We start from the raw sequence: 56,894 nt of genomic DNA on the forward strand, positions 1-56,894 counted from the left end.
GTTTATAAAAGCAATGCCTTGGTAACTTCGTCCATCCCATATGCCCCTAGCACATGATAGAGTTTCTTCTACCTGTCTGTTATTTTCTACTAGTTAAAGTTTACTTTTGCTTTACTAGTTACCTACAATGCTGCAATGACGAGGTATAATATTTATGACATCTCGTAGACTGCACCATGCACTCTAAACTAATAAGTCGGCCATAATAATATGGTTCTATAGAGGTAGAGTCGGGCAGTTAATGAGTATAAAAGTGCGCACATTACACCGATTTGGTATGGGCCTATTCCTCACACAAATTAGAAGCCAATTCTAACTAGTTAATCGGCCGATAAAAACTCTACAGTCCTCCTAACTGTAAAAGCTTAAACTTAAATTAAATTAAACTAACAGCCAGCAAAAGCTTGGAGAAGCGTATAATATCTCCTACGAACCCTATTTTTTATTTACTTGTATAAATTTGATCGATAATCTTGCAATTAAGTTTTATGACTTTTATGGTACTTTACACATATTAAATTAATGCGGTGGTCCTACCACAAAATTGGGAGGTTCCAAAATGTTAATTACCTACAATATCATTTTTCAAAAAGGCCAGTCACCTTCATAGACTACAAGTCTGCCCATAATTTTATAGCAATCTTGAAATCTTGATTTTTTCAAAACTGGTTTTAAATTTTTGTGTGGATCATTATGATTTTATCAAAAATACGTGGTAAGTTTCTTAAGTTACAAGATCCACAATGTTCACAATGTACCTACTTAACCAGTTATTTATTTGTTACTTGTGTAAGTAGTTATTTTTACCTTATGTCTAATTTTTCACCCTACTTAAAACTAACAAGAGTGAGACTTTTTGAAGTAAATAAGATGTTACAACATTAACACATGAGCTATTATTCATTATCTCTTCTGATTTAAATAGTTTCACTAACCTACCTACCTAGGTAGTCTAGTAGTAGTAGAGCAAAAAGCCAAAGTTAAGTAAAAAATTTACGTTGGGTTATAAAATATGACTATTCATTATTCTTTACCATCAATGTAAAAATTCTTAATTTTTTGTAGGAAAGTAAATACCTAATATTCTCAACAATTAAAAATTACCTTTTTTGACGCAAATGTATTTGATCCTGTTAACTTTTAAACTTTTAATTTCGCGCCAATTATATTACCAGTGAAAACAGCGTCATCTGCTGTCTAATAGTGAAACTACTAAAGTGTAAAAATATCTCTAGCAGCGCCATCTAGTGTACAGTAGAAAAAGATTTTTAAAGCAGACTGTATTTACAGCTTGGACTAACTCTTTTTAGCCAATCACGTGTACTAAATAGCGACGCCCATTGCTCTATTTGCTGAAATAAAAGTAAAACTGACATTTGTCAAACGTCTAACTTCTACGATGTTCGATTTTCGAATTTCAACGGAAAACACTTGATTGGGTTGATTTTGGCAACTTGAAAACGATTTTCATGAATGTGTATTTTTGTGGAATAAGCATGGATATTATTATAAATATAAATTAAAACTGTCTTAGTTACCATGGAACCTTCGAAGGAGGCTATTGCAGTGCGGATCACCCGCCTCAATCGCCAAATCTTGGGCAAAGTGACCAGTGGTTCTAGCAAACTGAACAAAAAGACAATAGATCGTGAAGCTCTGTTGGATGCCCTTACAGTTCTTTATGATGAGTGCAATGATGATCCAGTTAAGAAAAGCGACGACCTTGTTAAAACCTTTGTGGACAGATGTGAGTATAGTTGCACCTGCCCCTACGCCCACATTGCTTTTGTTTTGATTTGATTTGTCAACAGTAATTTAACTGTTGCTTACTATTATTCTAGATCGCAGTACACTTGCCGAATTACGCAGAACTAGAGTATGTCTCTCAGATTTTGAGATTTTACAAACTATTGGCAGAGGCCACTTTGGTGAAGTCCATGTGAGTATATCAACATACTTTGTTTACTTATTCATGATAAACAAATATTGAGAATACAGTTAAAAATCGAAGCACTGATGATGTAGTTAATTGACCAATTTTAATTGAAACTGTTGAGAAAGGTGTTAAAGTTTGCAAATATTTTTAATTTAACAAAATAATATCTAATAAGTAGTATATCCGTTAAGCTTAGCACCCATAACACAAGCATTAAGTTGCTTACTTTGGGGCTAGCTGGCGCTGTGTGAAATTGTCCAAAGATTTATTTATTATTATTATTTATTAATTATAATTATTTTGAGTACAACTGTATCTTTAGATGGTCCGAGAGAAAGAGACAAGCGATGTGTATGCAATGAAGACCATGCGCAAGGAGGAGGCTCGCAAGAGAGCCACCACTGAGGACGAGCGAGATGTGCTGGCGAACGCCAACGGGCCCTGGATGCCACGCCTGCAGTATGCTTTTCAGGTACTATAGTAAATAATATTGTACAGTTCAATAGTGTTTACCTTGATCTGCTGTCGTCCATACATTAGCTTAGTAACAGAGTAAATACAAATGAGTAGGTCATCTTCTTAGAAACGCACGGGCGCGGTTTGTATGTGAGCGCGCCAACACGTATGCGGCGACAAAATTTAGCGGTGATTAGCGGTAATACAGTCGTGGTTGCGCCGAATTTTGTCAGTGTGTGCGTGCGCGCCGCATACGTATAGTGGCACGCTCACATACAAACCGCGCTTGGTGCGTTTCTATGAAGATGCCCTACTCATTTGTATTTACTCTGTTAGTAAGATAGCCAGTATGCACCCAGTACAAGTTTCTATAAACCCTTGTCTTAAGTCAGCTAGGTCTTTTCTGTACCCCACCCTGATGATTGACCTCTCAACTGTGGCTAATACCAGCTCCAGGATCAAACTGGGAAAAACTACAGAAAAAATCAGCCACAGTTGAGATGTTTGGCAACTGATATTTATTTTTGTAAAATAATATTATCAAAAACCAAATTCAAATCACACAACAAACATGTTCTTTTAAATGTAGCCTAATTGTTCAGGTCACCTCACCTTTTTCGTATTAGGGTTTATGTAGATAATAACACTCAAATCATATCCCGATCCAGGACAACAGCAACCTGTACCTAGTAATGGAGTTATGCTCTGGCGGCGACCTGGCCGGGCTGCTGGCGCGCCGCAGCCAGCCGCTGGCCGAGCGCGACGCCGCCTTCTACGTGGCCGAGACCGCGCACGCGCTCAAGGCGCTGCACGGCTTGGGCTACGTGCACCGGGACATCAAGCCGCACAACATCTTGCTGGACAGGTGCGTGCTTGACGCTAGACTTGTCGCTGGTGGTTGTTAGCCAGCCGCTGGCCGAGCGCGACGCCGCCTTCTACGTGGCCGAGACCGCGCACGCGCTCAAAGCGCTGCACGGCTTGGGCTACGTGCACCGGGACATCAAGCCGCACAACATCTTGCTGGACAGGTGCGTGCTTGACGCTAGACAGACTTATTGCTGGTGGTCGTCAGCCAGCCGCTGGCCGAGCGCGACGCCGCCTTCTACGTGGCCGAGACCGCGCACGCGCTCAAGGCGCTGCACGGCTTGGGCTACGTGCACCGGGACATCAAGCCGCACAACATCTTGCTGGACAGGTGCGTGCTTGACGCTAGACAGACTTATTGCTGGTGGTCGTCAGCCAGCCGCTGGCCGAGCGCGACGCCGCCTTCTACGTGGCCGAGACCGCGCACGCGCTCAAGGCGCTGCACGGCTTGGGCTACGTGCACCGGGACATCAAGCCGCACAACATCTTGCTGGACAGGTGCGTGCTTGACACTATAGTCTGATCACTGAACACGTAGAATTTTGTCCGATGACCCCAAGCTAGCCATCCTTATCGCTCCTTATGCTGTCGCGACTATGCGACGGGCGCCCGCAGTGAGTGTGCGAGCGCAACAGCAACATAATTACGCGCGAGCGATAAGGGTGGCTAGCTTGGGGTCATTGGACAAAATTATACGTGCTCGGAGAACGGGCTTTAGACGCATTTGTCGCTGGTGGAGCGTGACCGCCATGTACAAAGCTGAGACCGCGCCCTAAGGATGCAGAATTAGTAGTTTGGTAAAATTCCCAATCCAAACTCCAAAGCATGGTTAGCGCGTAAGGTATAGTATTTCACATTCAGCAATGTGCCTTCCTCACCCCTGGGCCACACACATCGCAATTCCGGGCGCCATTGATTTGATATTGGAACGAAGGTTTGCGACTAAAAAAGCACCAAAGTATACGTGAATACTTGGCTACACGCATCGGAATAGCGCGAAGCTTCTGGTTATCGAATTTGTGTATGGTCCAGGGGTCATACGAAGCTTAAGAGGCACGGGTCACAAGCCGACAGTTAAAAGGTGAACGTAAGCCTAGGCGCAGACCATTGACTAGTTGGCTGATAGTTGGGTCGGGCTGTTAATCAGTATGGAGATGTTTGAAAGTGCGTACATTACACCGATTTGCTATCGTCTGATTCTTCATACAAATTAAAAACAGGCCCAACTATCGGCCAACTAAAAGTCGGTGGTCTGCGCCTAGGCTAAGGGTTCTTCAGTAGCTCCCATTAGCAATGAACAGAGTGTCTAGAGTTCCTTGCGTAGCCTTTTCAAAAGCCCAAAATAAATGACTGTTGTCCTGACTTAGATGCGGTCACGTGAATCTGGGCGACTTCGACTTCTAAGCCCAAAATAAATAAGTTACTTTTTCTAACTCAGATGCGGCCACGTGAAGCTGGGCGACTTCGACTCCTAAGCCCAAAATACTTGACTTTAGGTCCTATGTCCCGTAGATGGGGCAGAGGGCGTCCACAACAGTCCTCCATCGCGTTCGGTCTTGAGCTTCGCGCTTGATCTCGCTCCAGGTCTTGCCGATTTTCTATGCCTCTGCTACAGTGCGCCGCAAAGTTTGCTGTGGGCGACCACGTTTGCGTTTTCCTTGGGGGTTCCAATCCAGAGCCTGCTTAGGAATGTGATCGGGGTCCCTTCGGAGAGTGTGGCCAATCCAGTTCCACTTGCGACGCTTGATCTGCTGGTCGATCGGAATTTCGTGGCAGCGTTCCAATAGCTAAAGCTAAAGCCCAAAATAACATACTTTTACTAACTCAGATGCGGGCACGTTAAGATGGGCGACTTCGACTCCTAAGTCCTAAGCACAAAATACTTGACTTACTTGACTTAAGGTCCTAAGTCCCCTAGATGGGGCAGAGGGCGTCCACAATACTACAGTGCGCCGCCAAGTTTGCTTGGGGCGACCACGTTTGCGTTTTCCTTGGGGGTTCCAATCCAGAGCCTGCTTAGATCGACCAGCAGATCAAGCGCCTGATTTGCTAGTCGATTGGAATTTCGTGGCAGCGTTCCAATAGCTATAGCTAAAGCCCAAAATAACTTAGTTTTATTAACTTAGATGCGGGCACGTGAAGCTGGGCGACTTCGGGTCGTGCGCGCGGCTGGCCGAGGGCGGCGCGCTGGGCGCGGGCACGGCGGACTACGCGGCGCCCGAGCTGCTGGCGGCGGCGGACTGCGCGCGCCGCCACTCAGTCTGTCTCGCGCTCTGCCGCGGCATCGCCGCCAACGCCATTGTGGGTCCGCTGGAGTACAGTAATACCCGGCCGATAGGCACATGAGCAAAAAAATGGATAGTTGTTAAATGGCACACATATAAAAAATGTCAGGCCAGGAACTGGAAGCAATGATGATTGAGTATTGATCAACAGAACAAACAATATGGTTCTTTTATTTTGAACATGAGTCGAAATAGAGAATTGATTGAAGTTGAAGACCTTAAAGGCCGGCAACGCACCTGTAACGCCCCTGGGTCTGCTATGGGCGACGGTAATAACTTAACATCAGGTGATCCGTCTGCTCGTTTGCCTCCTGTCACATAAAAAAAAAGCTAAGCACATAAGCTACTGTACTGCCTAATCTGGCACTATAAATATAATAAAGCTCATCTATGCGAAAATGTAATAAATAAAAGATTAATCTTTATGAATTCCTAATACCTATAACAAATGTTTTTTATTTCTAGTAGCAACTCATAAAAAAACATTTTCTATCATTCATTCATCGAATTTGCCCATAATCAAAAAAAAATATTTATTAGGGTATTACTGTACTTATAAAGGTTTGAGTGTAGTGGTGTGTGTGGAAACATATTAATAAATTAAAAACTCAAATCTGCTTCGCGTTCATGAAGTAGTTAGCAACTAATACTCGCATGGTTTTGGCCATTTGGTAGTTAACATGACATGTGTGTGATGAGTCATGAGGATGATGTAGAACTAGGTATTATTTATTTATTCTTATGTTTTTGAAAGTCATGCTTGTTGTTATGATATGAAGATGAAGTCTCTTTTACAATAATTTGCTATAATTTATGAGATTATTTAAAAAGTAGTAAATTCTAAAGTTTTCAAAAGGCATGTATGTTGTGTGTCTAAAATATTTTTCCCTTTGTTTACTTTTCAAATTGATACAATTATGGTAAAATATTAATTCAATCTTTAGACTGTGGCGTCTACATCGCTATGATCAGTTAAAATTTGAAACTTCTTACTTCTCCCAGTTATTTTTAGTAATTAAGTTTGCTACATAAGTTTGTTATAAATTTGTTACTTTACAGTCGGCGTGCGACTACTGGTCCTTGGGTGTGGTGGCGTTCGAACTGGTCACGCTAAAGCGGCCGTTTTCCACCGGGGAGGAAGACTCTATTGCTGAAATTCTTGCCAATATACAAAAGTAAGTATAGTAGTACATACTCGTAGCTATATTAAATTACAACACTCGTCTAAACACCAAAATTGTAGCATAAAATACGGCTGACTTCGTCATAGTAAAAGCCGAGATCTAATAAAATAGATGTGTTGGTGGGTGGTGACAATACTTTGCATGGTCCTTTAGTTCTATGACTTACGCTAAAACTCGCGCAGGCGTCTGTATTGAAATTAAGTATTAGCAGCGCAGTGTGGCGCAGAATCGAGCGACGGGTTTTCACACTCGCCGCTGGGGGCTGATAGGCGAGCGCACGCGGCGTGTGTTCGCCGCAAAGTTGCGTAGCAACCGCTCCGTGCATCCGCGCAAGTTTTAGCATAGGCGTTATATCTACACGTTAAAAATCTGTCAGCGACTCTTCGCATGGTCCTTTCAGTCACAAATACTTTATTTCCTTTTAGATACGAGCGCGAACCAGACGCAGAGCCGCCGTTCGAGCCGGCCCCGAACGGGCCGTCGGACGCCTGGCGCTCGCTAGTGNGTTAATTCAATTTCATAATCAGCAAAGTATAGCTCAAATGTGGGCACGCAAATCTTACAAGTACCTGGACACCGGCAATGCGCCAAATTGTAATTTTCACTGCACTGGCCTACATTATCCTAAAGCAACAATAGGGTTTAACTGATACAATAGAGAGAGTATACGCCATACAACCTTTGAACCTGTAACTGGCTTTTTTCTGCTCATCATCTTCTGCAACTGGAATCTTCAATTCTCATACGAAACATTGGTTGCAAGCAAATAAATGGTCACGTGAAGCTGGACGACTTCGACTCCTAAGCCCAAAACAACGTACTTTTATTAACAGATGCGGGCACGTGAAGCTGGGCGACTTCGGGTCGTGCGCGCGGCTGGCCGAGGGCGGCGCGCTGGGCGCGGGCACGGCGGACTACGCGGCGCCCGAGCTGCTCGCGGCGGCGGACTGCGCGCGCCGCCACTCAGTCTGTCTCGCGCTCTGCCGCGGCATCGCCGCCAACGCCATTGTGGGTCCGCTGGAGTACAGTAATACCCGGCCGATAGGCACATGAGCAAAAAAATGGATAGTTGTTAAATGGCACACATAAAAAATGACAGGCCACTTTTATAGCCCTCAAATATTCCTACAGGGCGCATTAACAAGGCACATTATGTTCTGTAGTTTATAAGTACGAACTGGAAGCAATGGTGATTGAGTATTGATTAACAAAACAAATATAATTATTATTGACATGTCAAGAACATGAGTCGAAATAGAGAATTGATTTACATAAAGTACCATAACAACACATAAAGCCTACTGTACTGCCTAATCTGGCACTATAAATATAATAAAGCTCATCTATGCGAAAATGTAATAAATAAAAAAATAATCTTTATGAATTCCTAATACCTATAACAAATGTTTTTTATTTCTAGTAGCAACTCAATACATTTTCTATCATTCATTCATCGAATTTGCCCATAATCTAAAAAAAATATTTATTAGGGTATTACTGTACTTATAAAGGTTTGAGTGTAGTGGTGTGTGTGGAAACATATTAATAAATTAAAAACTCAAATCTGCTTCGCGTTCATGAAGTAGTTAGCAACTAATACTCGCATGGTTTTGGCCATTTGGTAGTTAACATGACATGTGTGTGATGAGTCATGAGGATGATGTAGTTCTAGGTATTATTTATTTATTCTTATGTTTTTGATAGTCGTGCTTGTTGTGATATGAAAATGAAGTCTCTTTTATAATAATTTGCTATAATATATGAGATTATTTAAAAAGTAGTAAATTCTAAGGCTTTCGAAAAGCATGTATGTTGTGTGTGTAAAATATTTTTCCCTTTGTTTACTTTTTAAAATTGATACAATTATGGTAAAATATTTAGATACTTTAGACTTATAACTTCTTACTTCTCCCAGTTATTTTTTAGTAATGAAGTTTGCTACATAAATTTGTTATAACTTTGTTACTTTACAGTCGGCGTGCGACTACTGGTCGCTGGGCGTGGTGGCGTTCGAACTGGTCACACTGAAGCGGCCGTTCTCCACCGGGGAGGAAGACTCCATTGCTGAAATTCTTGCCAATATACAAAAGTAAGTGATAGTTATAAACTTACATACCAACATTATCCAACCATCGAAATTTTGTTGCAAAATACCGATGGCAAAGTCGATGTTACTGAACACCTCGTCGATATAATAAATGTGAATTGAATGAAACCTCCATTACTGCTGACGTCGTCATACTGAAAAATTATCATGCTGCCAAGATGTATTTATTAGTACTCGTCAGTTAAGATAGCGTATTGTGACGATACTTTGCATGGTCTTTTTAGTTTTAGGGCTTACGCTAAAACTCGCGCAGGCGTCTGTATTCAAAAATAGTATGGAGCAGCGCAGTGTGGGGCGGTCGCGTGCGCTGGGTATCCACACGCGCCGCGGGGGGCAATATACGAGCGCACGCGGCGAGTGTTCGCCGCAAAGTTCCGTTCATTTGCGCAAGTTTTTTTAGCGTAGGCCTGTAGATAGGTTAAAAATCTGTCAGTTGTTAGGGATGACGATCCTTCCCATAGTCCTTTCTTCTTCTTTTTTGATGATGTTGGCAATACACGTCGAGGTCGACTTGATTTGTGCCATTTTCAAGTATTTATGTGATACGAGTTACAAAATGAGATCAAGTAATGATATAATGAAGGATGATAGATGATACCCCTTCCCACCCTTTGAGTCTCAGAAAAGTTGTGGTGCTTTACTGAGACCTCCTATGGACAACTTGAGAGAACCAGAAGAATCACGATGCACTGCTCTGCTTCACTTGCCCACACTCATGCACGTTCACGAACACTCAATGGTTAATAATCCACCATTATTACACATCAATAGTCGCCCAAACACGAATTTGAGGAAATAAAACAAAACCGCTAACATGACGCTTCAGATTCCCGCCAAGAAGTCCCATAGTCCTTTCTGTCACAAATACTTTATTTTCTTTTAGATACGAGCGCGAACCAGACGCAGAGCCGCCGTTCGAGCCGGCCCCGAATGGGCCGTCCGCCGCCTGGCGCTCGCTAGTGGCGGGGCTGCTGCGCGTGGCGCCGGCGCGCCGCTACAACTACCTCGACACGCTGCAGCACGCCGCGCTCGCGCACGCGCACCTGCACTCCATCCGCGACCAGGTGCGTCCTTGTCTATGCTCGCCCGAGCGGGTCGTCCGCCGCCTGGCGCTCGCTAGTGGCGGGGCTGCTGCGCGTGGCGCCGGCGCGCCGCTACAACTACCTCGACACGCTGCAGCACGCCGCGCTCGCGCACGCGCACCTGCACTCCATCCGCGACCAGGTGCGTCCTTGTCTATGCTCGCCCGAGCGGGTCGTCCGCCGCCTGGCGCTCGCTAGTGGCGGGGCTGCTGCGCGTGGCGCCGGCGCGCCGCTACAACTACCTCGACACGCTGCAGCACGCCGCGCTCGCGCACGCGCACCTGCACTCCATCCGCGACCAGGTGCGTCCTTGTCTATGCTCGCCCGAGCGGGTCGTCCGCCGCCTGGCGCTACAACTACCTCGATGCACATTAATGAACGCCGCAAATGCAGGCTAAGCCCTAGTTCCACGTCGTCTTTTCCCCGCATCTCGCACACCTGAAAGCGTCCTACGATTTGTTATCAGCAATAGACAGACTTCTAACAGCTACGTACCTCTTCTATTGTCTCGTCTCCTCTCTGCTTAAGATGCAAACAGGGCCTAAATATGCCATCAAGAACACGTTTCTGTCACATTTTTATAGCGTCTATTATTGACCATAACTCACTCAGAGCTTGGCACATAATTTATGTAAGTGTTTATTTATTTTTTTTTTATTTGTTTTATTTTATTCGGAAAACCAACAGCAATACAATACAAATAATGGGACCTTAAATTATGTAAGTGTTACGTTGGCATGAGCCTTTTGCAAGCTCGCTTCGCTTTGTTTATACCCTGCAATTTACGATATAACTTGTAGACGAGGCATATTGACTTACGTTGCCACAGTACAAGTCATAGCGTGCATGTGTAACGCGTTTACGTCGTGCGCAGGCGCCGCCGTGGGTGCCGACGCTGCGGGGTGCGGAAGACGCGGCGTACTTCCGCGCGGAGCCGCGGGACGCGCGCCCGCCCTCCGCCGCGCCCTTCCGTTCCCGCCCGCCCTTCGCCGGACAGCTGCCGTTCATTGGTAAATATTACAACCTATAGATAACGCTGTCGAAAAGTTATAGCTTGTCCCCTCACAATGTCTAGTTTCAGTTACCAAACAATACTTTTATATTTGTGTAAACTTGGAAAGGTCGGTGTTACTTTACGAGATTGAATCAGAAATAAGGAGATACGTAAACGAACTAAATTCGCTGACATAGCCCGACGGATTAGCAAGCTGAAGTGGCAATGGGAAGTGCACATAGTACGCAGAACTGATGGCCGATGGGGCAGCAAGGTTCTGGGAGTAAAGGCCACGTACCGAAAAACGCAGCGTGAAACGTTCGTCCACAAGGTGGACCGACGACCTGATAAAGATAGCAGGTCATTGGAGGAGGCCTTGTTCAGCAGTAGATGTCCTGTAGCTGAAATGATGATGATGATGTAAACCATATTGCTTACATTCCCAACTAGTGTCAGATTGGAGTATGTGTGATTGTCACACAATGGTTCAAATGTCATGCTAAATGATCTGCGCGCATTCTTTCGCTTCATTTACCGCATTTTGGCATTTCAATTGACTTATTTACTTGTCATTTTTTTTCGCAGGATACTCGTATGTAGCACCAGAAGAAAATGAAGATAGTCACAGTGGAGGTTTCAACGCTTCACACGACTGTACTGCTATAGATTTGGCTACGTTCAAGTAAGTTCATGACTTTGAATGATTACAGACAAAGCTCAAAACTGAATCAATTCCAGTGTAAAGAGGCGATGCGAAAGGGTGTTTTAATTTCATCATAATGCCAGCGATACTTGTGCTTCAGACATTTGTATACCATGACAAGTCTTGTACGTCACATGCCCGGCCTCGCCTAATAAACGCTATACCTGTAATAACAAATAATTCTGCTATTAAACAGCTTGCAACCCTAACATATTTCTTATAAAACCATTTTAGATCAGCAGAAAAACTAGCAGCGATGCGTGGACGAGAAATAGCATCACTTCAAAATAAACTGGCGGCGGCGGAGGCGGCGGCGGGTGCGGCGGCGGAGAAGACTCGTCGCGACGCCGACGCCGAGGCCGAGCGGACGCGCGCCCGGCTACAGGCAGATATCACGGCGCTCAGCTTGCAGAACACGTATGTATTACTAGTGGCGATGTTTTGGTGGGAGATAGCGGCGCTTCAAAGTAAACTAGCGCAGGCGGCAGCGGGCGCAGCGGCCGAGAAGACGCGCGGCGACGCCGACGCCGAGGCCGAGCGGACGCGCGCCCGGCTACAGGCAGATATCACGGCGCTCAGCTTGCAGAACACGTATGTATTACTAGTGGCGATGTTTTGGTGGGAGATAGCGGCGCTTCAAAGTAAACTAGCGCAGGCGGCAGCGGGCGCAGCGGCCGAGAAGACGCGCGGCGACGCCGACGCCGAGGCCGAGGGGATGCGCGCCCGGCTACAGGCCGAGATCACGGCGCTCAGCTTGCAGAACACGTATGTATTACTAGCGGCGATGTTTTGGTGGGAGATAGCGGCGCTTCAAAGTAAACTAGCGCAGGCGGCAGCGGGCGCAGCGGCCAAGAAGACGCGCGGCGACGCCGACGCCGAGGCCGAGGGGATGCGCGCCCGTTTACAGGCCGAGATGGCGGCGCTCAGCTTGCAGAACACGTATGTATTACTAGCGGCGATGTTTTGGTGGGAGATAGCGGCGCTTCAAAGTAAACTAGCGCAGGCGGCAGCGGGCGCAGCGGCCAAGAAGACGCGCGGCGACGCCGACGCCGAGGCCGAGGGGATGCGCGCCCGTTTACAGGCCGAGATGGCGGCGCTCAGCTTGCAGAACACGTATGTATCAGTGGCGATGCATGCGAGGGAGATACATGCGCTTCAAAGTAAGCGATGCGTGGGAGAGAGATAGCATCACTTTAAAACAAACTGGCGGCGGCGGGCGTATATCGGACTATAGATGATTATGTGCTAAAGAGAATACTTTTCTTAAATTCAATACATCAATACAAACATTTTTTTTTTTCAATGTGACCACTAGGATGCTTTATAGCCCACAAATTCTTCGTGAGATGATGACGAGCTCAAATAACCTTTCAACATTTCATCTCCAAATTGTAGTTTACAGTATCACGCGACAGCGATATCGATATGGCACAATAGAAATGTCTATTAACATATCCTCAACCAATTTTTTAACAGCCGCCTCGAACGCCAAATCGAAGTCGAAAAGGAAGAGCGGATGGCTCTCCAGCGAACCAACCAGGAACTTTCCTCTGGTTTAGCCGAGCGCTCGGCGGCCGAATTAGCGGCGGCGCGGGCCAACGCGGCCTTGCTGCAGGCCGAGCGGGACAGCCTGAGGGACTGCACGCGGAGGCTGGAGGCACGGGTAGCGGAATTACAGGCAGAGTGCGCCCGCGCCGCTTCGGCGGCTGATGAAGCTAGGGTCCAGCATATGCATTATAAGGTGAGATATTATGTTAGTTTGCATATTAATAAGGAATACAACCTGAGCGTGATATCCCTCGGGACTGCTCTTAAAGGTATTGCAGGCAAGTGCGCCTGCGCAGTTACCACGGCTGATGAATCTAGAGTTTAGCATTGCATTTAGATGTGAGTTTGTGTTTTGTTTACAGAGATGCCATTGATGTTCTTTGGGATTGATTTGATTTGTATTAAAAACCTAATGAATGGCTGAAGTTGACTGTAATGTTGATCAAATTGAGTTGACTTTCATATTAGATAAATACTTATTGAGTTAGTATTAATCAAGTCTTCTATGGCATCCAGTACTAACTCATTCACGTGACACGCTATTCCTTCAGTCATGATGACTAACGAGATTCTTAATATTTTTTTACATTTATTACATGCGTCAGTTACAACCTTGATTATGAAAAACTGACAGCAAAATCTACCGTTTAATGGACGCCTATAACTATTATATCGATTTTTGATATGTAGGAAATATTAGAACACGTGCACGAGTTGCGACACCGAAGACTCACAGAAATCAATGTTCGGGCGATTGTGAGTTTACCACGAGTTTAAGTAGTATCTTGTAGAAGTCTTATGTTAGTTAGAGCCTCTAAGTTATAGGTATAAAGTCCGGTCGCCGAGCACGTAGAATAGAATGCAATATAATTACGCGCGAGCGATAAGGATGGGTAACTTGGGGTCATTGGACGAAATTCTATGTGCTCGGCGACCGAACTTAAGAAAAACATCTGGAAAATATGTTTATAGTAGCTAGATAAGGATATTTATGTATGTATACTTGTATTTAGTTTTAGTTAATCCATTATGTAGTACAAACTCAGTTTGATTTAGATAGTTAATTATTGGAATAATGTTTTCGTAGTCATTATTGTACTTTAGCTACTTATGTATCTTTTACATTTATATTTCAATTATATTTCCCTTCGCCAGGACTCGGTAGCTAAAGAACGCGCGTTACGTCGTCAAACCCTCACCGGAGGAGAAGTTGAAAGCCGTGAGATGGCGGCTCGCTTGGCAGCGGCCGAGGCGGCTACGGCCCGAGAAGTGAGAGCGCGCGAACAAGCCGCCACTCGTCTTGCAGACTTAGAGGATGAATACGGAACGCTACAGGCCGAGCAGTGCGCGTTGCAAGCTGAATTAGACGACGCGAGGACTGAGCTTGCTGCTGTTAAGGTTAGTTCTAGACTAGAGTTCATATAGGAATTAATTATACCATCACAGACAAGCCCCGGCCCTATTGTGGTCTTGAGATGGCGGCTCGCNTGACCTTGAGCCTTCTTATAAGGCCCATAGTAAGCGACCACGTTTCAGATCCTTAAACTTTCCTATTTATTTCACGACTAGCTTTTGTTCTTGGCTTCACCCGCGTGAAATTTAGTGTCACAGATCGGCATAAATAATTTATTATAGCCTATATGTTAATCTGGGTTACAACAAACAATAATATTGTACAGTTTCAACAAAATCCGTTGAGTACTTTTTGCGTGAAAGAGTAACAAACCTGAGACACAGGAATCTTCCTAGTTCAGGTATCAACCACCAACATTCTTACTTTTTGTTTTTCCTGATTGTTTGTTATCATAATATTATCTGTTATGTTGGTGAGAAATAATTACTTTACTTTATTATAAACTTCCAGACATCCAAACTTTCGCATTTATAATATTAGTAGGATACTCAATTATGTAATGTAGAAACAAACAAGACAAAAAAAAATGTATACTTCAGCAACGCGAATTTTTTTATACTTCAGCATATTTAGGACACCCGGCAGCGTGTCCTACCATGATCAAAGAAAAAAGAACTCGCAATTTAGCAGGTACATTAAACGAGGTCACAAAATTCGAAAAGAACATAGCGAAATCTATTTATTCACCAATTTTCAAAAATTCCGGAAAACTTTCCAAGCAAAATTAACAAATAACTGGACTATTTACTCGTTATTGAGCACAGAGACACAAACTTGGTTATTTTTCCAGAAAATTTATATTTATGTGCATAAATGTAAAAATGGCTTCATAGTGCACAAAATTGGCAATAGGTGGCATAATAATGGTTACTTTTTTAGCGCGTAGTTTGAAATGTGATTGAACGATGACAACTAACAACAGTTGTCAGTTAGGTAAAATTTTATTTTAGTTGGAAAAAGACAAAAAGTGGTAAATGGGTTAACGTGAAGGGGCTGCAAAATCATGTTGTGACGTCACGCGCGAATATTGGAAATTTTTGAAAATTTTAAAATGTCCGTAAACTTCTCGAGGCTATATCTTCGGTAATACTGGATGGATTGAGGTGAAATAAAAACTAGTGTAATGTGTGTGATCTAAACTTTAAATTAAGTCATAATTTAACTTAATATTACAACTTATGCGTGTTGTCCATTGTGGTTGTCCGACAGGCCCGGCGAGTTGACGAGACCTGGCGCGCTTAAGTTTCTGTCCGCACCAATAAATCGATACCCCTATGAATAAGGGGCATTCCTTTATTCGCAACCCGAAGACTGATAGCAGAAAAACTACACAAAACTGCACGTCCAACTGTACACGGACTATATGAAGTGCTTAAGTTTACGTTCATTGGCGTATCTAGGGTAATTTGTCAATTACTAACATGGGCCGTGCCCAATGCCCACCCCGCTATACAAGCGTGCTTACGTTACTAATATGACCTCTATCATTTAACTAACGTGGCTCGAAGCTTTCGTGCTATATACAGGGTAGAATTTTGTAATGCCACCTGGAGGGAAAGTATTCTTAATATTGTAGATAGAACATTTTTCGCAAAGAAAAGAAATAGAAATAGTTCTTTTTGAAAAGAAATAGAACTACATTCAAAGATTTCCAAAAATTTGCTTGCCACACCCGGGAATCGAACCAACTAAAATCTGTTAAAAATTCCACCCTGTATAGCACAAGTCACAACCACTGCACTGCGTGACTCGTAGACAAAGCATGTTCCTTTACACACAGATATTTACGTGTATGTATGTGCGCAGGCGCCGCCGTGGGTGCCTACGTTGCGCGGCGCGGAGGACGCGGCGTACTTCCGCGCGGAGCCGCGGGACGCGCGCCCGCCCTCCGCCGCGCCCTTCCGTTCGCGCCCGCCCTTCGCCGGACAGCTGCCGTTCATTGGTAAATATTACAACCTATAGATAACGCTGTCGAAAATTTATAGCTTGTCCCCTCACAATGTCTAGTTTCAGTTACCAAACAATACTTTTATATTTGTGTAAACTTGGAAAGGTCGGTGTTTCTTTACGAGATTGAATCAGAAATAAGGAGATACGTAAACGAACTAAATTCGCTGACATAGCCCGACGGATTGGCAAGCTGAAGTGGCAATGGGAAGTGCACATAGTACGCAGAACTGATGGCCGATGGGGCAGCAAGGTTCTGGGAGTAAAGGCCACGTACCATAATCCACAAGGTGGACCGACGACCTGATAAAGATAGCAGGTCATTGGAGGAGGCCTTGTTCAGCAGTAGATGTCCTGTAGCTGAAATGATGATGATGATGTAAACCATATTGCTTACATTCCCAACTAGTGTCAGATTGGAGTAGGTATGTGTGATTGTCACACAATGGTTCAAATGTCATGCTAAATGATCTGCGCGCATTCTTTCGCTTCATTTACCGCATTTTGGCATTTCAATTGACTTATTTACTTGTCATTTTTTTTCGCAGGATACTCGTATGTAGCACCAGAAGAAAATGAAGATAGTCACAGTGGAGGCTTCAACGCTTCTCACGACTGTACTGCTATAGATTTGGCTACGTTCAAGTAAGTTTATGTTCTTTAAAGATTACAGACATAGCTCAAAACTAAATCGATTCCAGTGCAAAGGGGCGATGCGATAGGGTGTTTTAATTTCATCATAATGTCAGCGATACTTAGTCTTGTGCTTCAGACATGTATACCGTGATAGCTTTGGCCTTTTAGCAGAGGCCTGGCATGTGACGTAATCACATGCCAGGCCTCTGCTATCGCTACACCAAGAAGCAACTCAAGTTATGCGCTATAACTGTAATAACAAAGGATTCTGCTATTAAACAGCTTGCAACCCTAACATATTTCTTATAAAACCATTTTAGATCAGCAGAAAAACTAGCAGCGATGCGTGGACGAGAAATAGCATCACTTCAAAACAAACTGGCTGCGGCAGAGGCGGCGGCGGGCGCGGCGGCCGAGAAGACTCGTCGCGACGCCGACGCCGAGGCCGAGCGGACGCGCGCCCGGCTACAGGCCGAGATCACGGCGCTCAGCTTGCAGAACACGTATGTATTATTACAACTGGAGGCGATGCGTGGTAGGATAGCTGCTTTGCAAAGTAAACTAGCGGCGGCGGGCGCGGCGGCCGAGAAGACGCGCCGCGACGCCGACGCCGAGGCCGAGCGGACGCGCGCCCGGCTACAGGCCGAGATCACGGCGCTCAGCTTGCAGAACACGTATGTATTATTACAACTGGAGGCGATGCGTGGTAGGATAGCTGCTTTGCAAAGTAAACTAGCGGCGGCGGGCGCGGCGGCCGAGAAGACGCGCCGCGACGCCGACGCCGAGGCCGAGCGGACGCGCGCCCGGCTACAGGCCGAGATCACGGCGCTCAGCTTGCAGAACACGTATGTATTACTAGCGGCGATGTTTTGGTGGGAGATAGCGGCGCTTCAAAGTAAACTAGCGCAGGCGGCAGCGGGCGCAGCGGCCAAGAAGACGCGCGGCGACGCCGACGCCGAGGCCGAGGGGATGCGCGCCCGTTTACAGGCCGAGATGGCGGCGCTCAGCTTGCAGAACACGTATGTATTACTAGCGGCGATGTTTTGGTGGGAGATAGCGGCGCTTCAAAGTAAACTAGCGCAGGCGGCAGCGGGCGCAGCGGCCAAGAAGACGCGCGGCGACGCCGACGCCGAGGCCGAGGGGATGCGCGCCCGTTTACAGGCCGAGATGGCGGCGCTCAGCTTGCAGAACACGTATGTATTACTAGCGGCGATGTTTTGGTGGGAGATAGCGGCGCTTCAAAGTAAACTAGCGCAGGCGGCAGCGGGCGCAGCGGCCAAGAAGACGCGCGGCGACGCCGACGCCGAGGCCGAGGGGATGCGCGCCCGTTTACAGGCCGAGATGGCGGCGCTCAGCTTGCAGAACACGTATGTATCAGTGGCGATGCATGCGAGGGAGATACATGCGCTTCAAAGTAAGCGATGCGTGGGAGAGAGATAGCATCACTTTAAAACAAACTGGCGGCGGCGGGCGTATATCGGACTATAGATGATTATGTGCTAAAGAGAATACTTTTCTTAAATTCAATACATCAATACAAACATTTTTTTTTTTCAATGTGACCACTAGGATGCTTTATAGCCCACAAATTCTTCGTGAGATGATGACGAGCTCAAATAACCTTTCAACATTTCATCTCCAAATTGTAGTTTACAGTATCACGCGACAGCGATATCGATATGGCACAATAGAAATGTCTATTAACATATCCTCAACCAATTTTTTAACAGCCGCCTCGAACGCCAAATCGAAGTCGAAAAGGAAGAGCGGATGGCTCTCCAGCGAACCAACCAGGAACTTTCCTCTGGTTTAGCCGAGCGCTCGGCGGCCGAATTAGCGGCGGCGCGGGCCAACGCGGCCTTGCTGCAGGCCGAGCGGGACAGCCTGAGGGACTGCACGCGGAGGCTGGAGGCACGGGTAGCGGAATTACAGGCAGAGTGCGCCCGCGCCGCTTCGGCGGCTGATGAAGCTAGGGTCCAGCATATGCATTATAAGGTGAGATATTATGTTAGTTTGCATATTAATAAGGAATACAACCTGAGCGTGATATCCCTCGGGACTGCTCTTAAAGGTATTGCAGGCAAGTGCGCCTGCGCAGTTACCACGGCTGATGAATCTAGAGTTTAGCATTGCATTTAGATGTGAGTTTGTGTTTTGTTTACAGAGATGCCATTGATGTTCTTTGGGATTGATTTGATTTGTATTAAAAACCTAATGAATGGCTGAAGTTGACTGTAATGTTGATCAAATTGAGTTGACTTTCATATTAGATAAATACTTATTGAGTTAGTATTAATCAAGTCTTCTATGGCATCCAGTACTAACTCATTCACGTGACACGCTATTCCTTCAGTCATGATGACTAACGAGATTCTTAATATTTTTTTACATTTATTACATGCGTCAGTTACAACCTTGATTATGAAAAACTGACAGCAAAATCTACCGTTTAATGGACGCCTATAACTATTATATCGATTTTTGATATGTAGGAAATATTAGAACACGTGCACGAGTTGCGACACCGAAGACTCACAGAAATCAATGTTCGGGCGATTGTGAGTTTACCACGAGTTTAAGTAGTATCTTGTAGAAGTCTTATGTTAGTTAGAGCCTCTAAGTTATAGGTATAAAGTCCGGTCGCCGAGCACGTAGAATAGAATGCAATATAATTACGCGCGAGCGATAAGGATGGGTAACTTGGGGTCATTGGACGAAATTCTATGTGCTCGGCGACCGAACTTAAGAAAAACATCTGGAAAATATGTTTATAGTAGCTAGATAAGGATATTTATGTATGTATACTTGTATTTAGTTTTAGTTAATCCATTATGTAGTACAAACTCAGTTTGATTTAGATAGTTAATTATTGGAATAATGTTTTCGTAGTCATTATTGTACTTTAGCTACTTATGTATCTTTTACATTTATATTTCAATTATATTTCCCTTCGCCAGGACTCGGTAGCTAAAGAACGCGCGTTACGTCGTCAAACCCTCACCGGAGGAGAAGTTGAAAGCCGTGAGATGGCGGCTCGCTTGGCAGCGGCCGAGGCGGCTACGGCCCGAGAAGTGAGAGCGCGCGAACAAGCCGCCACTCGTCTTGCAGACTTAGAGGATGAATACGGAACGCTACAGGCCGAGCAGTGCGCGTTGCAAGCTGAATTAGACGACGCGAGGACTGAGCTTGCTGCTGTTAAGGTTAGTTCTAGACTAGAGTTCATATAGGAATTAATTATACCATCACAGACAAGCCCCGGCCCTATTGTGGTCTTGAGATGGCGGCTCGCTTACCAGCGGCTGAGGCGGCTACGGCCCGAGAAGTGAGAGCGCGCGAACAAGCCGCGAACCGCTTAGCCGACTTAGAAGATGAATACGGAACGCTACAGGCCGAGCAGTGCGCGTTGCAAGCCGAGTTGGACGACGCGAGGACTGAGCTTGCTGCTGTTAAGGTTAGTTTTAGACTAGAGTTTATACAGGAACTGTTCATATCACATGGACAACACCAACGTTACCATTGCCGTGAGATGGCGGCTCGCTTGGCAGCGGCCGAGGCGGCTACGGCCCGAGAAGTGAGAGCGCGCGAACAAGCCGCGAACCGCTTAGCCGATCTAGAGGATGAATACGGAACACTACAAGCTGAGCAATGCGCGCTGCAGGCCGAGTTGGACGACGCGAGGACGGAACTTGCTGCTGTTAAGGTTAGTTTTAGACTAGAGTTTATACAGGAACTGTTTATATCACTTTATAGACAACCCCGGTTTGAATATGGCGGCGAGATCGCCACCCACCACCCGCCTAGCCAACCTAGAGGACGAGTTCGGAACACTACAGGCCTAGCAGTGCTGCAAGCTGTATTGGATGATGCGAGTGATCAATAAGAAGAGTTGACTTAGGAACTATGAATATCATTTCCTGTTTATTCCTGTTTGCAAACAGGAAAATCCCCGGCCTGGATATGATCCGCTATGATTTTTGACGCCTCTTGCAAGCAATTGAAAATCAAGCATGACTAACGTAAATAACTAACGTCAATGCATACTGTATTTGTCCAGGAATCTATGAAAGACAAACAACACTCAGTGGACTCGTCTGCAAACTACCTGAAGGAAGCCCAGCAACAGTTGGCGCAGGAACGCGTGCGCAGCTCGTCTCTGCAGGCGCAAGTCAAGGTAATTCACTAAAAAACGATGACGTAGTTGATCATGAATGTGTATTGTATCTTAATATTAACGATTTCTTTGATTCATGACAAAAAATCAGAACAGAACAATAACAACTAAAAAAATAGGCAAGTAATGGTTCAGGAAATGTAGGAATTTCTAATAACAAAAAATTTTTCACATGGTGCCTATTGTTCTCCAATCAAATGTTACATTGGTTTTTTTTTACACTATTCACTATGACCATGAATGTCCAAAAGTCAGACAGTTTTGTCAGAAATAAACAATACTTGAAAACTAATTTAATTTCTTTTTACAATGATACCAAAAGATGACGAATCAATTATAATTATATTACAAAAAAAATAAGTTCCCATTAAATAATTTATGCTCTGCATCTGAAAACCTACACTTTTTGGGATTCCTGTGAGGATAAGAAAACTCCTTTTATGCAGGAATTAGAGCGAGGGCTGCAAGAAGCAGCACGCCGGGAGGCATCTTTAGAAGAGCAGTGCTCGCGCACCGAAGCGCGTCTCAACGAGCGATTGGACGCGGCCGAGACACGCGTGGCCGCCGCCGTTGGCGACGAGGCCCGTCACCGGGAGAAGGTATGACGCGACCGTGGGACTCGGAGAAATAAACGACACTATCAGTCAATGTTCTGCAGTCAAAGTTGTCTCACAACAAAATTTTATTGAAAATACTAGTGTTTGACGTCATTCANTGGCTCGCTTACCAGCGGCTGAGGCGGCTACGGCCCGAGAAGTGAGAGCGCGCGAACAAGCCGCGAACCGCTTAGCCGACTTAGAAGATGAATACGGAACGCTACAGGCCGAGCAGTGTGCACTGCAGGCCGAGTTGGACGACGCGAGGACTGAGCTTGCTGCTGTTAATGTTAGTTCTAGAGTTCATATAGGAATTAATTATACCATCACAGACAAGCCCCGGCCCTATTGTGGTCTTGAGATGGCGGCTTGCTTGGCAGCGGCCGAGCCGGCACGCGGAGTGCGCGCCCGTGAACAAGCCGCGAACCGCCTTGCAGGCTTGGAAGATGAATACGGAACACTACAAGCTGAGCAATGCGCGCTGCAGGCCGATTTGGACGACGCGAGGACGGAACTCGCTGCTGTTAAGGTACTTAATAAGTGTCCGTACTGGAACTGTGATATAAACAGGACAACCCCTTGGCTAGAATTAACTGTTACACTTTTGACCCGACCCACGAAACAACTGGAAATTGCGCGTAAAAAAAGTAAATTTTCAGTACACTGCGATAAGATAGTGAGAGCTATCAAAACTGGACACTAAAACTGAACTTGGCCTAAAGTAATTCTAGGTCAAGTTCGTCGATTGTTTTGTACCATTTAAGATTTTTAGCAGACAGTATTATATTTGTCCAGGAATCAATGAAAGACAAACAACACTCGGTGGACTCGTCTGCAAACTACCTGAAGGAAGCTCAGCAACAGTTGGCGCAGGAACGCGTGCGCAGCTCGTCTCTGCAGGCGCAAGTCAAGGTAATTCACTAAAAAACGATGACGTAGTTGATCATGACAAAAACAACGATTTCTTTGATTCATGACAAAAAGTCCGAACAAAACAATAACAACAAAAAAAAAATCGGCAAGTAATGGTTCAGGAAAAGTAGGAATTTCTAATAACAAAAAGTTTTTTTACATAGTGCCTATTGTTCTCCAATCAAATGTTACATTGTTTTTTTTACACTATTCACTATGACCATGAACGTCCAAAAGTCCGACAGTTTGTCATATAAATAATATCTGAAACCTACATAATTATTAGTTTGTTTTTTTACAAAATATTTTTTACAAGAATACCGTAAACAAAACATGACAAATTAATTAATATCATTATGGTAGGCTCTGCATCTGAAAAAGAACTCTTTGGTTTTGTGCAGTGCAGTCCCTAAAAAGTATAGGCAAGGGTCTACACTTTCTAGTTCCCGTATAAAGTCAATCAATCTACTTTTCTGTACAGGAGTTAGAGCGAGGGCTACAAGAAGCAGCACGCCGGGAGGCATCTTTAGAAGAGCAGTGCTCGCGCACCGAAGCGCGTCTCAACGAGCGATTGGACGCGGCCGAGACACGCGTGGCCGCCGCCGTTGGCGACGAGGCCCGTCACCGGGAGAAGGTATGATGCGACCGTGTGACTCGGAGAAAGAAAGGACACTATCAGTCAATTTTCTGCAGTCAAAGTTGTCTCCCCACGATTTTTTATGAAAATACTGGTGTTTGATGTCATTCAAAGTCACCAGAACTAGCTTAGATCTGAAAGCTAGAATGAAGTGTTTTTAAAGAAGTTTTTAAGCTGTCTTGGAGTAATTTTTATTGGTGTCTGTCAACTCGGCCGTTTGGTGTAGTGGTTCAAAACGGATTACTATGCCGAGAGGTCCCGGGTTCGATTCCCGGCCGGGCAGAAATTGAAGTGATGAATTTTAATTTCTGTGACGGGTCTGGGTGTTACTATGTATAATATGTATGTATTAAAAAAAAAAGTATATATATAAGTAATATATCCGTTAAGCTAGCACCCATAACACAAGCATTAAGTTGCTTACTTTGGGGCTAGCTGGCGTTGTGTGAAATTGTCCAAAGATTTATTTATTTATTTATTTATTAATCATCTACCTACTATTTGTGAATAGTGATCGGTCCCCTATACTAAAACCTAATATATTGTGCCATAGAAGACGCAACCAGCGCTGCAGCGTTATAGCTTTTCGATGCGCGCTATCAACGCTTTCTTTGTATTGTTTTCAAACATTCCCAAGAGATTTCAGGAACAAAATTGTATACCTAATAACAATATTGAAAGAAAGAAATATTTATCTCTATCTAAGTTTCTACCATTTAAGCTGTCAATTTTCCAGGTGAACACCCTAGAGCAGCTAGTCCGTCAGCTCGAGCGCGAAGTCAGCGCATTAGAATCACGCGGCTGCGCGCAGTGCGCGGCGCGCGCCGACAAGCACGAGGAGGCCGCCAGCGACACCGAGAGTGTCACCGACGCTGCCCATGCTCAGCTGGCGCTCCTCAAGGAGCAGCTGGAGCGGGCTGAGAACCAGTTGCAGGTGAGTCAAGCTGCTTCTATATAACCAGTAAGTCACTCAGTGCGCAACTACAAGCACGAGGAAGCCGCCAGCGACACCGAGAGCGTCACCGACGCTGCCCATGCACAGCTGGCGCTCCTCAAGGAGCAGCTGGAGCGGGCTGAGAACCAGTTGCAGGTGAGTCAAGCTGCTTCTATATAACCAGTAAGTCACTCAGTGCGCAACTACAAGCACGAGGAAGCCGCCAGCGACACCGAGAGCGTCACCGACGCTGCCCATGCACAGCTGGCGCTCCTCAAGGAGCAGCTGGAGCGGGCTGAGAACCAGTTGCAGGTGAGTCAAGCTGCTTCTATATAACCAGTAAGTCACTCAGTGCGCAACTACAAGCACGAGGAAGCCGCCAGCGACACCGAGAGCGTCACCGACGCTGCCCATGCACAGCTGGCGCTCCTCAAGGAGCAGCTGGAGCGGGCTGAGAACCAGTTGCAAGTGAGTCAAGCTGCTTTCATTAATTAGCGGGTCATACAAGCACGAGGAGGCCGCCAGCGACACTGAGAGCGTCACCGACGCTGCCCATGCTCAGCTGGCGCTCCTCAAGGAGCAGCTGGAGCGGGCGGAGAACCAGTTGCAAGGAGTCAAGCTGCTTTCATTCAATTAAATTTGTCCAAGGGTTAATTCCCTAAAACGGACAGCAGAAACCTACTTTAATGTAATTCATTTTAATTTAATGTAATTTGTTATCTACAGGCTCGCGCCGAAGAAATGGCCAATCTACGTCAAGAAGCCAGAACTGCGAATCTTGCAAGGTGGCGAAAGGTATGTCAACACTACAATCCCTTACTAATTATATCTATCAATCCTTCCAACAGTTATGAACATACTATTTTCATTTTGTCCTAGGAACGAGAATACAACGACCTGTCAGTAGAAGCGAAGTCCGCCGCGCGCGATCTCAAACGCCTTGAAGAACGATTGTCCCATGCTACGGAAGCGCGCAGGACGGCTGAGCAGAAAGCCAGCAGTTTACAGAACGAACTGGCGACTCTGAAGCCGCAATACGAACAGGCTAGCAAGGAGGCTGAGAGGGCCAAGGAACAGCTGGAGAAACTGAGGAAGGCACATGAAACTGCGGTGGCTGAAGTCGACAGGTAAGTTTGTGTACAGAAGATAGTACTTCAGACTTACATTTTTGTTGTAAAGTCGCCTTTATTACAGTTACATTAGATGCCTCGGTGTTTAGCTTGACTTGCTGTGTTTACGTTTACTTACGCATACTCCATAGGACGCTCTCTTGCTATATTGTTGATATGAGATCTGTTGATGACTGGCTCAAATTAAAAGCTTTAAAGTTCAAGTTTAGTTGTTGCAATTCACGAAGGCGTGTGAGCTTTACATGGGTGGTGGCTCGCTAGTCGCTACTGTTCGTTTTCAAAAGTTGAAAGACATTACACTTGATTACACTATCGTTATGTACTTATACACGTAGACATACAAGTAAAATTCACTCGCCTTCGTGAGTTGCAAGAACTTAATGTGAATTGCCTTAAATTGAAGTTAATATTAGACTATCATGATTCAGATCGCGCAACGACATTCGCAAGCTGAAGAGCGAACTCCAATACAGCGAGAAGCGGCGACTGCACGCCGAGGAAGAAGAGGAACTGTCAAGTCGCGAGCGCGCGCAACTCCGCGACGAACTCAACCAGTTGCGCGCGCAGACCAATGACGTCATGCAGGTACCTACGACTTTTTGGTCCTGGGTCATCTTGGCCAATATAAAAAATCTTGACATAAGTAAGTAAACATTTATTTGCTGCACACAGAGTCACATACATTGTTCAACAAGATTACATAATTCAATATTTAACATGCACATTCAAAATACGAATAACAATTAGAAATGAAATGTGAGCAGGGTTGCGGCAGCTAAAGGTCTCCGTCTCAGCATGTGTCACAAGCTAATGCCTGGACGCTGATTTTCAGACGGTGGTCGACGAAAGTAGAGAGTGGCGGTAATCGCCGCAGCAATTCGCAAGAGCATAAAAACACAAAAAATAAAATTAAATTGCTATTTATGATCTACTTCCATGAATTATTTACAGCTACATACATACTAATCAAAATAAGATCGTTAATGTTTATTGTTAATCCAACGAGAGACATAGATGTGTATTGTTTTGGATTCTTCGGCCATTGTTTGTTGCTATTGAATGGCATCGAATGTAAACAGATATTGTATCTCCTCAATGGACTCGACTGGCAATTCTCTCAGTTCCATTCCATGGGTCGGATGTCCCTAGTGTATATCAAGTGCCCTTTCATAAATTATGTATTGTACAGAGCATACAGTTTAATATGTCCCTTATCAAACTGACTAAGACTGTTGAACGTGGTGAAATAAGTTAATTATACAGAACAAATGTGGGTCAGTGAGTCAATTGGGTCTGTGAAATCGTCGATTCGCCAAATGGATCCATCGATGATCCTACGGTTGAAGCGTAAAGGCAGCAGCGAAAAGCCGCCGATCCGGCCGAAGCCCGCGTTCCTGCGGCATTTGGCTCACGCGGTGGGCGGGCGCTTGCGACTTAGGGAGGGGCCTTGGGCGAGCCGCGTGAGGTTCGCTTTGGCAGCTGATCTGCTGCAAGGCCGCTGTAGAGCTGCTGATAACGCCTTATCTGCTATTAACAATCACATCGTAGTGGTGGGTAATCTACTTTAAAAACACGTCACGTGCCTAGAATGCAACTTAAAATCATCCAAATGGTGTCAGAAATATTTCTTTATTAGTCAAAACGCATTAGTCACGTATCAGAAATCTTTCTTTCATAACGCATTAGTCAAATACATTTTTTTTTGCAGAACAACAAAGCTCTCCAAGAAGCATGCAGTCTACTAGAAGAGCAGTTGACAGATTTGGAGAAATTGGCCGATATTCACGAAATAAAGAACAAAGATCTTGAAGTGAGTAAAGTGCTGTTAAAAATGTTAGTGTTTCCAGTGTAAATCTGATTTAACAATCAGCATTTTAGTGAAAGAAACGTGGAATTCTTAGACTTATCCTTTAAATTAAATCTCTTCTCAAAGCTAGTGCATTACCATCGTTATAGATCGTTTCATCCACGAAGACGCGCCACACTAATTTTTGGTCGAGGGGAGCACAGGGTGCGGGGAGTTTGATCCGAGCGTCATAATTGTAGTGTGCGTGTGCACTCATGGATAATTTGGCGTGTACCAGCACAGAATAATAATAAGTACTACGTACAGAAGTTTTACTTCGCGAAGGTATTTAAAAAAATGTATGCTCAATGTCATTAACAATATGGTGTAATTTATTTATTTTATATTAACTACTTATTTACCTCTCAGTGTCTTGAGGCAACTTAAAAAAGTACATTCTGCGTTTTTATTATTATTTAGGCAGTTAAATACTGCACATTTCTTTATTTTATTCCGCCATACCTACACAAGAATACGCGTGCGTGAGTCAATGTTCGCTCGTATGTGAGGCCTTGTCGAATAGTATCCTATAGGTGAGCCATCGTGCGTGTTTTGTTTTCGATGTAAACTCGCGGAGATGAACAGGCCTAGTACCAGTAACAATCAAACATTAGCGGAAGAATGGTGGTGCGCGTCTTCGTGAATGAAACGATCTATAGCTTACTTATTCCGTGTATTTTTGCATGATGTTCCTTTGTTTTATCGCGTCCTTGCCTTTACCAGAACGAAACCCAGCGCCTCCGTTCAGAGCTGGAGGCGTGTCGCTCGCGCCTGCAAGAGGCGGAACAATTAGCAACTGAGCGTGGTACCGCCGCGTCTCTGGCGGCGCAGAGCGGCGGCGAGGCGCGCGACCAGGCCCGCCACGCGCACTGCCAACTGCAGCTGCTGCGGGTACGAACGCTGCATATAAATGTTATTTGAAAGGTCTGCGCATAAATTTACGCAGGTGCACGGAACGGTACCTCTAGCATGAACAACTTTCGTCTTCGAATCGTTTGCGTATTCGACAAAATTCGAAACCAAATTAAACGATAACGTGTCAATTTTGATTCTCAAGTTTCGTGCAACCATTTCTTGTACTAAATTCACTTTACAACACGTTAACGAGGGCGCTGTTGTAGTTTTCGTATTAAATCTTTTGATGGCGATTCGAATACGCAAACAATTCGAACTCGAAAGTTTTACGTGCTAGCCGTACAGATGCCCGCTCCGGAGGACTGATGCGAGCCTGCGCTCCGCGGCGGCACATAACATAATAAAGCACATTAGGGGCCGTTCAAGTATTACGTAAGCACCAAGGGGGGGTGGGGGGTCTCTGTTTTGCTTATTTTGATGACATGGGGGGGTAGGGGGGTCTAGATGATGATTACGTCATCGTTAGTTATTTACGTTTTTTCGGGGATTCCCGTAATGCAGTTATGTTTGTTATGTTCTTTTTTTCTGATTATATTTTTTGTCCCTTACTCTATGTGTATCAGTTAAACCAAATATTTTCATGAATTTTCCTATTTTAAAAATGACAATATAAAAAACATTTATAACAAATTGTTTACGTAAGCATAGGGGGAGGGGGTAANCGCTAATCTTGCAAGGTGGCGAAAGGTATGTCAACACTACAATCCCTTACTAATAATATCTATCAATCCTTCCAACAGTTATGAACATACTATTTTCATTTTGTCCTAGGAACGAGAATACAACGACCTGTCAGTAGAAGCGAAGTCCGCCGCGCGCGATCTCAAACGCCTTGAAGAACGATTGTCCCACGCTACGGAAGCGCGCAGGACGGCTGAGCAGAAAGCCAGCAGTTTACAGAACGAACTGGCGACTCTGAAGCCGCAATACGAACAAGCTAGCAAGGAGGCTGAGAGGACCAAGGAACAGCTGGAGAAACTGAGGAAGGCACATGAAACTGCGGTCGCGGAAGTTGACAGGTAAGTTTAGCGCTGTGCACAGATCATGAAAAATCAGACTTATGTACCATCCTAGACTGCATCCCATTTAACACCAGGTGCGATTGTGGACAAATACCTGCCTTGTTATGCATAAAAAAGACTTAAATTTTTGTTGCAAAATCGCCTTTATTGCAAGATGCCACAGTACATGTGCTTACGTTTCCGTTACTGTTCACGCTCCATTGGACACTTGCTATATGTATTGCTGACTGTTGATAAGAGATCTGCTGATGCCTGGCTCAGTCATATAACCTTAAAGTTCAAGTAATGAGTATTGCTTTCAACTGAAGTTCACCTCTGCTAATAATCGCCATCCATGATTCAGATCGCGCAACGACATTCGCAAGCTGAAGAGCGAACTCCAATACAGTGAGAAGCGGCGCCTGCACGCCGAGGAAGAAGAGGAACTGTCAAGTCGCGAGCGCGCGCAACTCCGCGACGAACTTAATCAGCTGCGCGCGCAGACCAATGACGTCATGCAGGTACGACTAGTCTAGATCCATGGTGTTTCTAATTACCCATCAAAGTCATTGAAGCAAAGTTTTGGCACTGTTTGTTAGACATGTATGTAGCAAGCCTCATAGCTACCATAAGCATTTATGGTATCGCAAACGAAGATGGCTGAACTGAAACTATTACTGTTAAGGATTTATGTTCCTGGGTCATCTTGGTATATAAAAAAAATCTTGACATAAAGAATTCGAAGAAATGTGTAGGTACCTACTTAAAATTGCTATTAATGATCTACTTTCATGAATTATTTACAGCTACATACATACTAATCAAAATAAGATCGTTAATGTTTATTGTTAATCCACCGAGAGACATAGATGTGTATTGTTTTGGATTCTTCAGCCATTGTTTGTTGCTATTGAATGGCGTCGAATGTAAACAGCTATTGTATCTCCTCAATGGACTCAACTGGCAATTCTCTCAGTTCCATTCCATGGGTCGGATGTCCCTAGTGTATATCAAGTGCCCTTTCATAAATTATGTATTGTACAGAGCGTACATTTTAATATGTCCCTCATCAAACTGACTAAGACAGTTGAACGTGGTGAAATAAGTTAATTATACAGAACAAATGTGGGTCAGTGAGTCAATTGGGTCTGTGAAATCGTCGATACGCCAAATGGATCCATCGATGATCCTGCGGTTGAAGCGTAAAGGCAGCGGCGAAAAGCCGCCGATCCGGCCGAAGCCCGCGTTCCTGCGGCATTTGGCTCACGCGGTGGGCGGGCGCTTGCGACTTAGGGAGGGGCCTTGGGCGAGCCGCGTGAGGTTCGCTTTGGCAGCTGATCTGTTGCAAGGCCGTTGCAGAGCTGCTGATAACGCCTTGTCTGCTATTAACAATCACATCGTAGTGGTGGGTAATCTACTTTAAAAACACGTCACGTGCCTAGAATGCAACTTAAAATCATCCAGATGGTGTCAGAAATCTTTCTTTATTAGTCAAAACGCATTAGTCACGTATCAGAAATCTTTCTTTCATAACGCATTAGTCAAATACAATTTTTTTTGCAGAACAACAAAGCTCTCCAAGAAGCATGCAGTCTACTCGAAGAGCAGTTGACAGATTTGGAGAAATTAGCCGATATTCACGAAATAAAGAACAAAGATCTTGAAGTAAGTAAAGTGCTGTTAAAAATGGAATACGTGTTTCCAGTGTAAATTAGATTTAATAATCAGTATTTTTTTGATACAAACGTGGAATTTTTAGTTGTTCTTGTTCTTTACATTAAATCTCTTCTCAAGTTTCTAATGTAGCGACAGGAATGTCAGTGTACGGACATTCCCATCGTTAGCTTACTTATCCCCGTGTATTTTACATGATGTTCCTTTGTTTTATCGCGTCCTTGCCTTTACCAGAACGAAACGCAGCGCCTCCGTTCAGAGCTGGAGGCGTGTCGCTCGCGCCTGCAAGAGGCGGAACAATTAGCAACTGAGCGTGGTACCGCCGCGTCTCTGGCGGCGCAGAGCGGCGGCGAGGCGCGCGACCAGGCCCGCCACGCGCACTGCCAACTGCAGCTGCTGCGGGTACGAACGCTGCATATAAATGTTATTTGAAAGGTCTGCGCAAAAATTTACGCAGGTGCACGGAACGGTACCTCTAGCATGAACAACTTTCGTCTTCGAATCGTTTGCGTATTCAAAAAAATTCGAAACCTTCAAATTAAACGATAACGTGTCAATTTTGATTCTCAAAATAAGTTTCGTGCAACCATTTCTTGTACTAAGTTCACTTTACAACACGTTCACAAGGGCGCTGTTGTAGTTTTCGTACTAAATCTTTTGATGGCGATTCGAATACGCAAACAATTCGAACTCGAAAGTTTTTCGTGCTAGCCGTACAGATGCCCGCTCCGGAGGACTGATGCGAGCCTGCGCTCCGCGGCGGTACATAACATAATAAAGCACATTACTACTTGCTGTGCGGGTGAATATTCATCATACGCATGAACGCGTCCGTACCACACTGCTGCTTATACTATTTTATGATACTGCAGGGCTACTTCGAAACGCCGTTTACTTAGTTTCGAATATACCTGTCATTCGCTCATTCTTGCACATTGCTTTGTGTTAGAGGAATAGAATTTTGGGAATAACCCTATAGACATACATGCGTCCACCCGTGCGATTTTTAACGTAGAACTCAATAACGTTAACCCACTTCTAACACAAGCATATTTAGCTAACGACGAGGGGTTAACGGGATTACTATTATTATTTAAAAAAACTTTATATTTTGTGTTCCAGGAGCGCCTAGAGAGCCGCGAAGGGCGCGTGGCCGAGCTGGAATCCCGCGTGGCAGCACTAGAGGGCGAGCGCTCAGCCACGGACGCAGCGCTAAGTAGCGCGCTGCGGCGCGTGCGCGACCTGCAGGAAGAGAGCAGCGCGCTGCGCACGCGCGCGCACGACCACCACGCGCACGCGCTGCAGCTGCAGGCGCAGCTGGCCGACGCGCAGGTATACGGGACTATTCCCACCTCTCATTCCCACCACTGCAACTCCTGTGTAGCCAGGATCTACAGCTTGACCGCCACAAAAACCCAACCAATGAAGGTCAAGTTTGTCCCGGGGGAAAGTTAAACTGTCATTGGACTCGCAACGAAGTTAATCAGAAGAACATAGGAGGAGTTCGTAATTAAGGTTCGACTTATTATTAAGAGCATGGAGGGCAGCGAAGTTGTTGTAGGTGTTGATTGAAAGGCCGTGGTTTCACTAATTAAGTTTATTGCCAGGTCTGCACAGTTTAATACACACAATCACAAGTGTAATGGCCGGAGTACGAAACGCTACTGGGCGCGAAAGGCGCACAAATACATACGNTTTGTTCCGTGCGCCTTTAAAGGTGCTAGCATTGTCAGAGTAGATTTCCCTGGGCAACCCTCTTCTAGAGATAAGTCGTTTGAGGCACGCTAGATAGGTTTCTGTGGTAAGATCGCTTTTGTAGCAAAGCATACAAATACGCAGATATAGCCTTTACCCACCAGGGAGCCCACAAGAAGGCAGCGCGCTACAAGGAGCCCGTCCACTTTACTCACTTTCGAAACAAACATTTTACATAGTAAGAATACTGTGCAACCAAAAAGCATCTGGATATCGTGAGGAGAAACGACCAAATTCTCCATTTGCATCTGGAAAAATATAAAAGGTTGTCCTCTTGCAGTGGAGATTAAATGATAATGGTAGTGCACTTGAAGCATACTAATATTGTGAAAACTATGTAAGGCATTTTTGATCTTAACCGCCTCATCTATTAATTATTATAATATGCTGTTTGTTTTCCATAAATAAATAATGACTCACTTTTGGCTAAAGAATTATAAGCGTCATTATGACGTACGGTTCGCACCTTTACGAAATAACTCAATGTTGTTGTTATATGTTTCTTCCGCCACTTCTTAGCACCAGCCGATATGTTGTCCCGGACTTATAGTAAAGTAGCCCCACTGGATAAAATGCACTTTTTGATCAAATCGAAAATCGAATCCGTCCAAACTTCATACAACAAAAAGGCCTTCCGATCATTTTTCGACTGGTTTGCGATTATAATGTGAACTTTGTCTAGACCCACAGGTTAGATTTGGGACTTGTGACCTGAAAAGGGCGTATATGTCATAATTTGAATGTATTCAGGAGGAGTTGTCGGCGGCGCGCGAGGCGGCGGAGGCGGCGGCGGCGTGGTGGCGCACGCGCGAGACCAAGGCCGACGCCACGCTGCGACAGCAGGCCAAGCTCATCGACTTCCTGCAGGTAACAGCGCTGATTAGGAAGATTGGATCTCACTGCTCAGAATTCATTTTAAACCCCCAAATTGAGAAATGAATACCTGTACCTCCCAAATTGTTAAATTTATACTAACACAAGCATATAAGTTTCTTATTCTGGTGCTAGATGTCGCTGTGTGAAATTGTCCAAAGATAATTATTTATACATTGCTCGTCCATTCGTTCAAACGGTTATAATATTTGTAGTTCTTGAATGCTCATTTTTATTCTTATTTTAGGCAAAAGTAGAAGAGGCCGGTCGGAAAAAATGTTCGTTGAGCAACAAACTCTTCGGACGGTCCGGGCGGAGATCTGCCGCGTCACCGCCCCTTCGCCGGGCTAACAGGTAGCAGATAATATTTACTGCTATTTATCGGTTTAAATATTTTATTTATTAAGACAACCAAATACCTACTAACAATACATAGCATGCATTTATTTACAATATTTTTCATGTGGGGCAAAGTATACAGTGTTTTTTTATTTTCAGGGAACTTCGCGAAGAAGTAGAAAGGCTACGAGCAAAACTCGCTTCAAGAAATGGCGAAGTCGAGTAAGTATTTTATATTGTTTTGTGTAAGTTTTTTATATATTTGCCCCATACATTGTCAAGGACTTAAGCTCTGTAATTTGAAGCACTGAAAGGCTTACTCACTTTGCAGATATCCTCCAACTCCTAGAAGAGAGAAACCAAAATCTGCAGTAAATGGGTAAGTTTTTTCGACGTTAACAACTTTCTGACCTCAGGATGATTTCACTATCAGATAAAAATTGAGTGTTTTTCGGCATTTGGTGTATACTTTTGGCTGCTATATTTATAATTTGTTGTAGTATAATGTAGAATAATTATTTTTATTGCAGAAGGAAAAGCATAGATACGCCAGACGGACCTCAAGATAATAATACCGTTCAAGTCGTTTGGTAAGTGATCATAACTATTCACATCTGTCTTATTATTAGTTCCTCACATAATCTTTAGCGGAAATAATTCATAGCACCGATTACGTATTTTACTTTGTAATGTAAGTTTAATTTAACTGGCAATTAGTGGTGACTGAGTTTGTTCCGGCGTTTCTTCTCAGCACTTGCCCTATGTTTGTTTCGAAGCGCTGGTAGGGCCCAAAAGATAAGGAGATATGTTAAGTGCCCCATAAGGGCTACCTTATGGGTATGGGGCACTTTACATTATTTACTATATTTTGACGTTCATAAGTGCCACTTGTGGTCTAAACTGAATACCTAAATATTTTCGATTTTGATTTTTGTCTAATTGTTAGTTAATCTCACCCACACACTTATGGTTTCTATTATAAGTCATTAAGGATCATTGCGTACGCACAGGTCGGACGGGGTTCGTGAGCGGGCACGTGCACGAGTATCGGGCGCGGCGCTTGTACTGGTCAGCGGCGAGCAACAACTGCGGGCCAAACTACTCGCGCCAGATGCCGGCGACCTGCCGCAGAACGAGGCTAACCGAGCTTTTATTGTGAGTGTTCTATGTTTAGGAAGCGTTCAGACATCTTTCTGCACGAGCAGCAGCTGCCAGGCGAGCTACTTTGTGTGATGTGGATATGGGTACCTACGAATAACGTGCGAGATACTGAAGTTTTGCAAATGTGACTAAAAAACTTAAGTGCTTCGATTTCGATACATTTTATGTGTTTTTTCACCTTAAAACTGACTGTAAAGAATTCTTTACTTACTTTGGAACTTATACCACCAGGTAAAAATGGAAAGTCCAGCCCGATGCGAGCGCGCAGCTATAGTGTGTGGCAGCTTAGAAGACCGACGAGCGTGGTTATCTCGCCTGCAGCCCGCGCCCGCGCCGCCCGGCTACCACCCGTCCTCGCTGTGCCTGTTGGATACCGAACCCGCTGCTGCCCTGCACGTCGCTGTCAATGCTGTNAGCACTAGGTACTTGAGGAGAGCCTTGTTAGGTGCGAGTGTGCGGCAATAGTGTGTGGCAGCTTAGAGGAGCGACGAGTATGGTTGTCACCTCCCGTCCTCGCTGTGTCTATTGGATACCGAACCCGCTGCTGCGCTGCACGTTGCCGCCAATGCTGTTGCTATTGGTAATTATTCAAAATTGTTAACAAGGAATAAATTCCTTAAAAGGGTTGTAGGAGATTTGGGAGAGGATTGGGATGGGATACCTTCGATTTATAGCAGACTCCACAGGACGGTCCAAGCTTGGTCGTTTCTTTCTTCTTTCACTTCATAAATACACTTGACTTTTTATGGGTATTTTAGCACGCGAGAGGAGTTATTTGAGTTGGTTTATTTAGGATATTTATTTCATATTAACGCCCAGATAGGTGATTTCATACGCGACGGTCAATTTTGGATGTGACCATGAATTTTCTCAGATTTACGGCCAGACCCGTTACCATCACTGTAAAAGTTAATGCATATCCTCAAGTCTCAATGCCCTGCTGAAATGTTATTAAAAACCAAATATGTAACCGCCTCTGATGCATTGACACAAGTCGCTTACATTAAAATAATGTTTTTTATAGGTTGCATAGACGGCTTGCACTCACTCCGCGGCCCGATTCGCCTGGAGTTCGAATCCGACGTGTCTCCACCACGCCTATCGTCGCAGCCCTCGGTTCAGAGTATGGCGGCAGCTAACGGGCGCGCATTACTCGTGTACAACGGCGCGCTAGTACACGCGGGATTGTTAGCGTTGGGCTCGTCGCTACGCCGCTCCAGCAACCTCAAGCCTACTGTGGAAGTCAGCAAAGTGCGTCTGCCGGATACCACACCTCCGCATTTGGTTAAGGTACGTTTGATGCATCTACATACTTCTGCTATACCTACACACACAGTGCCGCACATGAGTAAAAAAAAAGTTTCGATATCCGCCAGTGAAGAGCAATGATTTTGAAATATTTTAGTTAGGACCAAATGATGGAAGAAGATAAACGGTGGAAAATGATGGAAGATAGCTTAGACACCGTTTCGGCTAGTTCCTAATGCTCCTAATCCCTGAAGCCATCTAGCTCACCACACCGATCTCCTCGTCGGCCGTTCTCTTCCATGAATGATTGACAAAGCTAAATGTGTAAGTGAAACCAATTTCACTGTGTGCTCTTTTGCAGGCGATATCGAGTGACATAATGGAAGGTCCGTGTGCAGTGGTCGCGTGTGGCCGACGAGTGTTCCTCCTTCGCTTCGACGCATCCACCACCGAGTTCAGGATTGCGCGCTCACTGACCGTGGACCGCGCGCCGTCGTCGCTGCTGCTAACATCGCGCGCTCTCTACATCGCCGGCGAGAAGCCACTAAAGGTTNACCACTAGGTACTTGAGGAGTGCCTTGCTAGGTGCGAGTGTGCAGCTATAGTGTGTGGCAGCTTAGAGGAGCGACGAGTATGGTTGTCGCCTCCCGTCCTCGCTGTGTCTATTGGATACCGAACCCGCTGCTGCGCTGCACGTTGCCGCCAATGCTGTTGCTATTGGTAATTATTCAAAATTGTTAACAAGGAATAAATTCCTTAAAAGGGTTGTAGGAGATTTGGGAGAGGATTGGGATGGGATACCTTCGATTTATAGCAGACTCCACAGGACGGTCCAAGCTTGGTCGTTTCTTTCTCTTTCTTTCTTTGGTTATTTGAGTTTGTTTATTTAGGATATTTATTTCATATTAACGCCCAGATAGGTGATTTCACACGCGACGGTCAATTTTGGATGTGACCATGAATGTTCCCAGCTTTACGGCCAGACCCGTTACCATCACTGTAAAAGTTCATGTATATCCTCAAGTCTCAGTGCCCTGCTGAAATGTTATAAAAACCAAATATGTAACCGCCTCTGATGCATTGACACAAGTCGCTTACATTTTTTTTTATAGGTTGCATCGACGGTTTGCACTCTCTTCGTGGTCCAATCCGCTTGGAATTTGAATCCGACGTGTCTCCACCACGCTTGTCATCTCAGCCCTCAATACAGAGTATGGCAGCAGCTAACGGGCGCGCATTACTGGTGTATAACGGCGCGCTAGTACACGCGGGATTGTTAGCGTTGGGCTCGTCGCTACGCCGCTCGAGCAACCTCAAGCCCACTGTGGAAGTCAGCAAAGTGCGTCTGCCGGATACCACGCCACCGCATTTGGTCAAGGTAAGAATGCACTCAATTGCTAATAAGAAGCTTTCCGATTCTGCCACGTGTGATTGTTAAACTAATTTAATTGTACTCTTGCAGGCGATATCGAGTGATATAATGGAAGGTCCGTGCGCAGTGGTCGCGTGTGGCCGACGAGTGTTCCTCCTCCGCTTCGATGCTTCCACCACGGAGTTCAGGATCGCGCGATCCCTTACCGTGGACCGCGCGCCGTCTTCGCTCCTGCTCACATCGCGCGCTCTCTACATCGCCGGCGAGAAGCCACTAAAGGTTCTTCTACCCTCCGGCGCCCTCGAAGCCTTCGGAATGGAAGAACCCATCATCGCGGCGGCAGCTAGGAAACACTCGCCCCCCAAAGCGATTCTCTTGGTCCGCGATAAGCCGACCGAAATCCTCCTCTGCTACGCGGAATGCGGCGTGTTCGTCGACGAAAACGGGCGGCGCACGCGCAGCGAAGACCCTAAATGGAGTTCCGCGGCGCGCGCCTGGGAGTATGTGCATCCTTTCCTGTACGTGGCGGGCGACGACCGCGTCACCGTGCTCTACGTCACCGACGACGTGTTCCGCGCGCCGCCCTGCACCTGCGACACCGCGTCCCTCGCCTCCACCGCCTCCGAGTGCTACATGCCCGAGATATTCAACCTGAAGGTCAACGAACCCGCGCTGCTCGGGACCGCGCCCAACGGAGTCATAATCCGAACGAAGGACGAAGAGGGCCATCGCGTGTCGGTCGTGGAGGGAATGGCCGCCTTCAAGAGTGTCGGCGCGTCCGTGGAGTCTCTCGAAACTATCTCAGACTCGAAAGGGTCGTCGACCGACTTGGCTCAGTCGATAACCGACCTGACGACCCCGCAGGATGTCTCCCAAGAGAGCGTGGAGGTCACGTCGGGGTTCCTGGCCGATATCCGAAAACGTGCCCGGCAGCTTCGAAACAAACACCGCAAGGAGCGGACGCCCGATGACGTCATAAAAGAAATCCTCACCACCGAGGTGGGTCTGAAGCGTTCTTACACGAGCGGGAGAAAGTCCCCCGCGACCGTTTCGGAATTCGACTCGGACTCCACTGAGAGCGAGGAAAAAACGGAGTCGCCCAAAGGAACCGCCGATTTGTGTGCGGAGATGTTCACGAGGCAAGTTCGATTTCAGTAATTCAATACCGCCCTTTTGTAGCAATTAAGCCTAGACTCAGACCACCGATTTTTTGTTGGCCGATAGTTCAGTCGGGCAATTAATCAGTAGGAGCATTGAGCATGTATGGAAGTGCGCACATTACACCGATTGATTCTTCATACAAATTAGAATCGGGCCCAACTATCGGCCGACTAAAAATCGATGGTCTGCGCCTTGCTAAAACTTACCGAAATATTTTTAGTCAGCATTAACCATAAAATGTAGTCATAATACCTACCCATAAGTGATATACATAATATTTTTTTTAGTTCAAACTCATAACCATTATAACTTAATAATATTTGAGAGTAGAAACTTACCCAGGCTTAGCCATTTTTGTATTGGATCTCTAAAGCTGATAATTTCATGCTCAATAATTAAAATTGAAAGTCCGATTGCCAGGAACTTTCGTTTTAAGTACTTCTATTTTAGGTAAAACTAGTTTCATTGTGTAATTGATGTAAGGTAATTTTATTTATAAGTATTTATTGTTTGGGATTTAACATTTAGTGAGTAATTTTGATGACGAGAAATATTGTCTGCTTTGACATAACAACAAAGTATAGGGATGAGTTTTTACTTCTCAATGCCTGTCTTCCCGTAGGCGGAAAAACGCCCAAGGCCGTTTGTATTCATCCGTTTTTTCACCGGACGACGGACCGTCAAAAACCGGTTATCCATTGTTTGCTGTCAATCTTCTCGCCGGACGTAAGTCCGATGCATGTGCACACGTTCATTATAAACCATACACCACCGCTATCAGCCGAAAAAATCGGGCCGTAGTCCGGTCAAAAATATTTACAAGCAGCCCAAGGCTTTTAGTTCAACATTAATATTGTTTTTCATATATCTTATATGATCCACTTTAACACACTCAATAGACCAATACAATTTTAGACTATTTTGTACATGGAAAAATGTTATTACATAAAACAATTTATTACTACTATTATAAAGGTAGGTACCTAAGTGTATCCTATTTAGGAAGTTGACCGAATTGAAAATTAATTGTTTCAAGGTATTATTATTGATGTATTAGTTAATATTTCTTATACTGTGATTTGCTATTAATTTTAACTGATGTTAAGATTTAGTTTTAACTTTTTATTTGTATAACTTTTAAGTCTAAAGAGAGGTAAATACAAAACGTATGGCTCTCTGTTTGCTAAGTCGTTTGAATGTATGGGTTTAATATAAGCAATGTTTGTTATGTATGTATGACATGTTATAAATATATATTTTTACACATAGTCTGATTTTATTTTTTTTCACATTAGGTTCCATGTCTGAATTAGATCTTACTATACAAATTACTAGGTGATATAAATTGTTTTATGAATGTCCTAAATATGTATTAGACTTAAATGAAGAATAGAGATTAAGTGAAAGAAAATTTAAAATTGTTGGAATCTTTTATTTACAATCTTATACATTTTACATTACATATATGAAGTGCGATTAAAAGGTCGCGAGCTTATGAATTTAATTACAATTTCAGTACCCTCTTAAAATAACGGTTATCACCAGCGAGGGTTTCAACAGCAACCGTTTCAATAACAAACGAAAACTTAGTGACACAATACAAATCATTCAGCAAACCAAACCTCATCATAGTCGTGTACTTGAAAAGTGTACTACATAAATCTGATATAACAGCAGAGATCTTTATTCACAAACAATATACAACACAAAATAATTACAAAGCATGTTACTTCCGACAACTATGCCTATCAAATTATATTTTAGACTCAGTCGAAATAGTTATAATACAAGGGTTGTAGATAATTTATCTTTTACATACACAAGTTGCACTGGGCTTTCACATTAAATACAAGAGGTACACACTTCAGATTCATACATCACACACGTTTTAGTCTCTATATAAAATGATTATTCTATCGCCGGGCAGCGGCACACTGAAACTAGCTGCCACTGCGTCGGCATAATGCGTATTCGCAAATTGTCGTTGACAGAGTAGGTTCACTTGAGATAGACAAATAGCTTATTCCCTGGGAAGTAAACATTAATCGGCGCTTGAGGTAGAGTCCGGTTAATCAATCGATGAAATCGTATTACTATAGTTATTATTATTACGCAGATGATTAACTACTATGCATTATCATGTTGCCGCTACTGAAATTCATTTATTAAGACAATGTCCCCGAGGTGCTATAAATATCTACAAAATAACCAAATGCCTTGTGATACACTCGTATCATACAACAAACATAATTAAATTCATTTCTTTGAGTAAGTAAACAAGTATTTTCAAAATAATGTGAATAATAGCTTGATAATAGTGATAAAAATTCATCATCAATGAACAAAGATAGCCACAGACAGTAAGACAGGAGCAGAAAAAAATGAGACTTAATATTTTATGAATGAAAACTTGTGCATATTTTCTGAGGATTAAACCTATTTTAGTGACTACAAAATCTGGCTGTTGCTCCCCCTCCTTTACTATTTCACTTATTCAAATATGTCAGTGAGTAAAACTTGGATGTATTGACTAACCGATTATATTATACAACTTTAGACCCTACGATCATTGTGATAAAGACAATAACTAGAGATCATTCCTCCAGCGGCAGTAATCCACAACCAACAATACCGCACGGTTCGTTCGGTCTTAGTTATTTATTGATAATACGTTTACCAATAAACACACGGGATTATGGGACTTGTAAAAATATGAATGAATATTTATTTATTGTTGAAATTAAGCCTAAGTGCTTAAATTCAAAGTGCTTAGTATGTACGAGTACAATGACAAGGATCGCGTCGATGATCTCATGAATCATTTATATCCTTAACTATTACAAAAAGACAATCTGAATTGGGGCGTTATTGTTAATCTATTGGAAGGCGTAGGTTTTGGCTGAATCGGCAAATATTTTGTAATGTGGCAAAGTGCAATTTAAAATTTCTTGCAATAAATAAATGTTTCGTCGTCAAAATCATAATCTCAAAAACACATATTTAAAAAGAAATTTTGTATCTGTAATAAATAACATAAAAATATACATAGTGTTGTTTTTTAGAAATTAGCGGTCTGAAAACCGGACCGTAATTGTCTTGACATAAGCCGACAGACTTAAAGTCGTGTAATAATGCAACATGCCCAAACACCAGTGCCAAAGAGATAGCCAGAGTGTTACTCCCTCCATTCTCAAGTTTAGTTGAGGAAGCCGCGGCACTGCGTAGCGCCGCACAAACACGGGATTTTCTCGTCTTCTAGAGGGAACTTGTAGTCGTACGTAATTTCCTCGTCTACTCCGATCGGCTGCTTCGAGTATATCACGATCTTCTTCTGAGACTCTATCGTTATTATCTTCGCGTAGCAGTTTGGCTGTGGGATAAAAACATACATAAATATGGCGATGCGAAAGTGCGTTCATATACGCAGAGCTTTTGGTAAATTTTGTAAATCTAGCAATGCATTTAAAATTAAATATCGTATGAAATATGCTTCGAATCATGTAGCAGGAAAGTGCTCAGTACATAATTTGCTCTTTCTTCGTGTTAAAGACTTTCATTCGACCTTATGACAAGGGAATAAGGTTCAAATAATGGTGGGAATATAACAGTAGGAAAGGAACAGATTACTAGGACTGCAGATTGCTCCCACAAGGGGGGCGTGGGGGGTCCGTCGCTAAGGCTACGGCCAGATACTCGGTAGTACCGAGTCGGTACCAACGCATGCTACGCCGCCACTGACCCCAAAGGTAATACATAAGAGGAATTTTGTTTTCAAAGGGGTCAGTTAAATAAGATATTGATGTTGAAAACGAACATATAACCATACATGTTATGCAAACAATTCAAACTAGAATAGAATTAAATTCGGCGTAACCACGACTGGCTCCCCGCTAATCCCCGCTAAATTTTGTCAGTGTGTGCGTGCGCGCCGCATACGTGCTGGCGCGCTCACATACAAACCGCGCCCGTGCGTTTCTATGAAGATGACCTACTCATTTGTATTTACTCTGTGCACACTCACGTTGCAGCTGTGGTTGATGAACCGCGCCAGGTTGCCGCACTTGGTGGCGTCGATGATGGTGTCGAGGTCGATGCGGAACAGGTAGGAGCTGCCGATGCCGGTGGCCTCGTAGTGCGCCTCGCGCACGTCCGCCACGATCGGCCGGATCATCTGGCCCACGTACTCGATCACCATCTCGTCGGCCGCTATCGGCTCCTGATATAAACAACAAATGTTTATCGTTGGTCGTTACACAGACTTCAAAGTAGTATATCAGGGGCCGTTCAAGTATTACGTAAGCACCAAGGGGGGTGGGGGGTCTTTGTTTTGCTTATTTTGATGACATGGGGGGCGGGGGGGTAATAAATGGTAAGAAATCTGCTTACGTAATACTTGAACGGCCCCTCACCACTAAATTTTTGTCACCGAAAAAAAAAATCTGGGTAATGAGTTATTGATACTGACCCCATTTGTGCAAAAAAGAAGTTAAATAAAGCGACTCAAAATTTCCTCCTAAAATTGATAATTTATGGACACACGCGTCGCTAGCACTATTTACGTACGATAATGTAACACTTTTATTAGAATTCAAAATGGTCTAAGTTAGCTAAGTATGTAATAATAACACTGGAAGCGTGGTCGAGGCGTGAGCGAGACAGACAGATCGATGCAACGTGCGAGCGCGTACGACTATTCTAGCGAGCAGCGGAGTGACGCAGCTGTGACGCGTAAAATACGGACTAAAGAAAATTTAATAAAAAAAATAACTTTATGAAAAACATTTCTTTTTCTTTTGCTTTCAATATTTCACACGATTCTACATAACCTGTTAAATTTTTTTCGGTGATAAAATTTAGTGGTGGATAACTATAACTCAAATGTGACTGACTAACATAGTGATCTATCAACGCACAGCCCAAACCACTGGACGGATCGGGCTGAAATTTGGCATGCAGGTAGATTATGACGTAGGCATCCGAAAGAAAGGATTTTACGAAACTCCACCCCTAAGGGGGTAAAACGGGATCCACACGTACGAAGTCGCGGGCGGCCACTAGTCGAGCTATAAACTTTAATGGCTTATAAATGACTGTTTTGAATAATAAAGACGATTTGGGAGCAATAAAGCGGGCTAGAGCTAAAGAATTATGCAAGCGCTGACAACTTCTGTTTCAGGGCTTTTTCAGACACATTTTACATGCCTTGACTATGAAACGCAAACTTACCTGAGCGAATAGACCCCAGTCGTGGATGCCAGACTTGGCAAACTTGAGCTGCTTTTTCCTGAATTTCAGTTGATTGAACTTCAGCAAATCTGAATCCGTATCTGTACCTGCAAATAAATATAGAAATTAGAGTAGAAAGTACTTCTAGCATTGTATCTGTTGAAAATGGCGTATTTTATACTTCATCTTATCGCGGCGGAGGCGGCGGCGCGGCCGTGGTATTACTTGTACTTGGACACTATAATCCGGGCCTTCTCAAGGCGAGAATAACTTACAGGGCAGGCATGTACCATCCTAGTCTTCAACTCACTTTACATCAGGTGCTATTACCATTGCTATGCTATGCTATTACCGGCGGGGCTACTCAAAAACTTACTCCGAAGTTTTGAATGTTGCCATTCCTCTCACCAAAAACGAAATGACAGCATGAGTGACGGTGACAGATAGAACCAAAGCTACGTCATCGTTTCGGAGTAGCTCTGCTGCCTTGGTCTGCATAAATAAAAACTTACCAAAAGCAGTGGGCAGCCGCCGCTGGTTGGAGCGCGCCTCTCGCAAGAGCCCCTGCACTTTCATCTTGTCGTCGGGCGTAGGCGGTGGCACGGTCGTGGTGTTACTTGTACTTGGGCACTATAATCCGGGCCTTCTCAAGGGGCTTACAAACTGCATCTCGCTTCACTTCAGGTGCGATTCTGAAATATCTGCCTTGGTCTTCACAAAAAATACTTACCAAAGGCGGTGAGCAGCCGCCGCTGGTTGGAGCGCGCCTCGCGCGAGAGGCCCTGCATCTTCTTCGTCTTGTCGTCGGGCGCGGCGTGCAGCGGCCGTGGTGGTACTTGTACTTGGCCACTATAGTCCGGGCTTTTTAAAGGCAAGAGAACCCAGGCACTTACAAGGCAGGCATATACCATTCTAGACTGTATCTTACTTCACATCAGGTGCTATGCCTTGAGATATCTGCCTTGGTCTGCATAAAAAAAACTTACTAAACGCAATGAGCAGCCGCTTCTGGTAGGAGCGCGCCTCTCGTGATATCTCCTGTATATTATTCATCTTGTCGTCGGGCGCTTCGTGGAGCGCGGCCGTAATTGTACTTGTACTTGGACACTATAATCCGGGCCTTTTCAAGGCGAGAGTAACAAACAAGGCAATTACAGGGCAGGTATGTACCATCCTAGCCTGTAACCCGCTTCACATCAGGTGCTATTGCCTTGAGATATCTGCCTTTGTCTGCATAAAAAAACTTACTAAACGCAGTGAGCAGCCGCCTCTGGTAGGAGCGCGCCTCTCGTGATATCTCCTGTATTTTATTCATCTTGTCGTCGGGCGCTTCGTGGAGCGCGGCCGTAATGGTACTTGTACTTGGACACTATAACCCGGGCCTTTTCATGGCGAGAGTAACTAGACACTTACAAGGCAGGCATCCTAGACTGCATCTCACATCAGGTGCTATTGTGGTGAAATACTTGCGGGGCTACTCCAAAAAACTTACTCCGAAGTTTTGAATGTTGCTATTCCTCTCACCGATAACGAAATGACAGCATGAGTGACGGTGACAGATAGAACCAAAGCTACGTCATCGTTTCGGAGTAGCTCTGCTGCCTTGGTCTGCATAAATAAAAACTTACCAAAGGCAGTGAGCAGCCGCCGCTGGTTGGAGCGCGCCTCTCGCAAGAGCCCCTGCACTTTTATCTTGTCGTCGGGCGTAGGCGGTGGCGCGGCCGTGGTGGTACTTGTACTTGGGCACTATGATTCGGGCTTTCTCAAGGCGCTTACAGACTGCATCTCGCTTCACTTCAGGTGCGATTCTGAAATATCTGCCTTGGTCTTCACAAAAAATACTTACCAAAGGCGGTGAGCAGCCGCCGCTGGTTGGAGCGCGCCTCGCGCGAGAGGCCCTGCATCTTCTTCGTCTTGTCGTCGGGCGCGGCGTGCAGCGCGGCGGACGCGGCGGCGCGCCCGTGGTGGTACTTGTACTTGGCCTTCAGCCGCGCGTCCATCTTGTAGTAGCCTTCCGTTCGAGCTGACCCGCTCGAGTGGCCCTGCAGAGAGAAATATGTTAGAAGTCAAAGAGGTTTTAGAAACAGGAGAACATCGAGCAATTTCACCCGATATACAGTGTGAGTCACGATAAAGTGCACATATGAAAATAGGTGAAACTAGACTTACTTTTAAGAGGTCAAAAAAATTTTGTTTTTTTTTCATTTTTTTATAGATTTTTTTCTTTCAATTACTTCTTGTAAAGAAAATGTAAAGAAAACGTAATAACTTTTAAACTAAGAAGTATATCCTGATAAAATAAAAACAGCAATAATGCTAAATAACAGGCGATACTAAAAAAATACATAAAATACCCAACACCCAATGGGTGTCCCAAAATGAGCATCAAAAGCATCAAACTTTTCTATGGACAAAAATAACTAAAATTGATCATATCTCAAAACTTATGTTCACGATACGTCTAGCATTCGTATTCGACCTCGCCGGTTGACGCCACTGTAAGTAAGGTCCTGCCACTAATGGCTACGAGACATTACGGGACTATTCCCACCTCGGGTGCGGCCCCGCTGCAAGTCCTGTGTAGGCAGGATCTACAGCTTGGCCTCCAATGAAACCCAACCAGTAAAGTTCAAGTTTGTCCCGGGGAAAGTTTGTCTTTCTTTGTCAAATTGTCATTGGACCCGCAACGTAATTGATCAGAAGAACATACAAGGAGTTCGAAGTTTAGGCTCCACTTCTGAATGGCTAACGGCCGAATACTGAAACGCCATTTAAATATTTGACGGCTTCTCAAATAGTTAAGCAGCTCCTAAACTTACATTTCGCATACTCAAAACAATATCTGAGCAGTTCTCAATTTTTAAGCACCTCTCAAATTAAGTTGCACTCAAACGCCACCTCAATGAATTTTCGCATACTGAAACGCCATTCAACGCTAAGCATTACTCAAACAACTGTCAAATCGTCTTAAGCAGCTGTTAAATTTGAGAGTGCTTGCGCGGTATCTTAAATCCTATTCGACCTAAATAGTGGTAAATAATGTGTGTCATCGTTATCATTTCTTTCGAGCCTCGAGGAAATACCTAGATCTAATCGCAGGAACGCAATAAGGCTGAACGCTATTGAAAAATATTATTATAATGACATGCAATTCCGAGCGAGGTTCCGCGTCTCTAAAGAAACGGTGTTGTTTCTGGATTCATAATTTGGAAGCTCTTTGAAACCCCTCACCAAATGCCATACAACCAGTGGACCAAATACTTATTATAACCCTACTGTTCTACGCAACGGGAAGTTATGAACGTGTACTAGGTGATATCTTCCATATCTAACAGCCAACTGTGCATCGTATAGTGCACGAAGTAACAACCAAAATAGCTGCTATGAAATCGCTTTACATAAACATGCCTATTTCTGAGGATTAAGGGGACATCGCATAGCAGCATTTCCAAGAGTTGTTGATTTGTCAATTTGATGCTCTGTCAGTCAACAATGATAAATGTCAATTGTGGTTACGTTTCGGTCCACGATCGCCACTTAATAGATTTCAACAATAAAATTAATATTTCTCGGTGGTCGAGGAGCGCGTGGTAGGCGCGGCGCAGTGCTCCTCAGCCTACCTGCAGGTCCTCGTAGATGTTGTTGTGGCGCTTGGACTTCTTGCGCGGCGGCGTGTAGCTGAGGTCGGTGGGCGGGTGTTCGACCCAGTGCGTGTCGTTGAGCCAGTAGCCCGCGCCCTGGTCGAGGAGCGCGTGGTAGGCGCGGCGCAGTGCTCCTCAGCCTACCTGCAGGTCCTCGTAGATGTTGTTGTGGCGCTTGGACTTCTTGCGCGGCGGCGTGTAGCTGAGGTCGGTGGGCGGGTGCTCGACCCAGTGCGTGTCGTTGAGCCAGTAGCCCGCGTCCTGGTCGAGGAGCGCGTGGTAGGCGCGGCGCAGTGCTCCTCAGCCTACCTGCAGGTCCTCGTAGATGTTGTTGTGGCGCTTGGACTTCTTGCGCGGCGGCGTGTAGCTGAGGTCGGTGGGCGGGTGCTCGACCCAGTGCGTGTCGTTGAGCCAGTAGCCCGCGTCCTGGTCGAGGAGCGCGTGGTAGGCGCGGCGCAGTGCTCCTCAGCCTACCTGCAGGTCCTCGTAGATGTTGTTGTGGCGCTTGGACTTCTTGCGCGGCGGCGTGTAGCTGAGGTCGGTGGGCGGGTGCTCGACCCAGTGCGTGTCGTTGAGCCAGTAGCCCGCGTCCTGGTCGAGGAGCGCGTGGTAGGCGCGGCGCAGTGCTCCTCAGCCTACCTGCAGGTCCTCGTAGATGTTGTTGTGGCGCTTGGACTTCTTGCGCGGCGGCGTGTAGCTGAGGTCGGTGGGCGGGTGCTCGACCCAGTGCGTGTCGTTGAGCCAGTAGCCCGCGTCCTGGTCGAGGAGCGCGTGGTAGGCGCGGCGCAGTGCTCCTCAGCCTACCTGCAGGTCCTCGTAGATGTTGTTGTGGCGCTTGGACTTCTTGCGCGGCGGCGTGTAGCTGAGGTCGGTGGGCGGGTGCTCGACCCAGTGCGTGTCGTTGAGCCAGTAGCCCGCGTCCTGGTCGAGGAGCGCGTGGTAGGCGCGGCGCAGTGCTCCTCAGCCTACCTGCAGGTCCTCGTAGATGTTGTTGTGGCGCTTGGACTTCTTGCGCGGCGGCGTGTAGCTGAGGTCGGTGGGCGGGTGCTCGACCCAGTGCGTGTCGTTGAGCCAGTAGCCCGCGTCCTGGTCGAGGAGCGCGTGGTAGGCGCGGCGCAGTGCTCCTCAGCCTACCTGCAGGTCCTCGTAGATGTTGTTGTGGCGCTTGGACTTCTTGCGCGGCGGCGTGTAGCTGAGGTCGGTGGGCGGGTGCTCGACCCAGTGCGTGTCGTTGAGCCAGTAGCCCGCGTCCTGGTCGAGGAGCGCGTGGTAGGCGCGGCGCAGTGCTCCTCAGCCTACCTGCAGGTCCTCGTAGATGTTGTTGTGGCGCTTGGACTTCTTGCGCGGCGGCGTGTAGCTGAGGTCGGTGGGCGGGTGCTCGACCCAGTGCGTGTCGTTGAGCCAGTAGCCCGCGTCCTGGTCGAGGAGCGCGTGGTAGGCGCGGCGCAGTGCTCCTCAGCCTACCTGCAGGTCCTCGTAGATGTTGTTGTGGCGCTTGGACTTCTTGCGCGGCGGCGTGTAGCTGAGGTCGGTGGGCGGGTGCTCGACCCAGTGCGTGTCGTTGAGCCAGTAGCCCGCGTCCTGGTCGAGGAGCGCGTGGTAGGCGCGGCGCAGGTGCTCCACGTCCTCGCGGTCGACGCCGCGCGTGAGGAACTCGTACATGACGTGCATCTCGGCCATGATGTCGCGCGGCTTGTACGTCACGTCCGGGTACACCACTTGCGAGTAGTCCGAGCGCGGCGAGTACAGCCTGAGGGAATGGGTTCATGAGATTAAATAAATAAATAAATATCCTTAAACATTTTACACTGCGCTTCTAGTCCAAAACTAAGCAAAGCTTGTACTATGGGTACTAGACAACGGATATAAACATACTTAAATACTTTGTAGCTGAGGTCGGTGGGCGGGTGCTCGACCCAGTGCGTGTCGTTGAGCCAGTAGCCCGCGTCCTGGTCGAGGAGCGCGTGGTAGGCGCGGCGCAGTGCTCCTCAGCCTACCTGCAGGTCCTCGTAGATGTTGTTGTGGCGCTTGGACTTCTTGCGCGGCGGCGTGTAGCTGAGGTCGGTGGGCGGGTGCTCGACCCAGTGCGTGTCGTTGAGCCAGTAGCCCGCGTCCTGGTCGAGGAGCGCGTGGTAGGCGCGGCGCAGGTGCTCCACGTCCTCGCGGTCGACGCCGCGCGTGAGGAACTCGTACATGACGTGCATCTCGGCCATGATGTCGCGCGGCTTGTACGTCACGTCCGGGTACACCACTTGCGAGTAGTCCGAGCGCGGCGAGTACAGCCTGAGGGAATGGGTTCATGAGATTAAATAAATAAATAAATATCCTTAAACATTTTACACTGCGCTTCTAGTCCAAAACTAAGCAAAGCTTGTACTATGGGTACTAGACAACGGATATAAACATACTTAAATACTTTTTTTTTGTAAATACATACTTATTATACATAGAAAACACCCAGTCCAATACAAACAAATATGTTCATGCACACCAATGTTTGTACTGTGCAGGAATCGAACCCGCTACCTCCGGAATAGTAGTTCGCTTCGAACCACTACACCAAAGGTCGACATACGGAGTCGACAATTGGAGTCCGAAAGAGTCAAGTTATCTGTAGCTCCGGGTCATAAGAGCCGTGCCACACTGGCGGATTGCAAGCGTTTTCAAAGCGGAGCGGCGACGCAGCGAACACATCGCGGATGCTCATCGTTTCCGCCTAAAGTTGAAAACGCTTGTAATCCACCAGTGAGGCAAGGCCCTAACGGATATCAAGGTTTAGTCAGCGCACACAGAGGCGGAAAGTGAAATGAATCTGAAAGCGCGTGATACGTCGACGCGTATCACATGCGACGGGAAACAGTAGGCGTCCGCTTTCCATGTGACTGATTTTATACAAACTAGAACATTACAAAAAATATATATCGTCCCGGATCACGACCACTTTCCCGCCTCTGTGTACGCTAACCTTAACCCAGTGGCGTCTTATCTCATTGTAATACAGGCTATTTTGCCACACAAATGTAAAGTCTGATAGTCTATTCTTAGATCTAAAACTATTATGCAGTAGTTTTCACGTTTAGCTTTTGCAAGTAAAAAGAATGTGTTTGAAAATAAAATGAATGTTTTTTACTATTACGTTTTGAAATATGAACCCTAAGCTCTAAATTTCTGAAACGTACTTGTTCTGTATCTCAGCCAGCTTTTTGGTCTCGTGTTTCCGCTTGTAGGGCCGCTTGGCGTCCTTCTTGGGTTTGGATTCTTCCACCGCCGGCGCTTCGCTCTCCGGCTCCTCCATCCAAGTGTAACCTGGAAATTGGTGCATTTCATTTTAATTGCAAGTATTTAAATAGAACAGAGGAAAAAACTTTACTTAATTTTAAAGATGTTCAGCCTTATGAACAGTGCAGCAGTGTACCGTGGCCATGATGCAGGTGGCTAGATACCCGACAAGTAAGGCAACTCCTGAAAATCTTTGATCGACATTCAAACGGCAACTCCTAAGTTTCTTTTGTCATTATTCAAAAACAGCTTGTATGTTCAATGTACCATGCATGGTCGTGCTGGAGATGGTTAGAGGCGCTATAACTTATAAGGCACTCCTGAAAACTTTGAGTTTTCATTCGAAAACAGCCGTATACGAATGCTGAAGGGGTTCCCATAAGGCGATTCCTCCCATTGTAAAACAGCNGATTGATTGTTGTGCACTTGGGCGCGATGTCGTGATTAGATTGAATATTTGTATGCATAATATTTGAATGCTTCTAAGGAAGGTTTGAACAATGTGTGTAATAATTGGCTCAAAATCACCAAGGTGCAGAATTGGCTTTGCTAGCAATTTAATGTGTTAAATCTTGACTTATTTGAGGAAAAAAAATTAATAACTTACTTCAACTAACTTGTTCTATGTGTACATCAAACAATATAACTAATTAATAAAGCAAATTTTAAATAAAATCAATATACATGCATTGATAATCATTTCGGGAACGCGTCCTAATGTACAATCTTCAGCAACAAGTCCAAAAATTTATGTAAAATATTAAGGTAATTTACACATGTCATTACTTAATACACCGTATTTTTTATACAAAATTTAGTTTTAGAAAGGATACTAAAAGATTATTTATTTTTAACTATAAATATGTCCAATATAGTTTGTCCCATACCGCACAAGTCATTTCAGTGAACGTATCGATAATCGATCAAAAAATATTTTAAGTGAACGCAGCCATTCGGTGTCTAACGTCATTCGAGGAAGAAAACAATAACAAAGCGGGCTGTCAGAGTATTTATCGTCAAATAAAATAAATCTAAATGGTAAGTACCTTTCAATTCATTATTCGTAGAGCGTACATCAATAATCCGTCATTTCGTGAACGTAATTATTACATTTAATTACTGATGAAATTCTTTTTTACGACACGAAATAACAAAGTAACCTCAAATATTTTCCTATTGACAAACCCAGATCGCATTTAAGATGGCTACCGTCTAATTAAAGCGCGCGCTTATTTGAAATCGTCATTTCGTGAACGGTCATTTCGGAAACGTTCCCGGACATGATGGCACGTTCCCGAAATGACCGTTGCGTTCTCGGAATGATGATTATTATTTGTAAGGGCGAATCATTTACAATTTTTAATAAATTTATTTGAAAAATTTGTTTCTTTATAATTACAGCAAAATGGAAACTCCTGAAAAAGAAAAAAATAAAAAAAAATCTCAAAAAAAGCTTAAAAAGGATAGTGCAGCTTATTTGCGCCAAAGGGAAAAGGCGAATGCTAGAAAAAGAAAGTTTTTGGATAAGATGACTGAAGAGCAGAAAGAAATTAAGCGGGCTAAGGACAGAGAATATTATAGAAAAAAAAAGGCAGAGAAAAAAGTGAAGAAAATTACTGATATGACTGAACGAGAGAAGCGAAAGCAGAGGAAAGATTGGAAAAAAGCATCAAAAACATACAGAGAAAAGAAAAAAAGTTTAGCAAATCTAGTGAGTAATACGCCACCACAATCAGATGATGATTTAGCCGCAGTACCTCCAGAGAGAAGACAAGTAGGTAGAAAAATCGTTCGAAAAGATAGGGCCAAAGCATACCGAAAAATAAAAAAACAGGATAAAATTATAATTGAAATGAAGCGGAAAATTGCATCTCTAAAGAAAAAACTAGTAAGAAGAGATGCAAAAACAAAAACTGTTCCAAGTCCCATCAAGAAAGTTGATGCTTTAATTAAAGATATTACTGTACCTCCTGAAGTACGCAAACAACTTATATTTAGCGAAGTATTGACTAAACAGTTGCAAGAAAAGGCTGATTTTTTACCAAAGAATTCAAAAGAGAGAGAAGCCTTTCATAAATGTATCAGTGGAAGCACTTTGCGAAAATACAAAATGCTACATATGGCCAAGAAGATTTTACCAACTAGACCGAAAAAAATAAACTATACATCAATTTTAAAGTCTGATACCAAAGTTCGCAAAATTGTTTTAAAGCAAGAAGTTCAACAAAAAGTCACTGATTTCTTCGAACAAGATGATGTAAGTCGAATGTGCCCATCTAAGAGAGACTCTGTGAAACATAATGGTATCAAAAAACAAAGACGCGTGCTTTTAAACTCAGTTAAAACCCTGGTGTCAAGATTTGTAAAAGAAACTGGAATTGTGTTATCATACGCAACGCTGCTGAGAGCAAAACCATTTTGGGTCGTAGCCCCAAAATCAAGGGATAGAGAAACATGCTTGTGTGTCAAGCATGCAAATTTTGAAGAAAAGTTCAATAAACTGAAATATGCAAAAGAGCTTAAACACGCATCTATAGAAGAGTTTATTGAACAATACACTTGTGATGTTAAGTCTCATGACTGCATGAATAGTTTATGTGAAAAATGCAAAATTCCTGAGTTCGAATCAGAAGATAATAAAGATTCTTTGACATATTTCACGTGGAAGTCCGTTCAAGAAGATAAAATTGTAAAAGGTATAAAAAAGACTTTTAAAATAACAAAAAAAATCCTGATTTCGAGTACAGTCAAAGAATTGAAAATTGCTTTATTTGAAGATATTCCGGCTATGAAGAAACACTTGTATGGTATTTATAGTTACAACAGATTGAAAAAAGAACTAAAAGACAATTTAGGTGAAAACGAGGTGATGATACAGATAGACTTTTCAGAAAACTATACTACGAAGTACGCAAATGAAATACAGTCGACACATTTTGCTAAGAACCACTTATCTATTCACACAGGCGTATATTATTTGCGAATCGGTAACAGTGATTTAAAATCAAAATCTTTTGCTACAGTAAGTGATAATTTAGATCACCAAGCACATGCCATATGGGCTCATATGAAGCCAATATTAACAACAATTTTGACACAGTTCATATTTACTCTGACGGACCAACATCGCAATACCGGAACCGAACAAATATAACTCTTTGGATACAAACATTGATTAATGATTTTCAACAAGTAACAAAATCAACTTGGACTTTTAGCGAGGCTGGTCATGGTAAAGGCCCTATGGATGGTGTAGGAGGATACCTAAAAAGAACAGCTGACAGACATGTCTTGATGGGTAATGATGTTAGAACAGCCTCAGAATTCGCCGATTTGTTCAAAAATTCTGCTATCGAAGTAAAAGTAATCCCAGACGACGACGTGATTGAGGAAAAAAACCGCGTTCCAAAGTCTCTGGATGCTATTCCAGGTATAATGGACATCACAAAAGTGTACTGGCAAAAAGGACTAGACGTTTTAATACAATTATATCGATACGAACATTTTCATAAAGAGCTAAAACTATCGAAGCTTTCAAGCCTTTGTAATATGAGTGCAGTTGAACCTGAGGAAGTTTTTATGCCTGCAATTGAAACTCCTGTTGACGAAGAGCCCATGATCACAGATATCGATTTGAGATTTAAAAATAGAGTAAGCATTTATAAATCTGTATACTGTTCATCTTCCTCGGACAATGAAGATTTAGAGACAATATCTCATATTCAGCAAATAAAAGTTAAACAGATTGATGTTGAAGCAAATACGTCTTATGGCAAAGAAAATATACATCCAAATCTCGTATCTCCTGGAACATTCTTGCTTGTTAAAGTTCCTACTGAGAAGCGCAATGTTTGCTTCAGATATGTTGCTACCTGCCAGACATGTGTCGATGATGATGATGGAGAAATCTTAGTAACCTTTTTGAGATCTGTGCGTAACAATATTCGAAAATTTAAGCTGGAACCTAAGGATAAATCATATATTGATTTTGAGCAAATAATCAGTATTATTCCAACACCAACGCTGAAGAAAGAAAAAAGTCAAGAATATTATTATTTTGATAATGATATTGATGTTTGCGAAAAATAATAAGTTTTGTTTTGTATTTTTAATATTTTTTTAGTTAACTTGTTGTTCGTGAGAGAATTTATTGTTGATGTTCTTTCGTTTCTTATATATTTTTTGTATTATGTATAGAAGTTTACTGAAGAAGACTGTGATTTAAGGTCAAAAGACTGAAATTGTAAGAACTGATTAAAACTTATAAAAGATAATATAATATGAGTATAGAAGTTTAACTAGACTGATTTATGAAGATGTTAACACTGAATTATAATAAGAATTTATTAATAGTAAGAGTAGTTTTTCTTAACTGTGAACAATATGGCAATATAAATAAATAACTTAGTTATTTAAATCGTTGTTTATAATTTAAATATTACCTTATTTCTACCTAATTATATCAATATCATCATTTCGAGAACATTTTTGTCATTCCGGGAACGGTTGATCATTTCCGGGAACGTTACAATATTTCAATAAAATACGCATTAATGGAGGTATTTCACTATTATTTATATATTTATTACATTACAGAACTATTGTTCTGTACATAATACGTTAATTCGATTAAAAGAGTTTTAAATATTATGAAATTTCTTAAACTGTATGCGGAATAATAGCAACTTCTTTATTTTTTTGATGTATTTTGCTTGTAGAAAATTTTTAATGTATTGATTTCATTATTGCTTATTCAATATAGAAACATAATATACCCATGTTTTTAAACAAAGCTCAAATTATGCGCTTTGTTTGGTTTTTGCGGATTTTATGAAACTTAGGAAAACGTTCCCGAATTGATGGTTTTCTGCAAGATATTTACTACTAAGCAATATTACTAAAAAAATAAAGAATTCTGTGTGTAACGGTTCGTTACACTAAGAGTAACAAAATAAAGTAAAAGTTAACAAAAAAATAAAATTTTAATTATAACTAAAAACTAATTAAAAATATACTTACTTACTAAAACCTTAATGACAAAAATAAAATAAATATAAACAAAAACTTATACGTAAACTCGGGCGCAAATGACGTTTTAAATATCTGTGAGCGCGAACGATGAGTGAACGAAGTGGAAACAGGTTCGCCCCGGTTTAGAATAAACCGTCGAAACATCGCGGCGGAGTCCGAGCGAAGTTATCATAACGCAAGGACGTACGGCTTTTGTACTAAAACTGCCAAGTCACGACGAGCTACGAGTCGTTAAATTCACTTTTTAACAATTTCTACAAATCTAAGTTGTGTTGTGTTACCCCAATATCGGGTGAGTGTTGTAAATGATTTTTAATTTTAGTGCTTAGCTAGTGCTTAGTAGTAAGTACCTATCTACTGTTATTTAAAAAAAAAAAAAAAAATGTATTTAGTGCTTGCATGTGTAGCGCTTAAGTGTTTATCTTTTAATTATTAGTACGTGAGCGTGGTTAATACTACGTCAAAACAAATTAAATTCGCCACGTACATAAAACGTAATACACACATGACCTTGTATGACCCCTACGGTAATTGACAGTCATCCTAATTTTATTACGTTTCCTTTACTTTTATTTTCCATACAACAAATTAATGTGCTAAGCAATTCATATTGCATTAGATATTGTTTTATAAATATGGAACTCATTTTATAAATAATGGATAATTATTTACCGATGCTTTGGAGTTAATCTTCATTAATCGTGTTTTTAGTGCTTAAATCTAGATTAAGAATGATTCTTGTGACTGCCTCATCAGTATTAACTATTTTTTGCAATAATCATTTCATCTGATCCGCTTCTCGCCGCTTCCGGTCTGATGTCGCAGTCATAAGTACG

At 44.1% G+C, this 56,894-nt stretch overlaps 2 protein-coding genes across 2 annotated transcripts; one reads left to right on the forward strand and one right to left on the reverse strand.

Moving 5' to 3' along the window:
• Window positions 1-1,398: 1,398 nt before the first annotated feature.
• LOC114364218 (citron Rho-interacting kinase) lies at window positions 1,399-40,158 on the forward strand. The gene is made up of 33 exons (XM_028320241.1): window positions 1,399-1,747; window positions 1,842-1,939; window positions 2,259-2,408; window positions 3,061-3,257; window positions 5,383-5,557; window positions 6,601-6,716; window positions 9,716-9,896; window positions 10,789-10,924; window positions 11,494-11,590; window positions 17,477-17,659; window positions 18,887-19,151; window positions 20,114-20,356; window positions 20,434-20,607; window positions 20,683-20,856; window positions 21,211-21,327; window positions 21,774-21,926; window positions 24,209-24,334; window positions 24,461-24,562; window positions 25,133-25,201; window positions 25,286-25,533; window positions 25,965-26,121; window positions 27,245-27,346; window positions 28,106-28,273; window positions 32,095-32,304; window positions 33,478-33,594; window positions 33,848-33,954; window positions 34,099-34,161; window positions 34,271-34,318; window positions 34,470-34,529; window positions 34,950-35,094; window positions 35,332-35,511; window positions 36,028-36,390; window positions 37,811-40,158. Exons 1-33 carry the CDS (start codon window positions 1,540-1,542, stop codon window positions 38,876-38,878), a joined length of 6,000 nt encoding a protein of 1,999 aa, XP_028176042.1. The 5' UTR covers window positions 1,399-1,539; the 3' UTR covers window positions 38,879-40,158.
• A 134-nt stretch (window positions 40,159-40,292) lies between these two features.
• Window positions 40,293-51,054, reverse strand: LOC114364219 (histone-lysine N-methyltransferase SETD1-like; the record flags this gene model as incomplete). The annotated part of the gene is made up of 6 exons (XM_028320243.1): window positions 40,293-42,251; window positions 42,903-43,097; window positions 44,108-44,214; window positions 45,954-46,149; window positions 49,746-50,031; window positions 50,928-51,054. Coding segments are annotated over 6 exons (1,085 nt in total), but the record flags the coding sequence as incomplete, so codon positions are not given.
• Window positions 51,055-56,894: the final 5,840 nt, after the last annotated feature.

The sequence above is a fragment of the Ostrinia furnacalis genome, unplaced genomic scaffold, assembly GCF_004193835.3.
Source record: "Ostrinia furnacalis isolate ACB-3 unplaced genomic scaffold, ASM419383v2 OfSCF7365, whole genome shotgun sequence".
Lineage (NCBI taxonomy): Eukaryota > Metazoa > Arthropoda > Insecta > Lepidoptera > Crambidae > Ostrinia > Ostrinia furnacalis.

Excerpts from the sequence above, each read along its gene's own strand:
- LOC114364218 (XM_028320241.1), top strand. The coding sequence starts at position 1,540 with ATGGAACCTTCGAAGGAGGCTATTGCAGTGCGGATCACCCGCCTCAAT. Across the intron at positions 1,940-2,258 it reads GCCACTTTGGTGAAGTCCAT|ATGGTCCGAGAGAAAGAGAC; the intron begins GTGAGTATATCA and ends CTGTATCTTTAG. Across the intron at positions 28,274-32,094 it reads GCCAACTGCAGCTGCTGCGG|GAGCGCCTAGAGAGCCGCGA; the intron begins GTACGAACGCTG and ends TTTGTGTTCCAG.